Source organism: Copadichromis virginalis, linkage group LG2 (assembly GCF_057382275.1).
Source record: "Copadichromis virginalis isolate Kocher_CV1m ecotype Utaka linkage group LG2, C_Virginalis_male_GT1.1, whole genome shotgun sequence".
Lineage (NCBI taxonomy): Eukaryota > Metazoa > Chordata > Actinopteri > Cichliformes > Cichlidae > Copadichromis > Copadichromis virginalis.
Window position 1 is genome coordinate 14,710,737 of NC_140619.1, and position 71,942 is coordinate 14,782,678.

Below are 71,942 nucleotides of genomic sequence, written 5' to 3' on the forward strand. Positions count from 1 at the left end.
TTCTGTTCATAATTTTTATGGACAGGATTTCTAGGCGCAGCCAAGTGGCAGAGGGCTTTCGCTTTGGTGGCCTCAGAATCTCATCTCTGATTTTTGCAGATGATGTGGTTCTGTTGGCTTCATCGGGTGAGGGCCTCCAGCTCGCACTGGAATGGTTCGCAGCCGAGTGTGAAGCAGCGGGAATGAGGATCAGCACCTCCAAATCTGAGGCCATGGTTCTCAGCCGGAAAAGGGTGGAGTGCCCACTCCGGGTCGGGGATGAGTTCCTGCCCCAAGTGGAGGAGTTCAAGTATCTCGGGGTCTTGTTCGCAAGTGATGGGAGAAGGGAGCCGGAGATCAACAGACGGATTGGGGCTGCAGCTGCAGTAATGCGGACGCTGCACCGGTCCGTCGTGGTGAAGAGGGAGCTGAGTGTAAAAGCGAAGCTCTCAATTTACCGGTCGATCTACGTCCCTACCCTCACCTATGGCCACGAGCTGTGGGTAGTGACCGAAAGAACGAGATCGCGGATACAAGCGGCAGAAATGAGCTTCCTCCGAAGGGTGGCTGGCCTCTCCCTTAGAGATGGGGTGAGAAGTTCGGCCATCCGGGAGGGGCTCAGAGTAGAGCAGCTGCTGCTCCACATCGAAAGGAACCAGCTGAGGTGGTTCGGGCATCTGACAAGGATGCCCCCTGGGCGCCTCCTGGGTGAGATGTTCCAGGCATGTCCCACCGGGAGGAGGCCCCGGGGCAGACCCAGGACACGCTGGAGAGATTACATCTCTCGGCTGGCCTGGGAACGCCTTGGTATTCCCCCGGATGAAGCTGGAGGAGGTGGCTGGGGAGAGGGAGGTCTGGGCCTCTTTGCTTAGGCTGCTGCCCCCGCGACCCGGCCCCGGACAAAGCGGATGAAGATGGATGGATGGTGTGAATATGATACTAGAAAATATGGAAGTCTGGAATGTTTAACTGCAGAGCTCAAGGAGGATAGAGGTCACTCTCCTCCAGCTCTTCTTCAGCACTCCTGGAAATCCCACCCGTAAATGTGAAATAAATGAAGGTCTTCACCATTTAAAATAAATCATAATTCGCTTCCTGTTAATTTCCCAGGGTTCCTGTTTGTTTGTGCTCTCACTATGCAAACTGACTTTTGGTTCTTCCACAAAATGAAACTCTGAGTGTTTGGACCCAGAGGAGCAGATCAGTAGTTAGACCGAGGTTTTAAAATCAGATTTTGATGTTTCATGGACAAAGTTAGAGAAGCTTTGATGGTGAGAGCAGTTTGGAAACCTGGGCTTAAGTTTGGATCACATTAAAATCATATTAAAGTCCATCATTTGGAGCCAGAAACACTCATGAGTTTTCAGTGGAGTAAATTTGTTTATAGACCTGATTAGGAAAGTTGGTTTGGAAATACATGATCATAATAAGAATCAGAAGACTGAACGTGAAAAAGAAATTTCCTGCTCCATCATCAGCGCAGGTTCACCCCACACTGAGTGAGTGTGGGGTGAACCGTGAGAAGCAGCAAGCCGTCAAAGTGATTTCAACCATCGTCACCCCTGCAGGAAGCTGCTCCGACTCCTTAAATGAGACCTGTTTCCTGCTCTCAGCAGTAATAAAGTTAAAGGAAACGAATATACATAAACTAAAAATTGATGTACCGAAAATAATAAAAACTAGACTAGAAAAATCTCACTAACTGAAATGACTTTGTGAACTTGGAAATTTAAACTAAACTAAAACTTTAGAGGAAATATCTTTGGTCTCAGTATCTGTTAGTTTGGTCAGATGTCTGATGATACACGCTGCCACTGTGCCGCTCTCAACTCGAGCTCAAACTCTGCAGTTCTTTCATTTAGGTCGTTTTTAACCTTTCTGCCAAATTACAGCAGGAAGGATTTTAATGGATGTCCTGGGGCATCCAAAGGTCAAAGGTTCAGATAAAGTCAAAGACAAAGTCTGCAGGACATGAGAGCTGGTGGTAAAGGAGTGGAACATGCTATTCTTTAAACATTCTTTAAACATTTTTCATATTCAGCACATCATTGTGAGGTTTCCTGGTGAAGACTGCCCTTTGGTGGCCAAATGAGGTCATTGGTGCTCACCTACATCTTTATAAAGCACGATGCTTTAGGAAGTGACCGACTGTGAACAACCTTCTTTATTAAAAACTGAGACACACGATAGAATCACACTGGGTTTAGCATTTCACTTTAACATGGATGCTGAAATCCTTCCAGAAACGTATATCCATGATCTCCTCCACGCATGTGTAACAAGGCCGACCTGTCACTGGACTCTGGGACAGGTGGATACTCATCATCACTTTTTGGTTTCCATGTTCTGGGTCAGTGGCTTTTGTGTTTTTTACATGTTTTAATGCTTTGTTCTATTTAATCTCAACAAGCTCCTAAAAACAGTCAGTGATCATTGTCAGCCTCTCTCGGGTTTTATAACCGCTGATCACTTTAAAGCTCAGTTTTTAAAACCTTACGATGTAATTACAGCCCAGCCCATGCAGCAGTATATTAATAACTAACCTGGTATTGTGGATGGACTATCTCAGTTGTTCTCCCGACTGAAGTTCGGTCCGTTTACAGTTTCCTGCCATGCAATTGCCTGAACCTACGGGAGCCCTCACGTTAACTTTTATTGAGTTGAAAAAAGTTAGCATTCATAGTCCAGCTTCACTGTTTATATTATGCTAACATACTTGTGTCGCTAGCACGTAGCACATCATTAAATGCCAGCTAGCCCAACTTCAGTAACCCTCCAAACGTCACTGCTGTTTAGTTTTCTGTCTTCATTTATGTTGGAAGTGATAGCAGAGCTGTACATCATAATTTGTTTCAGAATTCCCTCAGTCAGAACATGGTATATTATATTTAGATGGAAACTAGCGAGCTAACTTCTAACTCTGTTAAATTTCATAAATGCGGTTTTCATGGATGCCTGGATATTAAACTTAATTGTTACACCTGGTAGAGCAGCAACGCTGATCATTTTATTACAGATGAAAGGATTCCGACAGTTTTTAACTCTCAGTGATGCCGCAGTAATCGTGTGACTTAGGGACCTGCAGCAGAGTTTGGGCCCAGGCACGGCTAATGACGTCAGACTTAAAGACCGGATAGCGCCCAAAAATGAAGCCAAAATGTCTCTATCGCCCCCTGGTGTCGGGCTGCAGTATAGGTCATAAACACCGCCTCTGACGTGTTAGTGGATGGGGGGGGGGGGGGGGGTAGAAATGACTGAAAGATTAATTGGCTCTGTTTTGAGTTTTGTTCAAAACAGAATGACTTCATATAGGGAAAAAATATATATCACATGTGCAGGACACCTTAAAATAGTTTTTTAATTAAGCAGCAAGGCAGAACAAGGTCAGGGCTGTATCAAGACACGAGGACTAAACCCCAATTCAACCAGACCCAGAACTGATCCAGAATTAAGGACTACAACAGTTCAAAATCAGGACTACTTGGGATTTAACCAAGACAGAACCACAATCAGAACTAGATGATAGTAGCACTAAAAATCATCATAGACCTGCACTACACTAATTTTTTAATTCTACCAAAGTACACTATTTAGATTGAGAAAAGTTTATATAATTATTTAGCCTTGTTGTGCAAACAAGCCTGCAAAACTTAATAAACATAGAATTTGAAAAATAACAAACCTAAAAAGAAACACTAGGTACGAGATACATGAGTACCTATGATACGGTGATACTTTTGGTAAACAACCATTTGACTAACATGTGTGTCTCACCTGCTCTTGTTCCATCTCTGTTCTGTCCTCATTCTCCATCTCCCTCTCTGTTCCTCTCTCTCCCTCTCTGTTCCCCTCTTCCTCTCTCTCTCTCTTTGTGCTGACAATCATCAAATATACAGGTGAAACCAGATATTTACAAACTCTTCAGATCAAAACACAAACACTTTTTTAATTGTAACATCAAATCAGACTAAATGTTTATTTTTTTAGATTGATAAATATTGTGTGTTGACAATCATCAAATATAGCAGCATCAATAACAGGGGATTTTAACCACGCGGACCTGAAATCTGTACTTCACATTTCCACCGTAATGTGAAGTGTGCTACCAGAGGAGATAGAACGTTGGACCAGGTGTACACCAACATGGCGAATGCGTACAGAGCCCAGGCTTATCCCCACCTGGGTCTGTCAGACCATCTCTCCCTTCTGCTACACCCAATATACACACAAAAGATCAAGAGCACTGGGATTACAACCAAAACCGTGAGAACATGGCCGCAGGATGCTATTCCGATGCTTCAGGACTGTTTCCACTGCACAGACTGGGAGGTATTCAAGGTGCAGGACACTGACAATCGTGTCGCATTGGACAGTTACACCTCCACTGTCTTGGACTACATCTGTTTCTGTGTGGACAATGTAACAACTTGGAAACGATTCCGTGTGTTCCCTAATAATCCACCCTGGATGACACACGGAGTTCAACAACTTATTCGAACAAGGAACAACGCTTTCAAATCCGGGGACCAGGAGGCATACAGTGCTGCCAGGGCCAACCTGAGAAGAGGCATCAAGACTGCCAAGCAGCAGCACAGGAGGCGTATCGAGGCCAGGTTTGAGAACAACACAAACCCAAGGCAGGTCTGGGAGGGCATCAGGGCTATCACGGACTACAAAAGAAGAACACCATCACCCTCAGCCGACAGTTCTACTCTGGCTGAGGATCTAAATCTCTTTTATGCCCGTTTTGATAGGGAGAACACCGACCCTGTCCTGTCCCCTCTCCCCTCAACCGATCCTGCTCCAGTCCTGAGCACTCATGAGCTGAGGCGTGTGTTCCGGAGCATTAACACCAGGAAGGCGGCCAGGCCAGATGGAGTGCTGGGCCGGGTGCTAAAAGACTGTGCTGCGGACCTGGCGGACGTCTTCACCTCTATATATAACACCTCGTTGTCCTGTTCACTGGTACCATCCTGTTTCAAAGCAGCAACCATCGTTCCCATCCCAAAACAGTCAAATGTCACATGTCTGAACGATTTCAGACCTGTGGCACTCACCCCCATTCCCGCCAAATGCCTGGAGAGACTGGTCATTAAACACATCAGAGCTGCTTTTCCACCATCCCTGGACTCGCACCAGTTTGCATACAGGGAGAACCGGTCAACCGAGGATGCGATCGCCACAGTGCTGCACACATTACTGAAGCACTTGGAACACAGGAACACCTATGTACGGCTCCTCTTTGTAGACTACAGCTCGGCTTTTAATACCATCCGGCCATACAAACTCCGTCCCAAACTCCACCAACTGGGACTTAACTCCTCTCTGTGCAACTGGATTGTGGACTTCCTCACTAACCGTAGACAGAGTGTCAGAGTGGGTAAGAACACCTCCTCCACCCTTGTGGTCAACACCGGTGCCCCTCAGGGGTGTGTTCTGAGCCCTCTGCTATACACTCTCTTCACCCATGACTGTATTTCCTCCTGCGCGTCCAATCTCATTGTTAAGTTTGCAGATGACACTACAGTGCTCAGACTTATATCCAACAATGATGAGACAAACTATAGGACAGAGGTGCAACAACTAGAGTCATGGTGCCACGACAATAACTTGGTCTTAAACACCAAAAAGACCAAGGAGATCATTGTAGATTTCCGGAAGAGGGGTCATAACAACCATGTGCCTCTCTTCATTGGCAGTGAGGCGGTGGAGAGGGTGAGCAGTTTTAAATTCTTGGGGGTAACTGTGACCGAGGACCTGTCCTGGGGCAACCATATCACCTCAGTTGCACGGAAGGCCCAACAGCGCCTCTACTACCTGAGGAGACTGTGGAGCGCACACATTCCCAGATCTCTGATGTTGAACTTCTACAACTGTGCCATCAGCAGCGTTCTGACGTATGGATTTCTAGTGTGGTTCCCCAGCTGCACCAAGGCCGATCAGCAAGCACTCCAGCGGGTGGTGAAAGAAGCTGGCAGAATTATTGGAACAAGTCTGCCAGAGATCAGTAATATCTTCCCCACTCGCTGTCTGAGGAGGGTGCACAGTATCCTGCGGGACCAACATCACCCTGCGCGCCACCTTTTCCATCTGCTGCCCTCAGGGAGAAGGTACAGGTCTATACAGGCCAGAACATCCAGACTGGCCAACAGCCTGTATCCACAGGCTGTGAGGCTCCTGAACTCTCTGCCCCCCTCTCACGGACAATAACCATATCCAACTTCTTAATAGCAATGAACTGGTCTGCATTGGTGCATCATATCTTTATTCTCTTCCCCCTCCTGCCCCCCCCCCTCTTTCTTAAATAGATAACTATCATATCTGATATCATATCTCACAGTACAATAATATTGAATGGGTGCATTGTTGTATTTTGTCATGTTTCTCAGGTCTTTGTCTGAATTTCTACGAACATTATTGCTAAGGATTGTCTTATTGCATTGGAGTCACACTGGGTTAAGGGGTATTTATTATTTTCTTCTTTTTTTGGGTTGTATGGAAGCCCCAAACGCAATTTCATTGTTCTTGACAATGACAATAAATAAAAATACTACTACTAATTGTAAATGGCACCAAATTGTATTCAAAATTGAGCCACACTTATGGAGCTCCAGTTCTTTTCCAGGTGTTTTGGTTGACATCGCTTGATGTTCCCATGTCAAAGAAACAGGCTCTGTGTTTTGCCTTATATGCATCCACAGGTGTGCCACCAATTTACTCAAGGTTCAAGGTTCTTTATTTGTCACATGCATAGTTATACAAGTATAACACACAGTGAAATGTAGCCTGACACGCTCCTTGACATGCATGCATGTATGTATGCATGCACTGGGTGAATGTGCAGTAGTAGCAGCAAGCAGGTGAATTCTGTACATTAATATGAATAGACATTTGACTAATTTACAGGATAGACAATATAAACATATTTAAAATTAAAGGAATTTGGAATGTACATTGTGCCTTGGTTTAGAGTGTCTGGAAGAGAGTCCTGTCTCAGTCAATTATAGATGATGTGAGAGGGCGGGTGTGTGTGTTTAGGGCACGGATGGCTTGGGGATAGAAGCTCCTCTTGAGTCTCTCTGTCCTTGCCCGGAAGATGCGGAACCTTCTACCAGATTGCAGAAGTTGGAACAGTTTGTTGCCAGGATGGGACGGGTCCTTCAGTATCTGCGCTGCTCTAGTCCGGCATCTCCTGGTGTAGGTGTCCTGAAGCGGGGGGAGAGCAATCCTGCAGCAGCGTTCTGCTGTACGGATCACTCTCTGGAGAGCTTTTTGGTCCTTCACACAGCTGTTCCCGAACCACGATGTCATGTTCTGTGTGAGGATGCTCTCCACAGCGCCTGTATAGAAAATCCTGAGGATCTTTGGAGAGACCCTGAACTTCCTCAGTTGTCGTAGGTGATACAGGTGCTGCCTAGCCTTTTTGGTCTGGACCTGAATGTGGGCAGCCCATGTCAGGTCTGAGGAGATGTGGACACCAAGATACTTGAAGGACTGCACCCTCTCCACTGGAGCTCCATTGATGATAATGGGCTTGTAGTCTCTGTGCTGACCCCTTCTGAAGTCCACCACCAGCTCCTTGGTCTTGCTGACGTTCAGCTGGAGGTGGTTGTCCTGGCACTACGATGCCAGATTCTTCACTTCATCCATGTAGGCCGCCTCATCGTTGTTGGAGATGGCACCCAACACCACTGTGTCGTCAGCAAACTTCACAATGGTGTTGGAGCCATGGGTGGCCACACAGTCTGAAGTGTAGAGGGAGTAGAGCAGTGGCGAGAGGACACATCCCTGAGGTGCTCCTGTGTTGATGGTGATGCTGTTGGAGAAGCACCTGCCCACCCTCAGCACCTGAGTTCTGCCAGTGAGGAAGTCCAACACCCATGCACACAGACGGCTGTTAAGTCCCAGATCCCTGAGCTTTGTGAACAGTCTGCAGGGCACTATTGTGTTAAACGCTGAACTGTAATCAACAAACAGCATTCGCACATAGTTACCCTGTTTCTTGTCCACGTGGCTGAGAGTGGTGTGTAGGACGTGGGCGATGGCATCCTCTGTGGATCTGTTGGATCTGTAGGCGAACTGCAGCGGATCTGTGGTGTCTGGGATGGAGGAGGAGATGATGTTCTTCAGCAGCCTCTCAAACACCTTCATTACTACCGAGGTCAGTGCAACTGGCCGGTAATCGTTCAGGGATGAGGGTTTGCTGTTCTTGGGCACAGGGATGATGGTGGATCTTTTGAAGCATGTGGGGACCACAGACTTCGCCAGGGACTCGTTGAAGATGTAAGTGAACACACCTGCTAGCTGGTCAGCACAGCAGCGCAGCAGACGGCCGGTGATGCCGTCTGGCCCCGCCGCTTTCCTTGTGTTCACTCTCCTCAGTGCCGCTCGGACGTCATGCTCCGCGATGCTGGTCACCGGTCTCTCGCTGATGACGTCACTGTCCTCGGTAGTCAGGCGGTAGATAGCATTAGCCGCCTAGCTAACCTCGAAACGGGCGTAGAACCGATTCAGCTCGTTGGTGAATGCAGAGTCGGCGTTGATCGGCGCAGTGTCCCTGGCTTTGTAGTCCGTAATGGTGCGTAGTCCGTGCCACATACTCCGTGTGTCGCCCTGGTGGAAGCGGGACTCTACACGTTCCCGGTACGGCGTTTGGCATCTCTCACCGCGCGCCGCATGCCGTATGAGGCCGCTTTGTAGGCGCTCATATCGCCAGTGGCGAGACCCGCGTTGTAGGAGGCGGTCCTGGCGTTTACTGCAGTGCGGATCGATCTGTCCATCCATGGTTTCTCACATGGACTCTACTAACCTATCAGAAGCTTCTTCAGCTCAGAATGGAATCGTCTGGAGTTTCTTATTAATTAACAATAAACTTAGTGTATATGTACTCCTACATTTAATGAAAGTGATAAAAATAGATAGCTCTGTCTCTCTTTATTCTGACATTTAACTAATTCAAAATATATTTCAATATTTATCTAAAACAAAAGTTTACTCTAAATAGATGTTGTACAGTAAAAATGTTTTGTTTTCTCCCTAAAGTTTATGTAAATATCTGGTTACAAATGTGAATATCCTGCTGTGTACTCAAATCCCTCTTGTTTTGCATAGAAATATACTGAACAACATACAAAGCATAATATATAAAATAACATTTACCTGAGTTTTTTCTTTGAAAGAACCCTCTAATGTCCATTCTTATATTTCAGTACATAACTGAAACCGATTTAGTCGGGGAGGGTAAGAACTGAAAATATAAAATAAACACACCTAAGCTAAGATTCTCTAAAAAAAATAGCATTTGTTCGGCTTTTCATTTCGCCATTTGTTGATTCACTTGAACAGCAAGTAACGTAATATTGGTCAAGTGATCAGTTTGATATCAATCTTTCGTGATGCACCGTCATATTTACATTATTTGTACAGTAGGAATGATTTGCTTTGGTACCTGGTCAAACTTAAGCTCTCCTTAGTATGGCTGGCTCCGTTTCTCCAACAGCGCACTCACAGGCAGCAGCTGCCCCGCCCTCTCGCTCAGTTCCTTAGTGCCTGAGCTCGGATCATACCAATATCAGGGGGGATTCACGCACAGTCGTAAATTCCCACAGTGTGCACTATGTGCTTCGAATATTGTGTGTACTTTTTGTTTTATACAGTTGTCAGCCAGGCATCTAACTATGAAAAAATTACACTCCAAAATACCCCGGGCTTCTGACAAAACAACCCGGGCTTAAGCCCAGTAAGCCACCCCCACGCTCCGCCCCTGTATGTTCACAAAGTTACATGTGCAGTTACTGCACTGCAGTACTCCGTACAGCTTACATCCTTTAAGATTTGAGAGATAAACTTTATATTTTACAGTTTGTGATGTTTGTGATTACAGGAGCTGCGCTCAGATTCAAATCTCAGCACCATCCAGTGACAGCACACAGATCATCCAACATGTTCATCCAACATACATCTTTTGGGGTGGGCTCTGAATATTTCCTGAGGGAGCTGGTGGTGAAGATAATGAGTCCTCCATGATCCTTGGGATGAGCGTCAGTCTTCCTGATGTTTCTGAAATGATGCTTCTCTCAGAACATCTGGCACAGGACAGCTGTGATGAAAGAAAGGGAGGAAGATTCTCCAAACCTCCGGACCCAGGAAACCCAGCTTGGTCCTGATGGTCTCCCTCACTAGCCCCCCACCCCCACCCCGGCACCAGTGTCCGGCAGCCTCGCCTCTGTCAGTGCAGTCACCCTGTACACAGGGCCGGCCCGTGGCATAGGCCGTATAGGCAAATGCTAAGGGCGCCGTCCATCAGGGGGCGCCACGCCAGTGCCACAAATGTTGGAAAAAAAAAAAAAAAAAGTTGGTACTATTATTTCTAAATACAAAAAATAATCCCACGTTAATTAAAATGCAAAGTAAAGCTTATTTAATAGAAATATTATTTGTTACAACATTACGCCCCCCTCCCCCTCCCCGCATGGTGCGCCCCCTCCCTTCCCGTATCATGGTTCCTTTTGGACGTCACCACATCAAAAAATCAACACAAGATGTCAAAACGGCCAAAACTGTCAGGTGCCCAGGGAAGAAAAAAGAGAAAAGAAGAGGAGGAGAAACGAGAAAAAGACAGAGGTAGGTAACGTTAGCCTACATGAAATTATTTGTCTGAATGTGATAGTAACCTAAATTTTTAGCATTAAGCTAATGTTACATGATTCGCTAATTGCTAATCAATAAATAGCTAGTTAACTGTTTTAACGTCAGTTAATATTGTGGGGGGGGGGCTAAATTGTTATGGAAAATAATAATGTAACGTTAGGTAATTACAGTACTCCCACCTTTCCCACCATTCCTCATTTGTATTCATCTTTTAAGCAGGTGTTTTTTGTTTACATTGTTAGCTAACGTTTACCCTGCAGGTAATAGTCACTTTTCCACCCCTGTATATATTATAGTTGTAAGCCTAGTTGTTAAAGTGCACATCATTAATGTTAATTAAGCAATATCACATGAGAGGGAATGCTGTTTTTTAATATGAGCACTGCTGTGATTCGGTCAAAGATAATCATAACATAACATTCTCATATGATATTATACTGTTACTTTGCATTCTGCTATTCAGCATTTCACTGTAATGATGACAATTCAATTCAATTCAATTTTATTTATATAGCGCCAAATCACAACAAAAGTCGCCTCAAGGCGCTTCATAAGGCACTACAGCTCACAATAAATTGAATCTAATCTAATTTGCATATCAGTTAACATCATACATATATCTCTTTGGTTTTTCATTTATGTTATATCATTTCATTTTATTCCTGGAATCATATGCTTTTATTATTAGACTTTAATACTCAGTGGTGTCACATACTCCTCTCTTCAGATGCACTGTTGAAGTTTCTAAATCCCACCCCTGGGCCATCTACCACATCTACCGCTGCTGCCTCCACTTCAGCAGCACAACCCACCAGTGATGCAGCATCAGCAGCACAACCCAGCCATGATGCAGCAGCATCAAGCGGTCTTCCTGTTGCCTCCACCTCAGCAGCACAACCCACCAGTTTTGCAGCAGCATAAAGCAGTGTTCCTGTTGCCTTATTTATATTGTATTTTTAATTTATTTTATCCAACTTGTTGACACGTTTTATTGTGTTTATGTATGTAAAATTTATTGTATTTCATATATTCATTTTTTATTTTTTGTATTCATTTATTTATTCATATATTTTTTTTTATCTTGTTAATTATTCTGATTGTGAATTTGCTTTCTTTAATTAAAAAAAAAAAGGTCAAAGACAAAGCTATTCGGTTTCTTGTGAGTACATACACTACACTGCCGATTTAGGGGGGCGCCACCTAAAATCTTGCCTAGGGCGCCAGATTGGTTAGGGCCGGGCCTGCCTGTACACCTCTGACTTCTGCTACAACTCTGAATTATGCCATATTCAGAAGTTTGCAGATGACACGGCCATCATGGGGTGTATCTGGGATGATCAGGAAGAGGAGTACAGAAGTCTGGTGAGGAACTTTGTCGCATGGAGTCACACAAACCACCTTCAACTCAACACCTCAAAGACAAAGGAACTGGTTGTGGACTTCGGGAGGTCCAGAGAAGGTCCACTGCCGGTTCAGATAGAGGGGGAGGAGGTGGAGGTGGTCAACAAGTACAAGTACCTCGGGCTGTGGGTGGACAATAAACTGGACTGGTCATGCAACACAGAGCACCTGTATAAAAAAAAAAAAAGCCCAAAGCCGACTGTACTTCCTCAGGAGGCTGAGGTCTTTTAACATCTGCAGGAAGCTCCTGAGGATGTTTTACCAGTCGGTGGTTGCTGGAGTACTTTTCTATGCTGTGGTGTGCTGGGGGAGCAGCGCTGCAAAGAAGGACTCATCCAGGCTGTAGAAACTGATCAGGAAGGCTAGCTCTGTGGTCGGCATGAAGCTGGACACTCTGGTGGCAGAGAAAAGGACACTAAAAAAACTGCTGGACATTATGAACAATGCTGGGCATCCTCTGCACATGGCCATTAACAACCAGAAGAGTCTGTTCAGTGACAGGTTGCTTCTCCCCAAGACAAGAACCAACAGACTTAAAAACTCCTTTGTCCCACACGCCATCAGACTGTTTAACTCCTCTCTGGAGGGGAAACAGGAGGACAAAGGAGGGGGGAACAACTAAGCTGTAGTGCCTCTTCACTTCACTGTGCAATACCTTTGTGCAATACTTTTGTTAATAGTCAATGGTGCAATAGACCTCAATACTTGAAATGTGCAATTCACTTGTATTTTTATTTTTATTCCTATTTATTCTATTCATCCCCTTCGTATATTTTATTTATGTGTGTGTGTGTGTGTGTGTGTGTGTGTATGTGTGTATATATATATATATATATAAAATATTCTGTAACTCTGTAACTTCTGTCGGTGCTGTGCTTTTTGGAAACCGAATTTCCCAGAGGAACCCACCCGAGGGATTAATAAAGTCTTATCTTAAGTTTCAACTTACAAGTATGAATTTTGACCCCATTTTTCTTCCTTTCAGCTGATTGTGATTGACATGACATTGACCAAAGTGATCTATCCAATCAGAGAACAGATGGTTTTGGCTGTCGAAGGGGCGCTTTTTTGAACTGCAGGTCCTTGAAGGATAAATGCCCTTTCACGTCTCTTCTCGCCACACCATGAAGGAAAACATCTGGGTGTCCAAGTAAACTTTTTCTCACAGGTTGACGTGCTTACACAGGGACCTCCAGAGCGTTTTCAAGGGAGGTCGACCTCGGAGGAAAAGCATGTGGAAATGACACACTCTTCTCTAATCGGGAGAGTTACAAAGCTTTCCTTGTTATGAATGAGCGATACGTTTTTATTAAACATTTGAACATAATACAACACAAACTCTCGTAGAGGACATAAAGTCAGAGAGATACGTTTTGAAACGACAAGGATCAGGTGCATCTAGTACACCTAGACCACAAAAAACAATATACGAGCAGAGCTCAACAGCCAGCGCAACAAATTCAGGATCCTTCACTCTTAGTTAGCGGTGAGCACAGATCATGCCGCGTCCGATGCTTAGTAGTATGACTCATAGCAGTGGTCCTGGGTGAACTGTGATTTTGTGTTATAGTAATACTAAAGTAATAATGGTATTTCTGAACACTGGTATACTACAACTGTATCCTTTCAACAGCTACCAAAAGTTAAAGGACCTAGCTTATATAAAGATCCTCCAGCTTCAAACTGTATTACCCTTCAAGGACCTGGAACTCAGTAAAGCATCCCTTCGACAGCCAAACCCATCTGTTCTCTGATTGGATAGTTCAGTTTGTGTCAGTTTGACATGACATTGACCAATCAGCTGAAAGGAAGAAAAATAGGGTCAAAATTCGTACTTGTAAGTTGAAACTTGAGTGCAGAGTTTCACATGTATCTTTTTGCTATGTGCACACACAAATATTTTTTACACACACACAAATTTGTATGTGTAAACCACATACAAATCCTGATTTACAAGTAAAAAATATTTATGACCACAATTTGAGCCCATAGGTGTGTTTGCGGTCACGTCCAGTGGGTGTGTGGGCGGGAGGGTCACACAGATACTTCACTTCAAGTCTCTACCAGCCAGACTCCAGCTCCAAAAGCGCAACACGGCAGCTCCCACAAGAGGGGTATTTTGGCTTCATTTTTGTGCAATGGGAGGAAGTGCTGTGGCATCGTCCATCTTTTCTACAATTATTGTTCAGTACCATGAAACTCCCCACAGACCAAACGAGTCTCTCTTTACTTTCCCTCCACTTTAAAACTGCTTTTTATACTGCAGGTCTTCTGTTTTCTCATCTGGACTCATCAAGTGCATTAACTTTGGTTTAATGAAGGAAATCGTCACACAGAAAACCACTGTTACAGAATAAGAGCTGGCTATGTAAATGCAGTAATGAAGAAAAACAAGAGAGGAATCAGACAGGATTTTATTTTCCAGTAAAACACAGCTTCATTCTGATACCAGGATACACAATAAACTTAAATAAGCTGATTGGAATAAATGGGAGCTTACGTCATGTTTTTCTGTTTAACATTTAGATACAGAAGCGAGGACTTTGTTCTCTAAAAGCACCGCGTGTGTGTTTAGCTGCTCGGGCAAGCATTCAGAGAGAACGACATGAAACTCTCGCGTCACCGAGCATATTCACCTCCATCAACAGCTGTGTGATCAACTTTTACAACTCTGCAGCAAAACTAATCCATAATTCTTTTTGATTTTCTCTGTAAAAACAGCTATAAAATATATACCACTACTGCTTTAAATTAGCAAGGACAGAGGCTGGAAACGCCACGTCCTGTCACATACACCCAGTATAAAAACAACTCTACAAAGATTTTCTCAGTTTAAAATCTTCCATCACTGCATATCAGCACGCTCCATTTCAGCAACACTTTTGCATTGAGAACAAACTTCTGTTCTTACCCTGATCAGCTAGTTAAAAGGTTCAAGCATTAAAACTTAACGTTGGTGCTGTGAACATACATTAAACAAAGCAGGGTTGAAAGGTCTAGAGCAAAAAAACTTTTCTGGTCTCAGCTGAGATAAGCCGCTCAATTATCTGATTATCATGATTAAACCCTTTGAGATGGAAGCAGGATGGAGAGTTTGGATATTTAAGTTAATAAAACAGCTTTGAAAAGCGCAAAGAGTAAAACTGCTGCCAGGATTGTGCTGCTTTACAGTAAAACTCATGTACAAAATTTTAGTGCATAAGCTTTAGGCACATACTCAGAAACACGTATACATAAAAAATTTTCTCATAATAAAAAACTGTAGAATACATCTGCTTAAGAACTAACTTCAGCCTTTCTAATAATTAAGTGCTCTATGAATAATAATGCTACCAAGTTTATTGAGGCAGGTTTCATTAAAGCTACAGAAAGTACATCAAAACCCCTCTCTGCTGTGTGTGTGTGTGTGTGTGTGTGTGTGTGTTGTCGCCTCCTTTTTGGTTGCAATAGTATCCTCCTCGTTCCAGCGTGTCCAGCACGGAGGTCTTACACTGAGCCAACTCCACCGCCACCTCCAGCTCTCCGTAATCCTTGTGGACCCCCTTTAGAGCATTCACTCCGGCAGTGTCAAGGAACAAGATGGCGCTGCAGTCGATCACTACTCTGCGTAAGTAACGGGAGGCTATGTTCATCGTGTGTGTGTGTGGGGGGGGGGGGTCAGGTTAACTAAGGCACAACCCATGATCTCTGACCCCCACGAATCAACATCACAGCAACCTCGAAATCTCACACTGCACTTTTGTTTTTCTTCAACTCGAACTTTGCCTAATTCATTACCCGATTCACAGAAAGAAGGCACAGGCCAAGGTCATGTGACTGCAGCTAACAGTTAAACAGGAAGAGTCTCTCATCCTCACCGGAGGAATATTCGTCTGTCAGAGGATCTGGAAGCACATGCATACACCTGTGATCAGTGCTAACAGACAAATGCTTCCTCGGGTCATTGCACGTACATTCATGTTCAGGCACAGGATGGCTGCTTCTTATTAAGCACATATGAAGAATCTATGTTTTTATCCAGCAGGGTTCTGATCTAAAAATCTAAAGCATTTAGATACCTCCAATGTCTCTCCTCAGAGCAGCAGAGCTGCTGCTTTTTTCTACATGTGTTTCAAACTTCCTGCCCTGAGGCGTCAGTCATGATTGGACTGATGGACCCAAACACGAAACAGCAGACGATTACGATCGTTTTTGATTGTGGCAAAAAATCCAGTTTATACCTTGTAAAAAAAACCAACAAAAAAAAATACTAAATCATTTACACCTGTTTTAAATCCTAACCCCAGTCGTCATCCTGAACATGTGCACGTGCATCGTTCCAACTCAGTATCTAAAAATTAAGTCAGAATACGGCTCTGGTTTCTATAAACAACACTAGGGCATGACCAGTGTCATACTGTACAGTACTTGTACACAGAGTGCAGTACTTGTACTCTGCAGTATAAAACACATATCACATTGTGCTGTACACACTGTGCAGTACTGTGCATTATGAAACACATATTTCACACTGTACAGTACTTGTACACAGAGTGCAGTACTTGTACTGTGCAGTTGGGAACACTTCCAACTGCACAGTTGAATTGAATTGAACTTCACACTGTGCAGTACTTGTACTCACTGTGCAGTACTGTGCATTATGAAACACATATTTCCCACGTGCAGTATAAAACACATATTTTACACTGTGCAGCACTTGTACTATGCAGATGTAAACTTGCTGAGTCTGCCTTAGACACAGACTCAAGCTGTCAGGTAGGGTCTGGGTATTCTTTCCTCGTGGGTGGCTGGTTCTTCTTATACAGTCCACAGGTGAGTTATCGGTACATGGACGTTCACACTGTGGTGATTGATCACCTGTCTGGATGCAGAAACCTGAGATGAAGGTAGGACTTCAGAAAACTGTTACAAAGGCACATCTGTGCAGCCACACGCTGCAGACATGTAAACATAGACGTGTTGTCTCTTTAGGACTTATAGTCTCCGTTAGGAGTGCTGCGGCTTTCGACGTGGCGGACGGCGTCTTCGATAGTGAAGAAGATCGTGCGGTTCTCTCCTGCGTCGCCTCCTTTTTGGTTGCAGTAGTATCCTCCTCGTTCCAACGTGTCCAGCACAGAGGTCTTACACTGAGCCAACTCCACCGCCACCCCCAGCTCTCCGTAATCCTTGCGGACCTCCTTTAGAGCATTCACTCCGGCAGTGTCCAGGAACAAGATGGCGCTGCAGTCGATCACTATCCTGCGTAAGTAACGGGAGGCTGTGTCCATCATCAGGGTGACGGCTGCAGGAGCTTCGGCCTCTTTCTCGTCCGTTTTGCTAGTTGGGACTCCGGCAGCCTCTTCCTGCAGTTTGCTGTTCTGGAACTTGACACGGCGGCTCTTCTCCTTCACAGGGTCAAGTCCTACACACCTGTACAGAGACTTTTTAAACAGGCTCTGGTTGGCATAGTAGATTGGCGCTTCGTATCTAAAGATGGCCACGTCGGGGTGCGTTTGGAGGCCTTTGTAAGACGCCAGATCTTCGTAATGCTCCCTGGTCATAGCCCGGCCGAGCTTCAGGACCTGGACCCGCTGAGTTCGGCCCAGGACACAGAAAGCCGACACCAAAACCCCCACAAGAAGCCCCATCTCCGTGTTGACCAGCGCTGAGGTTGCCATGGTGATCAGCCAGATGAAGGCGTCGATGCGGTTGGCATGCCACATGCAGGGAATATCGGTGAATTTTCGAAGAGCACCGCGGAGGTTCACCACGATGATGGCAGCAAGAACACACCTGAGCAGAAACAGGAGAGGAGAGAGGTGAGGATCACCGCAGCCTATCAGAAGCTTACACACAGCTGTGGCCTCTACCTGCATCAACGTCCTCAGCATGGAAGAGCTGAAGGAGTGATGGGGTAAAGACGGCACAAGCCATAAAAGCTGCTCCGATTAAAACTTAAGATCGAGACTCGAACGACCTCATCAGGAGGTCAGTCTGCAAGAAGACTAGTTAGCAATCATTTAGAGGTTAGACTGACGTCCTGCTTTTCTTACTTCTGGAGGGAATAGAAGAGCGGCGCGATCACCAGAAGAACCAGCAGCAGGAGGAGAGCACTGATCAGCCCTGACAGCTGCGTCTGGCACCCGGTCGACTCCTTGACGAGGGTTTTGGTCAGTGCGGCGCTGGTGGTGAAGCAGTGGAAGAACGATGGCAGGATATTGCAGAACCCGATGGCATACATCTCCTGGTTGGCATCCACCGTGTAGCCGTGCTTCTTGGCGAACATCTCCGACAGTGAGATGGTGATGGCGAATCCCACGATGGCGATGGAGAAGGCGTCGACGGCCACGTTGGGGATCAGAGACCACATGGGCATTTGAGGAGGGAGGAAGCCTGTGGGGATGGCCCCAGCCACACCTGACCCATATTCGGTGTTGAAATGGCCAAAGTGAGATGCGAGGGTGGCAATTATCACCACAAAGAGCTCGAATGGGATCGGAGCCTAGAGAAGGACAGGTGAGGGCGAGGACAGAGTAAACCACACAGGTAGAAACAGGGTGCTTTTTGTTTTCATAGAATGAATATTTGTATAATAAGGAAAATTATACAAATAATAATAAATAAATAATAAATTTACAAAGGGAAATGTGTTCGGTAAGGAAACAAACCAACAGTTGAGTTTATTTCACAAAATGACCAGGTGAGCCACCAACAGCATCCTTAGGGCCGACGGTGCCAAAAGGAGGTTTAATTTTAGTTTTACTGGAGTGTTATATCGCCACACTTTTACCTTTAGCTTGGACTTGAAGCGGTCATTGAGCTCCTTCGTAGGTATGAGTACTGCCAAACACACCAGACTGGTGATGAGGTCACACACATTGGTGTTCCCGAGGTTGCTCAGCAGGCCGTACCATGTCTTAAACAGAGTGAACCAGCCCTGAGGACGGGGGATCTTCAGGCCCAGCAGGTACTTGATCTGAGACGTCAGGATGGTCAAGGAGGCTCCTGTAGCAAACCCGCTGAGGAGGGAGTCCGACAGGTAGACAGACACAAAGCCCACCTGCAGAAGGCCCATTAGCACCTGAAAGAGATGAGCAGAAGTAAGGTAGTGTCGTTCTATGCTCAGTCATTAAAGCCCACATGTGCCCCTGCACACTTACCTGGTAAATCCCAGCAGTAAAGGTAACTGTGGCCCCCACGGCAATCGCGTAGCAGCTCCGGTCACATCCCACCACACCACTGTCATTTCCAGCCAACGGGACACTGCTGTCATTCCCACTCAGGCTGCTCTCCGGGAGGTATCCCGCCAGGGCCAACTCCCTGTCCACCACCTGGCCAATGAGCAGACAGAGCACTCCAAAAATCCCCACCGAGATGTGCCTGGAAGTGCCCAGGAGGGCGTAGATGATGGAAGCGAAGAAAGATGTGTACAGGCCGTATATGGGATCCTGGTTGGCCAATAAGGAGTAGGCTATGGACTGGGGAACCAATAGGATTCCAACAATCACTCCTGACATAACATCCCCCAGGATCCAGTCCCTGAGCTTGTAGCGCGGCAGCCACTGGAGAACCGGGAAGAAGCTGAGGATTCTGGATTTGGCCTTCTCTGGCGTGCAGGAGCAGTGCTTCCTGAGCCGCTGAGACAAAACCGTTCTCCAGGTTCTTCCCGTTTCCTTCTCAATTCTTTCCAGGATAAGAGGCCGGTGCTGGTCCTCCTCACCACCATCTTCTACTGCCGTACAGCTGTCCTCCCCGTGAAGCATGGCTGAGCCTTTATCTGTGTTCAGGTTGAGAAAAAAGCCATTATTCTTCTCAGCTTCACCTCAAACCACTGACTGTAACAGCCCCCCGAAGTGGTCAGGGAATTTGATGGACTTGTTAAAAAGCCACAGGAGCTGTGAGCCACTGACGTTAGCTAAACGCTGGACTGCACTTTCCTGGAATACCAGTTGGTGAAACCAGCATCAAGGATTTTAAAGATGCATTCTGTGTAAAGAGAGCATGCAACTAGCACCGCCTGCCAGTTATAGGTAAACATTTTCTGATTTATTGAAACCTTGGGCTAATCTAGGACAGTTTGGCGAATGAGCTACCAAAAGAAAGCGTCAGGGATGAGACGTGCAGTCATTACTGAGACAGGAAGGACTGCTTCACCGGTCCAGCCCACCGTGTAAGCACACTTCAACATCCCTGAGATACGACCGGTACCTTTACCTGAGAGTATGTCTTATTCTAATAATGTGTGTGTGCTGAATGTGGTCACAGTTCAAGCTGTGAGGTCAGAGGTTACTGAGATCAGCTCAGTGTGTGTGCGTTTATGACTTTCTGCTGATTTCCTGCCTCTGATGTTGCATCACAGCACAGATAAAACACTTCTGCATTTTCAGTCCTTGTGAGTCGCAGCCCTTCTTCAAACTGAACACCACGCCCCAATACATCTGCCTCTGGTCAACGTTCAACAGCTCCAAGTAAAAGCTGCAGAGTTTAGGGTCACCACCCAAACGCCACCCGAACCCAGAAGCAAGGCAAGGCAAGTTTATTTGTATAGCACAATTCAACAACAATGTGATTCAAAGTGCTTTACAGAGACATTAGAAACAAAAACAAATAAAAAGCATGATTTAAAATTGATTAAAACAAGCAAACAAACAAACTAATTAACAAACAAAACAGTATATAAAATCAAAACAGATAAAATCAGAACAATAGATAAAATCAGTAGTTAAATGTAAGTTTTGAAATTTAAGCTTAAAAGTGTGGATTTGGTGCTTTATTCAAATGCAGCTGAGAATAGGTGAGTCTTCAACCTGGATTTAAATAAACTGAGTGTTTCAGCTGATCTGAGGCTTTCTGGGAGTTTGTTCCAGATATAAGGAGCATAAAAGCTGAATGCAGCTTCTCCGTGTCTGGTTCTGACTCTGGGAACTGATAAAAGACCAGATCCAGATGACCTGAGGGATCTGGAAGGTTCATACTGGGTCAGGAGGTCACTGATGTATTTTGGTCCTAAGCCATTCAGAGCTTTATAGACCAGCATCAGAACTTTAAAGTCTATCATCTGACGGACAGGCAGCCAGTGTAAAGACCTCAGAGCTGGACTGATGTGGTCCACTTTTTTGGTCTTAGTGAGGACTCGAGCAGCAGAGTTCTGAATGAGCTGTAGTTGTCTGACTGATTTTTTAGGTAGACCTGTAAAGATGCTGTTATAGTAGTCAAGCCTACTAAAGATGAATGCATGGACTAGTTTTTCCAGGTCCTGTTGAGACATCAGATCTTTTATCCTTGAAATATTCTTGAGGTGATAGTAAGCTGACTTTGTTATTGTCTTAATGTGTTTTTCTAAGTTTAGGTCTGCATCCATCACTACACCCAAATTTCTGGCCTGGTTTGTGGTTTTTAGGTGTATAGATTGAAGTTCTCTGGTGACCTGTAATCATTTTTCTTTGGCGCCAAAGACTATTACCTCAGTTTTGTTTTTGTTTGGCTGGAGAAAATTGTGGCACAGCCAGTAATTAATTTCCTCAATGCATTTACCAAGAGCCTGGTCTCCTGGTGACATTGTGATATATATTTGTGTGTCATCTGCATAGCTGTGGTAGTTTATTTTGTTGTTCTTTATAATCTGTGCCAGTGGGAGCATGTAAATGTTAAACAGAAAGGGTCCCAAGATGGAACCTTGGGGAACTCCACATGTCATACTTGTCTGCTCAGATGTGAAGTTACCTATTGATACAAAGTATTTCCTGTTTTCTAAGTATGTTTTGAACCAGTTTAGTACAGTTCCTGAAAGACCTGCCCAGTTCTCCAGTCGTTTGAGTAATATGTTGTGGTCAACTGTATCAAATGCTGCACTGAGATCCAGTAAAACTAACACTGACATTTTTCCACTGTCTGTATTCAGACATATGTCATTGAACACTTTGGTCAGAGCGGTTTCAGTGCTGTGGTTCTGTCTAAAACCTGACTGGAAGGCATCATAGCAGTTATTCTGTGTTAACCCTTGTGTGGTGTTCGTATTTTTGTTACTCAGCCAGTGTTCATGGGTCTGGTGGACCCGCTAGAGTTTTGGCTTTCCAAATTAACACTATCAAACAATTTTATGTTAAATTACTCAACAGATGTTTACTTCATCCCAATTACAAGACATATGAACAGCAAACATGGTTAATTTTTTCCCTTTACCTTTGTTAGATCACATTTATGAATTAATGTGCTTCTCGTTTTTCTTTTATATAAAATGTTATAAATAAATCAGTTATAATCAAGTGGAGTGAGTGGAAAGACACAACACATTTACACGTGAAAAAATAATTAATTGTTTAATTTTTCTTTTGAAAAAAACTGAACACGGGTCTCACAGACCCGAACACCATACAAGGGTTAAGAAGTAATTGAGCTGTTGAGAAACTGCTTTTTCAATGATCTTACTTAAGAGTGGGAAATTTGAGATGGGCCTGTAGTTGTTCATTTGTGTCTTGTCAAGATTGTCCTTTTTCAGTATAGGTTTTATTACAGCAGTTTTTAGTGGTTCTGGAAACATGCCTGATATTAAAGAAAAGTTGACGATCTGTAACAGGTCTGACTCCAAAGTCTTTGAGACCTTTTTGAAAAAACTTGTTGGCAGGACATATAAACAGCAGGAGGAGGAGTTCAGTTTACCTAAGATGTCCTCCAGGTCTTTGCTGTTAATAGGGTGAAACTGTTTCATGGTGTTTAAACAGTTTTTCGGTGGGCACAGTACATATTCTGGATCTGCTGTTGATGTACCAATTGCTTGTCTAATTTTTTGGATTTTTTCTGTGAAGAATTTGGCAAAGTCATTGCAGGCCATGGTCGAATGAAGTTCAGCTGCAACTGACACAGGAGGGTTTGTTAGCCTGTCAACTGTAGAAAATAAGACCCGAGCATTATGGCTGTTTTTAGTGATGATATCAGAGAAGTAGGACCTCCTTGCACTCCTGAGTTGTAAATTATAATTGTGAAGTTTCTCTTTATAGATGTCATAATGAACCTGGAGGTTTTGTTTTTCTCCATCTGCGCTCAGCTTTCCTACACTCTCTTTTTTCATTTTTCACTAGTGTGGAGTTTCTCCATGGAGACTTTTTCCTTCCAGAGATAACCTTCACCTTAATGGGAGCAATAGTGTCCATTACATTTAACATTTTAGCATTGAAGCTATTGACGAGCTCATTGACTGACCCTCTGGACAGGTCAGGTGTTAATGGGAAGACCTGGTTAAAAATTGCACTACTGTGTTCAGTTATACACCGTTTTGTGATCACTGCTGTTGATATATTTATGTGGGCTGAGATTTTACTTTCAAAGAAAACACAGTAATGATCAGACAGGCCCACATCAGACACAGTAACCTCTGAAATGCTCAGGCCCTTGGAGATCAGTAGGTCAAGAGTGTGTCCTCTATTATGTGTGGCCTCTGTTACATGCTGAGTCAGCCCAAAGTTGCCCAGAGTGTTACTCAGGTCTTTAGTCCCTTTGTCCTGAGGGTTGTCCACATGAATGTTAAAATCCCCAGCAATAATTACACAGTCAAAATCAACACAGATCACAGACAGCAGTTCACTGAGGTCATTAAAAAAGTCTGTGCAGTATTTGGGAGGCCTGTAAACATTAAGAAACACAACTTTGGATGGGGCCTTCAGCTGTAAAGCCACATATTCAAAAGACTGAAAACTTCCAGGAGATAGCTGCTTACATTGAAATGATTCATTAAATAAGACAGCAACCCCTCCTCCTCTCCTGCTCACCCTGGCCTCACTGATAAAACTGTAGTTAGGAGGGGTTGTCTCGATGAGAACAGCTCCACTGTTACTTTGGTCCAACCAAGTTTCAGTTAAAAACATAAAATCAAGGCTGTGCTCAGTGATTAAATCATTAATTAAAAATGTTTTCCCAGCTAAAGATCTAACGTTTAATAAAGCCAACTTAAGTGTTTTAGAGGTATTACTTGTCCCCTTGTGTTTGGGAGTAGTCTGTGGCACACAAGGTATGTTTACTATATTTAAAGATCTTTTAGAGTGCAGCTCTCTGTGTTTTGACCAGGCCACATGTCTCCTGTCACCTAAAAGTACAGAAATTTTAAAACCTTCTAGTAAACAGGGTCCCAGCTTCTCCTGGGAAAAGTCACCACAGCCCGGACCCTCCACACATCACACATCAGACTGTGGAGACAGGGCATGAAGGTGGTAAGGAGGAACTAAGGGGGGCGAGGGTGGGCAATGTGACTTCGATTGCTCTGTTGAGGGTGGGGCTCGATGGCGAACCTTTGGCCGCTCTGGTGGGGGGTTTATGGGGGACAAAAAGGGATTGGGCCGGGGGGTAGATCTGAGCCCAGCATTGACCCGCTCCATCATCTCCTCAGTGAATTTTATGTGTGGGGAGGAGGGAGAAAGGGAGGGGGAGGAGGGTGATGGGGGTGATGGTCTGTCAGGGGTTTGGGGGACTGGGGAAGATCGTGGTCCCTGGTCCTGGTCCTGGTCGTTGGTGTTGTTGAGAGAGTTGGAGGCAAATAGGGACCCCTCTTCTTCCCTCAGATGTCTCTCCTTTCTGAGGCTCTTCCCGGGTGGGGGCAAATGGAGCTCCTCCTCAAGGTTTCTGCTGGACTTTGTCTGTTCTTGGAGTACTGTTTGTTCCTCTTTATGAGATAACTCCTCGTTTATCTCAGCCTTGGCACCAAGCACAGATGGATGACGTATGGAATAAAACAAGTTGGAGGTGAACAGTTTCACCCCTGACTTGTTAAAATTAAATCCATTTGCTTTAACCCTTTAGAGCCGGTCGGAGCGGGCACGCTCTGTTTTGCATAACTATTTTTAAATCCCGGTAGCTCTGCAACCACGTAAGCTAGCGCAATAATTTTTTTTGCATATGAAACCGGAGGAGTTGTACTTACATCTTATGCCATCAGCTTGTCCTCGGTCACAGTTTCCTTCCACATAAAGCTTTGCAAAAACTGCATAAAAAGCGCTTACAGCAACAAAAACATAATATTCCAGAAACAGGCTTTGCCGATCCGATCAGCTGTTCATAACACTTCCTACGTTGGAATAGACGTCAGCACGAACTTTTGCATGTCCGCCATTACCTGCCCGAAACCGGAAGTGATGTCATTTTCGCGGAAATGTAGTTTTTTTTTACCATCAGGGCGTCAGGGCCTATACTGGATTTTTTAAAAGTTATCTTTGACTTCATGACTTTCTGTGTCGTTTCTGGGATGCTTAGGACTCATATTGCACTGCTGGAAATAGTTTATTTTGATGCATATGCTGCTTTTTTGCAAATTTGCAGTATAATATTTATTTTCATTTTTCCTGCAGTGTATAAAAATTGGTGTATTTCAAAAATAAAACTATGAAGACACTCAAAATAAATTTCCTGTGGTAGGAAACTATTTTGTGCAACTTTTTTGTATTTACAGTTTTGAGGGATAAGCCTCTTAAATTTCTCTAACTAGAAATATATGTTAAAAAAACAAAAACGATTTTAAATTTTTTTGTAGTTTATTGCACTTTTTTGCAATTTATGTGATTACTATGCACTTAATGAATACATATTACTAAAATCTGGGCTATAATTGTTGTATTGATGTATAGCAACTTGAAATGCTCCCAAAAATGGCTCCACAGCATGTAAAAATATAATATAAGCTCTGGCGGACTTGGTTCTATGGTAGGTCTTAAAGGGTTAAACAGATGCCTGCATTCCCAAAAAATATTAAAGTTGTTGATAAAATGCACTGAGTGGTCAGCACATGCTGATATAAGCCATTTATTCAGTGTAAACAACCTGCTGAATCTCTCGTCTCCTCCTCTGACGGGCGGTACAGGTCCACTGATGAATACAGCTGCATTCAGAGAGTTTACAGTATTTAGTAATCTAGTAAAGTCCCGTTTCAGAACCTCCGACTGTTGTTTGGACACATCATTTGACCCTGTATGCAGAACAATGTTTGTCACAGTTGGATATTCATCTGCAATTTGAAGAATTCTCTCCTTCAGGCTGTTGACCATTCCTCCTGCATGTTACAGACACTGCTGCTCTAAATTTTGCGTTATCTCTCATTTATTTTTATAATCATTATCTCCCTTTTACTTGTAATCATTATCTCTCTTTTATTTCTCACCGTTAGCTCTTTTTTATCATTATTTTTTTAGTCGTTATCTGTCTTTTATTTTGAATTGTTATCTCTCCATTTAATTTTTTTAGTCGTTATCTCTCTTTTTTTAAGTCGTTATCTCCCTTTTATTTTTAATGGTTAACTATCTTTTTTTATTGTTATCTGTATCTTGTGACATTATTGAACCACGATGATTAACCATCGCCCTCTGACTGGTGATGATGGAGGTAACTTACTCCGCTTCCCACCACACACATGCTCACTCTCGCTCTCACACACACACATTCGTGTTTTCGTATCTTTGCGGGGACATCTAGTTGACATAATGCTTTCCCCAGCCGCTTACTCTAACCCTGAGTCTGAACCTAACTATAACCGTAACAACAACTGTAGCAATGACACTAAAACCACATGTTGAGTGTCAAAAATACCTTCAAACTCGTGAGGACGGACACTTTGTCCCCAGGATGTTGGTCCCCACAAAGATTTGTAAACGTAGTACACTCCTTCTCACACTCTCTCTCACTCACTCACACAAAACACCAACATCATCATGATGAAGGCCTTTTGAGCACCTCCACCCTCCGTGAGCAGCAGCGGAATCTGACGGTGTGATGTGCTAAACGGGTTACAGGTGGTGCACGCTGCCGGTGTGCACGCGCAGGCACGTAGGGTCCCGGTGTTCCCTGCGCTGACTGATCCAGGTGCGCGCGTGCCTCTGCCTCACCTGGACAGCCGGTGTGAGAGCGTGGCACGAGCGGACTACTGCGGTGACGTCACGAAGTACGGCGGCGCGCTGTGTTGTGTGATGAGCAGAACGTTACTGAGCGTCACGGTGAAACGAGGACGCCGTTTTCAAAGGCTTGTCACTTCCCGTGGGGGCTCAGGGGAGCCGGTGTGAACACCGGCGTGAATGGCTCCTTTGTAAACAGTGTAAACGTGGACAGGAACAAACCTGAGCGCGAGCTGCCGCACGCACGCGAACCCGCAGCACACCGGGAGCAAGGCGGCGTTCACTCGCGCGGGGACTCACCTGAGCTGGATCCCGGTGCCGGTACCGAGTCCATATGAGCCGTCCCTGCCGCTCACCGTCCGCTCCAATCCCGCAGCGGATCTGTTTTCCGCCCCGCCGCAACTCCGTGCGTGATGGCGTGGAACGGAGCGTGTTACGTCACACGAGCTGCGTACATGCGCAAAGTTACTGATGAGCCTGACTGTCCCGAGACCCGATCAGGAGGGGGCAGCAGATCTAATAGCTTCACCTTTTCTTAAAGAAAAGGTCAAAACTCACACCTGTGTTTGCCAGGATACTGGCGAAGCACGGCCAGGTGAACTGTCAGCGACCAAAGGCTGAGATGGAGCTCCAGCAGGACAATGAACCCTGGAAACACTTGTGTGTGGACGTTCTTCACTCCCTCAGAAACATGTAGAAATGATGTTTGTGCCTCTTCACCTGCACTCATCTACAGGTTCCTACTGTTCTGACCATTGACTGTTCTGACACATCACTAGACTCCGCCCCTTTTCCCTGTTTTCTAGTGGAAGTTTTTTTTAGTTTTTGTTTTTTTGTTACCTAATAATGACAAATGAATTTCCTTTGATATTAAAGTATTCTGATCCACCTCGTTTGTCTCGTTGGTCTGTGAACTGAAGCTCCTAAAAATTTGTTCCTCTTTCTTACAGTCGTGTCCTCCTGGATTCAAACACGGCAGAATCTCAGGTTCAACCCACTAGAAGTGGGGATGGGCAGTACAGCTCCTGTTACAGGTTCTTACAGCTATTTGATCTGGCATGAGTTCAAGAAGTTTGCATTGTTATTTACAGTCTGTGGGTGTGAGGCATGCGCTAATCGCCTGGAGTCCAAGGATAAGTGAAAAATATCACCCTACAGTCGTCAGGCCAGAAGAGCTGGATGCTTTTATTACAAACACACGGATATCTGTCAGTCATCATGACTGTACTCACAGCAAACCTGGTTCAGCTCTTTCTTTTCATTTTGTCCTCAGTTGTGTAAGGCTGACGGGGGTTGTGTCGTGACCACACTGGGTGGGCATCGCAAAGTTAAAGCAGACTCAGAGTTCAAACTCGCTGTCTGTGAAAGCTGCAGAATTTGGGGAGACAAATGATGTCCCCCAAAATTTTCACCCCAGAGTCAGAGGTCGGAGAGGAAACATGATACCCAACACAAAGCATTCAGAGAGCTCACACGTCCGCCGTCAGCTCGCTGACGTGTTCTCAGACAGAACGAGTGGCACACGTGCATACACGCCCTGCAGTACACGCAGGTGATTCAGGGACCTGTTTCTCCTTTCCAGCACACCGCGTGTGAATTTGAACATTTGATAAGAAATCAGAGAAATGGAAAGATAGACACGTCCCTGACTGTCCAGCTTTTCCACTCACTGCATGTCACACGGGTCATGTGATCTGTGTATCTGAGCACGCTCAGACTTACTCACATAGTTTGTGTCCGGCCTGTCTTCGTTGGTCTCGCGTCCCCATTAACCTTAAACTGTCCTGCAGCACACCGAGGACTCCGTGTGCCGGCACAGCACGTGTGCTGCTGGTGTGTCAGGTCATACGTACACTGCTTCTTTATGCTGAGACACACTGACGTCTGAGTGCGTTTCAGAGGAATGTGGTTACACTGAAAGAGACGATTGAGAGTTTTTTTTCCACTAAAATACTTGAGAACATTCAGTCCTTCAAGGCTCAAACTGAAAACTGAACCTCGCAAAGTTATTCTGAAATGATGTGCGTTGGTCAGTCGATGCTGAGTGGTAGTTTAAATGTGCGTGTGGCTGACTCATGAAGTGTGTTATGAGGCCTTTGGTTGGATGCATGAACCAAAAACCGTCCAGTAAACGGAAAACTGGAGAAATATTAATTTTCTTGGTCCTGAAGAAGATCAGCGAGTGTTAGCAGAGTTTTGTTGAGACACAGAAAGAAGTTGAACACTGGAAGGCATATAATCCCCAAGATGTAATTGGACACAGGCTTATGTCCACACATGACCATTTAAAACCATCCCTGTAATCCTTTCTCTCCTCTCAGACATCTGCAGCACAGACGGATTAGCCGGAGACAGCAGGAGGACTTTCACAGGTACAGCCGCCTTATTCTTGCTAACTGTTTTTACATTGTTATGTTATTTTATGGTTTGATTGATAAAAGTATGTGCAGAGCAAGGATGGTGATGCCAGCTTTTCACACCACATTCTGTATTCTTGTCATATCTGAGAGTAAAATGCTGAGAAAAGCCAAAGGCCCTTCAGCATCTTTTAGCTCATTGTTTTGGCTTCAGCCCAGAAACAAATCCAGTTTCTCTTCTTCTTCTGTTGCACGAAATTATATTTCTCTCAGTATTAAACTCATCTGCTACTTGTTGTCTTTCGTAGAAGCACTCCTCCAATCAGCTTTGCCCCCTGTCAGCAGTAATCATGGTGGATGCAGCAGCAGCAGAGCAGTTCCTCGATGCCAACCCGCAGTTTGCCAAGCAGTACTTTGACATGAACTTCCGGCCTAAGATCATCTCGGACTTGCTGGATCCCAACCGCAAGACGGCAGTAAACATTAGCACGTTTCATGAGCTGACGATGGTGGATGAGAGCGAGATCCTCATCGATCTGGTGCGTGACATCCAGGATAACCTGAACATGGAGAAGTCCGTTTTCAGGCTGATGAAGCACCTCAGCTTCATGCTGCGGGTGGATCGCATGAGTCTCTTTATGTACCGGCAGAGGAACGGCGTCGCTGAGCTCGCCACCAGGTGATTGCAGACCCACTTCAGTGTCTGAAAGCAGTGCAGGTAGCAGCGATGCTGATAGCTTTATTTGTCCCCCTGGGGCAATTGAAAGATTTTAAATGTAAGCATGAAGCTTGGACATGTTTATTATCTCGGAGGTCAAGCTTCCTCCTCAGGAACCAGTGACGGAGCACACTGGGATTTCCTTCTTTCCAGCACTTAGTGAGGTCAGAGAGGGCCTGGTCACCCTGGGTCACGTTTCTGTCTCCATATTTACCTTCAGGTTGTTCAACGTTCATAAAGACGCCATTTTTGACGAGTGCCTCGTGCAACCCGACAGTGAAATCGTGTACCCGCTGGATATGGGCATCGTGGGCCACGTGGCCACCAGCAAGAAGATGGTCAACATTTCTGATGTGTCACAGGTAATAACCCCCCCCCCCCCAAAGTACTCTTTATGGGGGATTGATTGGTCGATTGGAAACCTTCATCTTTGTGCCATCACATATGAAGTAAAGTCCCCAAAAACATCTAGAGCCTAAAAGCAGCATGTGGCTGTTTAGCTAAGAGGAAATCCTCTCAGATACACGTTCACTTTATGAAAGCATGTAAAAGAACTCACGACTGGTTTAAACAGAGGGAATTAATGCAGTTATGACTCCAGTTATTTGTAGTAATAGCAGTTAATTTAGCAGCAAACTACAGCGTGGACAGTCAGTAGCACAGACAGTAGTGATGCGATTTCCGGCTCTTTTTAGAGTACCGGCTCTTTCGGTTCGGCTCACTAAAAAGAGCCGGCTCTTTCAGCTCCGAACCGGCTCTTCAGGTTGTTTTGTTGCTGTAATTAATTTATTATTAACAATAATATAAAATTATGCACAAAAGGAATTACTAATGTAAAAAAAAGTGGTTTTATTTATATATATATTTTTTTTTTAAGTGTGCTTTATAAATAAAGTTTATTATATGTTTATATATAAATATTTACGGTGGCCCCTAGAGACAAAACACGTACAAACTCCAAAACACATTTCTAGCATGAACTGAACTTCCAAAACAGAGCTACCTAGATCACTTAAATTACATAATTGAAAGCATATGTGTATTGTTTGTGTATTTATACACAAGCACTCATATATATTCAAATAATTTAAAAAAATGTTCATTTGCCTGTTACTACCACACACCAAATCCGGTTGTTGGTACTTGCTGGCTTGTGTAGCCACTAGGTAACAAAAGCTCAACACTGCGCCTAACATCCTGGAACACTTCTGTTGTGTTTTGTACGTGTTTTGAGGTTTTACGTGCTTCTGAGTTTTTACATGTTTTGGAGTTTTTGTCTTTTGTCTGTAGGGGCCACCGTAAATATACTTTTATATTTTCACTCCATATAAAATGTAATAAATAAATCATATAATACAAAAACCAACTATTCACATTTCAATTTTTAAATATTTAAATTTTCAGCTTTTTCCTTTAACAAATTTAAAGTGAAACAACACAAAACACTGCAAACCACAACACAATTAAATATAAATTAAAATATGAAAACAAAAAGAAGATGCATATTCTCTGTCATATGGACCTGCATGAATAAACTTTCTGAATCCTTTATCATCCGCAAATAGTTGTGGCTGATTACTATCCGGTTGTTCAGTGATGACGCGACGAATCCTACTTCCGGGTCTAAAGTAGTCTGCGTTTAATATGGCTTTTGTGTTAACATGTTTAATGTTTTGTATTTTCTTATATTTGATCTCAAAAAGCTCCTAAAACAGTCAGCGATCACTGTTGACCTCCCTCGGCTTTTATTACCGCTAATCATTTATTTAAGCTCAGTTTTTAAAACCTTAGGGTGTAACTACAGCCCAGCCCATGCAGCAGTATATGAATGACTAACCTCGTATTGTGGATGGATTATCTCAGTTGTTCTCCTGGCTGAAGTTTTGTCCTTTTACAGCATCCTGCCATGCGATTACATTTGTTCCTGACCACCGAGAACACTCACGTTAACTTTTATCGAGTGGAAAAAAAGTTAGCTTGTTCATATTATGCTAACATAGCTGTGTCGCTAGCGGTAACGTAGGACATCATTATATACCAGCTAGCCCAACTTCAGTAACCCTACAAACGTCACTGCTGTTTAGTTTTCTGTCTTCATTTATGCTGGAAGTGATAACAGAGCTGTATGTTTGAATTTGTTTCCAAAATCCCGCAGTCAGGACATGCTATATTGTATTTAGATAGAAGCTAGCGAGCTAACTTCCTGCTAACTTCTAACTCCGTTAAATGTCATAAATTCCGTTTTCATGGATGCCTGGATGCTAAACTCAATTGTTACACCTGGTAGAGCAGAACGCTGATCATTTTATTAAAGATGAAAGACTTTAGACAGTTTTTCAACTCTCAGTAATGCCATAGTGATCGTTTGATATATGGACCTGCAGCGGAGTTTAGACCCAGACACGGCTACTGATGTCAGACTGAACAACCGGATACCTTTCTAATGTGACATTAGAAAGGTCTCTTTCTCTCTTCCCCCCCCGCTCCTGTGCTACTGAGAGTGTAACTTCCGCCCCTCCCCCCTCATCCGCATGTGAACCTTGTGCGGAAAAAAGTGTGAGAGAGAGGGTGAGAGAAAGAAAAAAAAAACCCACAGCTCGCAATAAGGAGCCGGCTCCCGTCATTCACGTCAAAGATCCGGCTCTAAGAGCCATTTTGTTCGCAACCGACACATCACTAACAGACAGGAGCCTCGAGGTTCCCTGAATGTTTGCAATCATCTGTGTTTCTGATGCTTTTATGACCTGTTTCATTTTCTATCAGAGCCGTTCGGCTTCGGTGTGTCCACCAGAGGGTGACATGACTCCATGCGGTTTATGCTGCTAATTCCTCTCAATCTCATTACAGCCAATACCTCTGACATTTAAAAATAGCTGGCCAGCATTTTCTCGTGTCTGCATCATGCTCCTGCAGGTCCGCCTGCAGGAGCCGCCTCTGGCAGCTCTTTTTGAGACATTCACGCCACGTAGGGCAGCGGCCCACATTACACAGGCGCTCCTCTGTATCACTTCCACCGCATCCTTTCACTGACCTCAGAAGGCCGTGCTGCTGACGGAGGAACAAAGTGGGCTCAAGCTCATTGTGCCCGGTTTATTTGCAGCAGTTGTGCTCCCAGCAGCCTGTTGGCTCTTCATTGTGAAACGGTGTTCAGCTTCACACAAACACGTGACAGTTTGACAGGAACAATCAGAGCCTCAGTTTCTCCCCCCAGCCAACGACCGACGAGTGTTTCCAGATAACAGGTTGGCTTTGTGATGTTAATGCGCACGGGGTGGCTCTGTATGAAATGCAGGGACTGGCATTGCTGCCTTTGTGCTCACTGGTTCCATCCTGACCCAGTTAACTGCAGATCAGCCAATCAGGCAAGACTCTCGATTCATCTTCTTCTTCCTTCAAAGTGAGACCGAGAATAATGCAATTATATTCAGAGTGGTACCCTGTTATTTATCAGTGTGTGTGAGGGAGGTGGACAGGCTCCACATAAACAGGTTAATCTGTCCTGAATAATAGCAATCCCAGATTAGTCGCAGAGGTCACACAGGCCGCTGCTTCCACAGACTCAGCACTATTGCACACCTTTTATCACACCTGCAGAGCTGTACTTACAGGTGTGTGTGCTCTGGGATGAAGAGCCAAACTGGAAGAGCAACCGCGTAAGAGCTGCATAAACAATACTGTGTCTCCATCTAAAAATGGGTAAATGATCCATGTGCAGGGTGATGAGCTCTGCGAGCTTAAGAGGGTCAAAGGTCACCTAATAACAAGCTGGCAAAGTGCCCTATCTGTGCAGTGGGTTTGTTTGTCAGGCAGCAGATGAAGCAGCTGATCCAGGATCAGCCACAGCAGGGTTTCTGTGCCCTTCTTTTAGAATCTAAACAGCGAATGCACCTGAAGACGTTTCAGTTTGCGGTGGAAGTGTTTGGATAAGAAAACTCCACGCTGTGTTTTTAGGGGAGAAGAAGGGTTTCACATGGTTTTCAGCTTCAGCATCTATTCAGTTTTAACTGTCACACCTGATTTTATATCCTACTGCACTTGGTTGGTCGAGAGCAGGGGTGGGCAACTCCAGGCCTCTAGGGTCCTGCAGATTTTAGACATGTCAGCTGATTTAAATGGCTAAATGACCTCCTCAGCATGTCTTGAAGTTCTCCAGATGAACTAATTGTTTGATTCAGGTGTGCTGACCCAGGGTGAGATCTAAAACCTGCAGGACACCGGCCCTCGAGGACGGGAGTTGACCACCCCTGTTCTAGAAGATAGATGGGTGGATTTCAAGTGTATTTTCAGCAGAAAGCAGACAAGTATCAAACTTTCTCTATATTTCCTCTTAAACAATTGCATGCGCTCTGATCCCTTTCCTGCCTCACTCAGGTAACATCCAGAAAAAGACAGAGACCTCGTCATAGCCAAATGGGTCCCTGTGCAGGTCTTTGTTCCTTCTTCAATTCAATTCAATTCAAGTTTATTTATATAGCGCCAAATCACAACAAAAGTCACCTCAAGGCGCTTCATAGATACAGAGAAAAACCCAACAATCATATGATTAGCTTGGCAGCTAATGAGCTGCTTTTCCTGTGTTACACCCCCAGAGGAACAATTGATGACCCCTGCTGCTCAGGAGGAAGCATAGATGAAGCATAGATGGAGCGCAGCTGAGAGCGCGTGGCATCTGAGGATAACGGAGAGGCTTCACTTACAGCATTTATGGATATCATCAGAGCGTTCATCAAAGCAGCTCTGGGAGTTTTGAAAAGTGCAGCGAGAAAGCAATGATAATTAGATACAGTGAAATATCCACTCTGCCTCTTCTCTCTCCTCCTAGAGCACACACTTCAGCAGCTTTGTGGATGAGCTGACCGAGTACGTGACGAAGAATGTCCTCGCCGTCCCGATCATGAACGGTAAAGACATGGTGGCTGTCATGATGGCTGTTAACAAGCTGGATGGCCCGTGCTTCACTGCCAAGGATGAAGAGGTAACCTGTAACAGCGCCTGTCCCTCAGCAGACTTTCTTCTTCCGCTTTGTCTCATTCTGTCAGTGATATTTAGGTAGCTGCATCCCCTTTTGTCTTAACAAGTAACATGTAGGGTCAGTTTCTCAGACCTGGAGCCAGATAGACCCGGACTAAAAGAAAACCTGGCAGCAGGACTAGACTGAGTGTTAATGTGGAGGAAACCAGACAGAACTGATAAAGAACACTATCGAGCGTACCTCCAGAATAATCCCCAATAAAATGATCTTCATTTAAGACCAATCACAAACACAAGGAGTCGAAGTTACAGATGTTACAGATGTGACCAGAAAAACATGAAACTTTGACTCACATGAACTCCAGAGGTCCTGACTCCATCAGGTATGGTTATTGTTGGATGGACATACTCCACCTGCTTTTGATGATGTGTCCTCCTCACTGTCCATTGGCTCAATCAGAGAAGCATGGTCAGCTGCAGCATTCGAGACCAAACTTATTATAGTTCACTAAAACTAAAAAGAATGAAAATAAGCATATAGAGTTAATATGCTCAGTTTTGGTACGAGACAGAGAGTTGCTGTTTTCAAAAAGTGTTTTTATTGTAACAGCAGCACTGATTTTCATAAACCCTGCCTCTGACAGATAAAGACTAAACTGACACAAGAACATTGACTCTTGACTCTAAACTGAAGTAAAACAGTTTAGAGTCAAGAGTCAAAATGAAATAAAAATAAAAACTAATTAGAAAATTCAAAACTCTGGATCACACAGACATTCAAACACACCAGGAACAATTCACGGTGGCTGTTGAGCCAGCTGCGTCCCCCTAACCCCAAACCACGCTCCACTCGGATCTAATCGCGTTCTTGTGGTGCCACCGATGTGAACAATACGTCATGTAGTTTAACTGTGACACAGCAGATTTATCAGAAAACCATCAACAGACTGAAAAACTGTGTGTAACTGAATAATAAAGTGACAGAAAGCTCATGAGGTGGCTGTTTTTGTGGTGGTGTATGACTAAGTAAGAAGCAGCAGTGTGTAAAGTGCAAAACAAGCCAGTTTATATACAACTGCAACAATGTATGAAATGATCACATTGACCACTAAATATGAAGCAGTAAAATATATCAAATTCATTACAACATTTAAAACAGTTCCAAATTCAAGCCATTTAAATTTTACAGGTACAGTTGGTGACTAGGACCTCTGTCAGTTTTTTGTTTAAAACTAGATAAAGGGACAAGAAATTCCAACCTCATCCTGAGCTGCAGATAATTCCAAGACCACATGCCGAAATAAGACAGACTTGACATTCCTGGCTCTGTGCTCACAAGTTCTACTTTAAACCGCAGCCAGCTCCTGGCTCTGAGATTGTAGGTGTTCTGGAGGGCAATGAACTTGGTGTAGATATATGATGGCAATTTTCTTAGAATGACTGTGTATATAAAAATATACCAATGCTTCATTATTCAACTATTGAGTGAAGTAAATCCAGCAAGGCTATACAAAGTGCAGTGATGAGTCATGAAGTGTGAGCCTGTTCTATATCTTAGGGCAGCACGGTAATGGGGTCTAATTGAGCTAAGGTAATGGGACAGGCAAATCGATGGACAGCATCGCTTAATCCAACAGCGATAAAAACAAGCTTAACGCAAGTTGCAATAGAGAAACACGATTTTAATCTATAAAAAAACTGTAAAGTAAATTTGAGGTTTTTTATCAAGTATGTAATTTGAGATCCTTATCAAATACAAAGACATTTGTTTGAGTCAACAAGCTCTATGGTATCACTTTCCTGAGTTGATGTTCGGAGCTTCACTTATGGGAAAACAACATTACTTTGGTTTTGTTAGCATTCAGGACTAATTTTGCATCATGAAGAGCTGTAAGATCTGTAAGGTGACCAAGTTGGACCGAAGGTTTGCATGCACTTCATTAAGATAAAAAGTCAAAGAAGTAGAAATTAGAAACAGAAACAACAACAAGTAAAAATGTTTTTTGAATTTTGCAGCTAGTGTGTATGAGGCTAAGCATCAGGCTTTCAAATTAATTAAAAGTCTGTCTGGGTCTTTGGTTGATTGATAAGCTGGAGTGAAAGATTGCTGCCACTCCTCCTCCTCGACCTTCGAGGATTCTGATAGTTACTATTACTCAGGGGTGTTGATTCATTTAAACTAACAATCATCCTGCTGTAACCAGGTTTCTGTAAGGCACAGTAAATCCGTTTGTTGATCAATTACAAAACCATTTACTAACAGAGAGACTTAATAATGCACATTTCACTGTTTTACTCTTTGGTGCAGTCTTTGTGATTTTTTTTATTCTTAAGTCGATTTTTGCTTAATTTTGGGGGTTTTTTGCTGCTCCAAACATGATGAATGTCAGGAGAGACATAATGAGGCATCTTTTTGTCATAACTAACAGGGACCGTTTAAACATTGCATTTGAAGATAAAAATGAGGCGTTTCTGCAAGTTTCTTGACAGCAACTCATCAGAACTGTGTGTTCTGGGTTAGGATTATTATAGCTCTTCATTAAAACATGGACACAAGCTCCAAGTCTGCAAATTAATTCCTTGAGATGATCAGCTGGAGGAGAGGGTTTTTTTAGGATTGCTGGTGTAATAAGAAATGTAAGAGCGTGCAGTTCAAAATCCTCACCACTCATGTTCTACTCTCTCCCAGACCCTGAACAAATATCTGAACTTTGCTAACCTGGCACTGAGAGTTTTCCACCTGAGCTACCTACACAACTGTGAGACCAGGAGAGGACAGGTAAGGATAGATCTATGCAAAGCCACTTTCTTTAGTGGTGATGAACAAAAAAAAGCACCAGACATTAGAAGGAAGAGAAGCAGCAGAGATGAGTGCGTGGTTGTCCTTGGTTCAGGTTTCTGTTTGATTTTGCTGTCCAGGTGTTGCTGTGGTCAGCCAGCAAGGTGTTTGAGGAGATGACAGACATCGAGAGGCAGTTCCACAAAGCCTTGTACACAGTCCGAGCTTTCCTCAACTGTGACCGCTACTCTGTGGGTTTGCTGGACATGACCAAGACCAAGGTAGGCAACAACACACTCACAGCCAGAGTCACAGAGGAGCCAGAAATCTTTAGCAAGCTGTCCAGCATCCTGCTATTTGTAATGTGAATGGTCTGGGTTCAGGACCAGGACCTGCTGAACCAACATGTTTAAGAGTATCATCCCTGTTTCTATGCTGCGTCCATCCAGTCTTTGTTTTTATGGAATCCATTGTGTTTTTTATCTTCATCTTTTGGGAATGCATATTTTCAGACTCCTTGGGCTTTCTTTATCTGATCTGCTTGATTTTTTTCTTCTGCTGACAAAAGTATATTTAAAGTATCTTCTTAGCTTCTCCATGTATTTGTAATAACTAACATGGTGCCATAAATACTGGCTGTGGCTGTCACCTAATTACAAGCAGCTGCCAGTTGATTCCCAGCACCTGCTCTCAGAGAACAAACACATGTTGTGTGTCTGTACAGATGGCCGTCTGCTTACAATACTGGATTTCATGAATAACACACTTAATAACAAACAGCAGTAGAAGCTGCGCTGTGATCTGTGAAATTGGGCATGTTCTGAAGACTGAACAAAAGCACCACATCTTCCCAGAATAACATTAAATAACGTTAATGTTTCTCTCCTCTAAATATGCCTTTTTCTCTCTGTGTCTCTGTTATGTGTGCAGGAGTTCTTTGACTTGTGGCCTGTTTTGATGGGAGAGGTTCCTCCTTATGATGGACCCAAAACTCCTGATGGCAGGGTGAGGAGGTCCTGACCAAACTCTGAGATCCAAGTCCATGTGGCATTCATCTGTTACTCAGTGCTTCCAATCACAGTGACTGTAGCACCTCCAGCAGGTTAAAACGTGCCAGCTTCTTGTATCTCCATCAGCAGGCCAATCAGAAGCTCATTTCTGTGACACACGCTGAGTGAAATAATGCTTCCAGCCCTATCAAAGTCTTTCTCCTCTAATCTTTTTCCCCTATCTGTCTCTAGTTTATCAGAATTCACACACAGTGGGCTTTAAAGTGTTGTTGGTTTTTTTCTATCTGTGTGTGGAGTTTACACCTGATTTCACACTGAGTCTGTGCAGAGAGTTTCAGCAAACTAACTGTGATCTTATTTGACCTCTCAAGGAAATCATCTTCTACAAAGTGATTGACTACATCCTCCATGGCAAAGAGGACATCAAAGTCATACCGTAAGTCTCAGCAGATGTGACATTAGCAGATATTAGTGCCGCTGCAGAGATTTGACCACTAGCATTACGTCGGGTCACACTTATGTGTCTGCAAGGAAGGAAATCTGAGCACGGCTGCAGCGATCTCTTAACATAGATGATATGGTTGTGTATGAGAGCAGTGCAGGGGTCACGTGATTGTGACCCTTGCACTGCTCTCATGGAAGGAAGGAAGGAAGAGTGGCTTAATTCAAACGTGAATACTTGGAGTCCTAAAAAACACATCCACAGGAATCACAATCTGAACACAACACGTGGAAGAGTGACGACAGTATAATGATAAACATGAACAGCCTGGCGAGTCTGTCCTTACTAGCATGAGCAGCAGTCCTCTGAGAGAGCACAGGTGACTCAATACAAGTAAGTTAATATATAAAACAAGTGAAGTTAAACGCACTAAATTAAATGAAGCAAGAATACATTTGAGAAGGCTGATTTTAATAGTAATAACATTCTATGTGGGAGAAAAATAAAGATTTTACCTGAGGGTAAAAAACGGATTCGGGAGCTCTGCGAAGCCTCACAGCCAAGCCTCACAGCGCCACTGATATATTTTCCCTTCAGCCATATAAGGCTGTGATTTCCGTGATCCCACCCTGCTCTGTAAACATTAATAACCGCTGTGCAAACAATGCAGCTCACAGTAACTTCACCACAGTGCAAACCGAAGGCTGAACAGACGTTATTTGACCTGAGCTCATTTTACATGACATTTGCTTAACAATGATACAGTAAACTGAGTATTACCACTGAAATGTACACTTTGTTCGCTTTTATTAAAGGTGATTGTGGCATTTTAACCTTCTGTGTGGCATGTCTTCATTTCCAGGGGTCCTCCAGCAGATCACTGGGCCCTGGTCAGCGGTTTACCCACCTATGTAGCAGAAACTGGGCTGGTCAGTATCTGTTGTTCCTACGAGCTCACATTAACTGTCACAAGATAATCAATTTCCAACGTTTCTGCTGTTCTTACCCCACGAGAACTCATTCAGAAGCTCCAAGTTAGCATTTTAATACTTTTAAAACCAGAAGTGATGATCTGACCGAGAAACTGAGGTTGCTGTCATCTCAACCCTAAAGCTTTTCTACTTTACGTCTATTTTACTCCCGTTTACAAAGTAAGCATCAGATCTTCTTAACTAAGACACGAATGGAGCCCATACACTGATCAGCAAAGCTGTAAATCAAGTGTGCAGCAAGTTTAGCTTCTCATAGACTGTTTTTTACAGCCTGAATTGCTGCCCCCTGCTGGTCATTAGAAAAAACGCAGGTTAATGATCTGGAGCCTGAAGTGAACCATCTAAATATTTTTGGCAATACTTGTGTTTAAAGTTTGTGTCATATTACTGCATAAAATATTCCTGATCAGCTTTTCTGTCTAAAGAAACAAACATGCCCTTCTTCCTTTGTCTCTTGTGAGAAATGTCAGCTCCCAGAGGGCCTCGAGGGGACCATGTATAGGCAAGGACTGTACTGAGATTTAAATTTGAGGCTTTTGCATTTGTGCCTCACGATGAGTTGGGACAGTTTGTCAGGTCATGTGGACACGTGATGACGGCTGGAGCTTGGACACCCTGGAGGTCACAAATGTGAGAATGAATGAGTGTTTAGAGAGCCGGATGAGTACAAACGGTGCCAGCTCGGTTCATTAAAGGTTTAATTAAAGGCAGTAAAAACTTGTTTGAGCTGAAGAAAAGATTCAGTGTTTGAAAAGTTGCACTTCCCCACAAACTCAGACTGTCTTTAGCCATTCCTGAGTGAGGACATTTATTTGTTATTTATTAGTTATTATTCCTGTCCCCCTCGGAGCCTGGTTCTGCCAGAGGTTTCCTCCTTTTAAAGGGGAGTTTTTCCTTCCCACTGTCGCCAAATGCTTATACAGAGTCATGATGGGTTATTGGGTTTTCTCTGTATTATTGTAGGTTCTTTATCATATAAAGCACCCCAAGGGGACTGAATGGAACTGAATAAATTTTTTTTTAAAGTCTCTAATGTTGGTCGTTAACATTACGTCCATCTTGTAATTTTACTGTACTTTGTGTTCTTTGTCAGAACCACGTTAATAACTCCTTAAACAATAAAGTCTTAAATCATTGCCACTGATGTGGAGACAGTGAAAACTTTAGATCATTGTCCTTTAAAAATCTGATTTCCACTCATGTTCGCTGCAGTGTGCGGGTGGGTCGATGAGCAGAGTGCCTTCAGAGTTATTACACAGTTGTCAGCGTGCATGCCGCTGTGGAAATGAAAAGTGCTCAGCCACACACTGCGGTGATGTATAATTGTAATTTCTGCAACCGTTGTAATTAATCACGGCAAGTGTTTCCCAAACCGCCGAGCCCGCTGCCGCCGCTCGTCTGTCTAATCCTCCTCCTCGTCTGTCCTCCTCCTGTCCCGTCCTCCCGTCGTCTTTGCTCCTCATCATCTGTCACGCCTACATCATCTCTCCCGCTTCATATTTCCCCTTCTGCTTTATGTACAAGGTGAAAACTTTATTCCTATGCAGAGTTACGTTTCCATGATTGAGAGAAAAAGCTGAGAGCTTGACGGTGATGATTTTGAACATGTGGTTCTTTCTTCCACAGAGCTAGAGCACGTTCATCCCACCTTCTGCTCATTTCTCCTCATTCTCATCGATATTTCTGCTTCTGAAGCTTCCAGATGATTCAGAAGTCTTTTGCTAACATGTGAAGCTTCTTCCCCTCACGTGCTCATCTTTTTACTTCCTTTTCCCACAGATTTGTAACATAATGAACGCAGCTGAGGACGAGTTTTTCAGCTTTCAGGTAAGCTGTACGCCATCTTTCATTCCAAGGATGCTTCATAAAACACAAAGATGTTACTGAACGACTTCAGGACTGACCTGCTGTCAGTTATCACAGACTCCAGACTAAAGTGATCATCCTCAGTATTATCTTAGATTACAACATGACCATAATGATGTTTGAAGTCTTTCAGTAAGGACAAAGTAGTTTTAGCTTCCTGTTTGAGGGCTCAGTGAGACCGCTTTGGCTTGTCATCTGTAATCAGATGTTCAGTAGAAGAAGATGCTGGAATTTGATTGCACTGTGCGAGCCAGCTCGAAGGACGTGTAGGTATAAAGTATGCAAAAAAATTGCCTTGGCACTACAGTGGTCTGTCCTGTACTATAACAGTACACCAGAGACTAATCATGAACATATAAATCGGTGACATTTCCAACATTCTCTGCTCTCCTTACTTTAAATGATGTTCCTGGGGGCTGTTAAGCTCCGAGTGCATTTATTCTAATCGTTCTACTGCGGTGGGTACTGTTGTCCGAGCTCACACACGGATCGTGCTTCAGGTCTGCTGACAGTGTGGGGCCTGTTACACTGGCTTAAAGCTGCAGTCAGTCATTTGAACATCTCAGATGTCTGCTGACTGATGGAGGCAGACCGCCTGACTCTGAGACGGTCTGTAGGACAAAAAGATTATTACAGAAAATAAATAACTCTTTCCTTTATAAGACCAGCTCAGAGTGGGCACGCAGGCCGTCCTGTCATCGCTAATTAAACTCAGGGTGTTTTCATGTTCAGACGGAGCCGCTGGATGACTCTGGTTGGACCATTAAGAACGTTCTGTCCATGCCCATCGTCAACAAGAAGGAAGAGATTGTGGGTGTGGCCACGTTCTATAACAGGAAGGATGGGAAACCTTTTGATGAGATGGATGAAACCCTGATGGAGGTACACTGTGTGTGTGTGTGTGTGTGTGTGTGTGTGTGTGTGTGTGTGTGTGTGTGTGTCACTGGTTTACTATAAATACACTGCAGGCCATTCAGAGCGTCTGCATTATTTATAATCAGGCCTGGAGGCTTTTACTGATGTCTCTGTGGCCACCTCACAAAACACCCTCAGCTCATCAACAAACCTCTGCTCTTAATATTGTTGCCCTGATTTTATCACTAAATGAACTGTACCCTACAGTAGGGAGCGCCCTGTGGTGCCGGCTGCTGTACATTTAAAGCTGACTGAGGCTGCAGATATATACAGGACTACACACGACACACAACAAACCTTTACCCACTAGACTATATCGCAATAACACATACTGTTTAATTGTACGCGGATTGTGAGGTGAATGAAGCTCCAGTGTTTTCTCTCCCAGTCTCTGACTCAGTTCCTGGGCTGGTCGGTGCTCAACACCGACACCTACGATAAGATGAACAAACTGGAGAACAGGAAGGACATCTACCAGGACATGGTGCTCTACCACGTCAAGTGTCGCAAAGATGAAATCCAAAACGTCCTGGTGAGTGAGTCTGTGTCTCCCCACTCAAGTTTTGTTCCTCCTGTTTCAGGCAGGAGCACCTCAGAGATGAGGATGGCCTCTAAAACTAATCTCTTTGGCTCTGATTAATGAAACTTTCAGTAAGTGAACATCTTTAGTGGAAGACTTGAAGAGTCGTTGAATTACAGCATTGTTTTGGATAAATGTGATTCTAATCAGATGGAGATGAAGCGCTCTCTTTTATGTCTGTCTTTTATTGTTTGAGTATTCGTGCTAAAAGCTGTCTCTCTGAAGCTTTGTTGGTGGATGTGGATGACAGGAGCAGGAGCTGAGCATCATCTGTAAACTGGAATAAGCTGTCAGGTTTTCTATGAGGTGATTTGTCAGAGAGACAACTTGCTCTGACCTCAGATCAGGTGTCAGTTGATGGATGCCAAACCATTTTATCCAAGGTGACTGTTGACGATGTGTGTTTGTCCGCAGAACACCAGAGAGAGGTGGGGGAAGGAACCGGACGAGTGCGAGGAGGAGGAGCTTCAGGAGATCCTGGTAAAAATGCCAAACGCTCCCATCAGCACACAAAAAGAAAAACAGGGCAGGATGAGAAGGGAGCTGTTTGTTCTGATGATTTTTATTATTCCTAATCCACGCGGAGCTCCGGGTCATGACCAAATAAAATATTCCCACATTGATCTGATGCATTGTTCTTGTTTTCCTCGACAGTCCGAGGTGCTGCCGAACTCCAAGAAAGCCGAGATCTTCGAGTTTCACTTCTGTGACTTTGAACACAGCGAACTGGACCTGGTGAAGTGTGGCGTCAAGATGTACTACGAACTCAAAGTGGTGGACAAGTTTCACATTCCCAGAGAGGTCCGTGTGCCCCCATCCATGGCTTTAAGTGCGATGCACACGGGAGCAGCAGCAGCTATGATGGTTTCAATGTTACTTGTAACACAATAATCATGTTAGTGGTTACATATAACTAAGAATACGGTAAAGTGTCATTTAGGGAAGAGAAAAGTTTGCAGCTGACCTCCATCAATCGGTGGAGGGGTCTACGTACACCTGCACAAAGGAAACAGAGCGCTGGTTGTGATGAAACAGCAGTCACCTGCTCTCAACACAGTGCAGTTACAGCTGTTAGCTCTGAGGTCATGCTGGCAAGCCCCATCCTGGTCTGCAGGCTTCTATACCGTCTGCCAGAGGGCAGCAGGTCAAAAAGTCTGTGTCCAGGGTGTGAGGGGTCTGTGATGATTTTCCCTGCCCGTTTCCTGGTTCTTGAGAGGTGCAGGTCCTGGATGGAGGGCAGGGGGGCGCCAGTGATCTTTTCTACTGCCCGTACAGTCCGCTGCAGTCTGCTCCTGTCCTGTTTAGTGGCTGCACAATACCAGACTGTGATGGAGGAGCACAGGACAGACTTAGTGACTGCAGTGTAGAACTAGATCAGCAGCTCCTGTGGAAGACTGTACTTCCCCAGTTGTGTCAACAAGTACATCCTCTGCTGGGTCTTTTTGAGGATGGAGGAGATGTTGGTCTCCCACTTCAAGTCCTGGGAGGTGGTGGTACCCAGGAACTTGAAGATCTTCACAGTCAACACCGGGCTGTCTGACATGGTGAGGGGGAGCAGTGTTGAGGGATGTCTCCTGAAGTCCACTGTCATCTCTACAGTCTTAAGCTTGTTCAGCTCCAGATTGTGCTGACTGCACCAGAGTACCAGCTGCTAACTTCCTGCCGGTATGCAGACTCATCACCATCCTGAATGAGGCCAATGATGGTGGTGTCATCTGCAAACTTTAGGAGTTTACCGGCCGAGTTCTTGGAGGTGCAGTCATTAGTATAGAGAGAGAACAATAGTGGTGAGAGGACAGATCTTTGAGGGGCACCAATACTGAGGGACCGAGTTTCAGAGGTGATCTCCCCCAACCTCACTTGCTGCTTCCTGTCTGTCAGGAAGCTGGTGATCCACTGACAGGTAGCTGGTGACACGCTGAGCTGGGAGGGTTTGGAGGAGAGAAGTTCAGGCACAATGGTATTAAAAGCCGAACTAAAGTCCACAAACAGGACCCTGGCATAAGTTCCCGGGCGGTCGAGATGTTGCAGGATGTAATAAAGTCCCATGTTCACTGCATCATCCACCGACCTGTTAGGCAAACTGCAGGGGATCCAACTGGTGGTCTGTAATGTCCTTCAAAGGATTTCATGACCACAGACGTGATGTGAACTCTGTCTCAGCAACAGCTGGACGTGCACATGGTTTAAAGTCATCACCACAATACTCGCCACAGGAGCGTTTTGGGATATCAAATTATAAGAGATGACGAAAAATTGGATGGCTAATGTTCACACAGCACGTCAATTCAGGGGCTTTAAGTTTAGCATGATCTGTTTAAGAACAGACATTTCCATGCACACACTTACACTTTTTATTGGTTAAAAGTGACTGACTACTAGATAAACTAGCATCATTTCAAATGTAAGGATTGTCATTAATACCTCTGGACCTCATGCTGTGCTTCCTCTGCAGGTCCTGGTGAGATTCATGTACTCCCTGAGTAAAGGCTACAGGAAGATCACCTACCACAACTGGAGGCACGGATTCAACGTTGGACAGACAATGTTCACCCTGCTGATGGTCTCTCTCACACACACACACACACACACACACACACACACACACACACACACACACACACACGCACACACACACACACACACACACACTCAGTATCCCTCAGCCCCACCCCTCTGCTCACCCTGTTCTTCTTCTTCTTCATTCTCTCAGTCAAGGTTGTGTGTTTGTGGCAGATATAATGGAGTGTGCCTGAAGGGGTCGTTATTAAGAAAACCACTCAGAGTCATAGTTTATATTCATATAGCGCAGACACATGCAATGATTCTGGGTGTGGATCAGTGTTAATCCCTGTGTGTACATATCTGTGTGTGTGTGTCTGTGTGCAAGTGCACACCTGCACGCCGACTCCATGAATAAACATCTGCTCTGTGTGGCTGACACTCTCAGACAGGTGATCTGAAGCGTTACTACACAGACCTGGAGTGCATGGCCATGGTAACCGCTGGCTTCTGTCACGATATCGACCACAGAGGAACCAACAACCTCTACCAGATGAAGTAAGAAGGCAGGGGTGGGGGTGTTTGGCATGCTGCATATATGAGATGGGTGTAGTCACCAGTGGAGCATTTAGCTTGTTTTCCGTCATTTGCAGAAAAAAATCACGTTATATTAAAGAAGACTTAAAAACATCTGAGACTGTTTCCTGAGCTCAGAGAGCAGCCAATCAGGAGCCTTATTTTCTCACAGAGGAGTCTCCCTCTGCTGGTCATTACAAAGAAACAATGTTTTGGGCTTAAAATTACATCCATATTTTCTGTACAGTCTGTTGGCTCGATTTGATCAAATCAAACACTGATTTCTACTCGAGGCCCTGCACGAAGGCAGCTTTTACTGTTTGGTTTAAGAAGCAGATCTCCTGACAGGAGCATGTGCAGAAAATATGGCATTTATTAACAAATCTTAATGAAACATAAGCCACTAAAAGAAAACTACAACCACAATTACAAAAAGTCAGGATGCTGTGACGTAGAAAACAATCAAATGTTCAAATCAAACACTATAAGAAAAACATGACGACATCATTATGAATTTGATTCAGTTCAGTTTTATTTATACAGCGCCAGATCAAGGCGCTTTATATTGTAAGGTAGACCCTACAATAATACATACAGAGAAAAACCCAACAATCATATGACCTCCAATGAGCAAGCACTTTGGCGACAGTGGGAAGGAAAAACTCCCTTTTAACAGAAAGATTTGGAGGTAGTGACGTGTCTGTAAAAGTTGGACAGTTCATGAGTCTGTGATGGTCTGCGAGCCTGAAAACTGCAGATAACGAGCCGGAAGCTCCCGTTCCTCTTCATGCGGATCCGTGTTTGGGTCTGACCTGAGATCAGTTTTAAAGGAGCACATTTCTCCATCGTAGTCACACGTGCCGTCTTCCCTCCATGACTGAGCTGTAGCCAAGCCACTCATAGATGCTGGAAGTGTTCCTGATCTATCCTTATCAGCCTGCGCACAGAGATTCCTCCAGCTGTTGAGTATGTGGATGGTATGATGTTCTGTAGATGATTCACAGTGAGGAACATTCTTCTGAAGCTGTTCCACAGGTTTTTGAAGGCTGGTGTCACACGCAGACCCTAACATTGAAAAACACTGCACATATAAACTTACAGCTAAATCAAAGTTTGCCTGTTTAAGAACAAACACCACGCTGATACATGTGGCTACAACTTATCTGTGTCTTGGTGAGCAGGTGAGACTGCTGCGACCCTCTGTACTTGCACATTGCTCATGTAAGGATGCCAAAGTGCAGGGGCAGCAGTGGGAACCCTGAATAGTGAGCAGGTGTCACCTTTGTGAGCGGCATGTCCTGATTTGCTGAAGAGCATCAGTCACGTTCTTTGAAACTTTCTGGAAATCAGACCTTTGTTTACTCTGAGGAGCGTTTATCGACTCCGAGCGACAGTCGCTTGTCCCGTGAGCTGCCGAGCTGACCTCAGCTCTTTAAGTGAAGTCAACGTCACACACAGAGAATATCAATGAGTCGATATTGACGAGCTACGCCTCCAGCTGCTCTGCTCCTCCCGCTGATGGATGAGCTAATGAAAGCCACCATTAGCAGTGGACACAGGCAGCCAGGCCCACCCTGGGCTCAACATGCATGATTTATCACAGTCTAGCCTCCCATTGTGCGTGTGTGTGTGTTTTTGTGTGCAGGTCTGGTAATCCTCTGGCGAAGCTTCACGGCTCCTCCATCTTGGAAAGACACCATCTGGAGTTTGGGAAGACTTTGCTGAGAGATGAGGTATATACACACACGTTAAATATGAAGATGTGAAGCTTTGTTTGTGTGCAGTGATGATTTGATTGCCATCACATCTTCAGCAGTGGGGCTGAGATGTTTGAGCGTTACCTCTGCTTCATCAGAGGAGGCGTCTTTGAGCTCTTTGAGTCTCAGGTGCAGGAACCTCAACCTTTGGATCCTTTCTTGTTGTTTGAAGTGTCTTTTTTTTTTCTTCTGCTTCAGGCGCTGAACATTTATCAGAATCTGAACCGCCGTCAGCACGACCTCGTCATCCACCTTATGGACATCGCCATCATCGCCACTGATCTGGCTCTGTACTTCAAGTCAGTACGCTAGCAGCATCATTCCACAACGTTACCTTTGGAATGTGAAGGCTTCAGTAACCTGACCTACAGCAGGGGGATAGTTACCTGATCCCTGCTGAATTCAAACAGTCTCTAATGTTTATGAAGTCTCTTCCTCCAACCACAGTGGGTTGAGTTGATGCCAAGGAGCTAAATTTTGGCTTCATCTGATCAGCACCAAGCCTTCTATGATGTTCCCTGCAGATCTCAGACATACCTGTGGAACCGCCTGCCTTCAGATCATTAACTAGCTCCACCCACCTCCTTTCTCATGATCCTCACCCCATGAAGCGAGATCCTGCATGGAGCTTGGCTTCAGCTTTCAGCTGTGCTTTGTTCACACAATGAGCTGAGATCAGGAGTACTCAACTGATTGATTATAATCATGTAGTGCATGTGACACGGGTACAGAGCCTGTCTGTGGGAGCCAGAATTGCTTGGACCAAATTCTTATGAAAATCAGTTTATATAATGACTTTTCTGGGTTTTTGGTTGATGCCCTGTCGCTCTCATTTAAAATGAAACTACCATAAAAATTAGAGACTGATTATTTCTTTGTTAGTGAGCAAACTTCCACATTCAGCAGGGGACCACAGAATGACTTAATTCACTTTCTCCAGGCTTTGGAATAACTACAGTAACAGCGGAATGGTTCCTGTGAGCTGATTGGAATGTCTGTCTCTGTGCAGGAAGAGGACCATGTTCCAGAAGATTGTAGACCAGTCCAAGACCTACGAGAACTGGAATGACTGGACCAAATACATGATGCTGGAGACTACGCGCAAAGAGATCGTCATGTATGCAGAAGCGCACACACACACGCACACACACACACACTCACTCTCAGGCAAGCAAGGAGACCCAGACGCGCAGCTCTGACCCATCCACGTGCTATGCTTGCAGGGCGATGATGATGACAGCCTGTGACCTGTCCGCCATCGCCAAACCATGGGAGATCCAGAGTAAGGTAGGCCCCCCTAGTGTCTCAGTTCTGGTTGTAAAACGGGCCCTCTGCTGTAACTCGACACACACTCACACACACTCTGCGAGAGGCGAGCCATGATGAAGTAGATGCAGAGAGACGTTTTGTCACTGCTGCCATTTTTCCAGGCAGCGTTCGGCGTCGGTTCCTGACGGCCTCGTGCATCAAAAGCAACCTGCTGCTTCTCGCTCGCTTGGCACGCCTGGCAGGCTCAGCATTTCTGTAAAGTATGTAATATCAGCACGAACTGACAGAAAGCAGGACTAATAATGCATTTAGTTTCTGGGACGGTGGCTCCCAGCCGGGACCCCCCAGGATTCGCCGAACACCTCTGAGGTGGCAGGTGGAGTAGTGTTTACGCTGTCAGGCTCTCCTCCAGGTGATTTACTGCATGGATGAGGTGTATTAATTATTTAGATCAGCTAATCCAAACAAACACACTTTAATTGAAACGTTCCTGCTCAGGTGGACGTGCAGGGGGCGGGGCCAAACTTTCTAAGTACTGCACAGTCTAAAGACTAAACTTGGTTTCTGTGAGCATCAGTGATGGGGTCTGAATGAACTGCAGCAGTTTGATGTCTGTGACTTGGAGGAGCAGTAGAAGTGCATTCTGGGTAAAGGCCCATGTGGCGTCTGCTCAGAACAGGTTCGATTCTTCTGTCACATTCTTAATGCAGCTCGTGTTGCGAAACGTGCTCGTGGGCGGTGTTCATGTTCTGTGCAGCAGACCGAACCGATCGTATCAGAATCAGGGTCCAGATCTCAGAGGTCTCGGGATCAGCAGACACTCTCTGGTGTGTCCCTTTTTACCAAGCGTCTGACCTTTAGAGGGGAACATCCCGCTGATCCTGAGAGCCTTCTGCTATTTAAAAATCCTGTAACGGACACAGTGAGAGCTGGCACTGAGGATGTTCCCAGTGTATTCTGATGCTCCTTCATCACCTGAATCTACCCTCAGAGCTGAGCAGCTGTCATACGGAAACATCCGTGACGATCGTGAGCAGAGGCATGCAGACGCTCGATACCCCGCTGTAATTTAACCCTGGTTACTCTCTTAGCCTGCTTTGTGATTTAAACAGATAATCCGGTGCAGATAGATAGTGATGGACGCCTTCTCGCTCAGATGTTTCACAGACAATAGCTTCTTGATTCTCTGTGAAATTCTGCTGACATTTTTATGGCTGATAATTCCCACGTTTCACTCCGCTCTGCTTCCCACGCACACAGATTGTGTCTACAGGCTTTGCTCGCTTTGCCACAATTGTTCCCCAAAACTGGCTCGATGACTAACTCGCTGCTGAATACAAAATTTCCATATTATTCATCAGCGCTCCTCCATCTCTCTGAGACACAGCCTGACACTGTAGCAGTCTGATTCAGATTTAGCGGCCGATGTGAAACACAAAGGATCATTTCCTGCTCCATCAAATGTTTCCTCCTATCAGCTCCGTGGTAAACTGCAGCAGCTGTCCTTCCTCCAGTCCCAGCATGTGTGTGTGTGTGTGTGTGTGTGTGTGTGTGTGTGTGTGTGTGTTCTCCTTCAAAGCAGCAGCTCTGACCCGACCTGTGTGGTTCCTCCTCCAGGTGGCACTGTCTGTCGCTGCAGAGTTCTGGGAGCAGGGAGACTTGGAGAGGACGGTCCTCGAGCAGCAGCCTATCGTAAGAGCTCAGATGTTTGCAGCTTCTGCTGTCCTCACTCTAAACTAACCACAGCCCACAGACATGGACACAGTCACAGACAGAAACAGCTGTTGGGTTTTTGTTGTTCCCTGTCAGAAATGTGAGAAAAAATAATATTTAGAATAAAAGGAAAGAAGGTACGCGGTTCCTCAAATGTACGGCAAACATGGTGCCTGAAGGCTCCAGTGGAGGGATTGGATCTCCTCTCACATCAGGGCATGGGACCACCCCACCTTCACTCGATTCTTCTGGAGTTTAAAATAAGACTCATTTGGAGGAACAGTGAAACGTTCCAAACACATTTCCACTCAGTTATTTCCATGTGTTTATTCTGAAGTTGGAGTTGGGGAGGACTTGGTGGACCGAATCCACGGGGTTTCATTAGTGATGGGGAGCAAATATGAAAGGACAGACTGGCATCCCTGTGGCGCTGCTGAGCAGGCGGTGCTGAGCCATCGTGTGGAGCGCTGATACAGAGAGAGCCGTGACTGTGTCTGACCAAATCCTTTCCGACCTTCCTGTTCTTCCCTGCCTTGCTCTCTCGTGCCCTTCAGACACCTGAAGCACCGCCCTCCACGCTTACCTGGCGGTGCTCTGAGTTAATCTTAAGCAGTGTCAGCTGGGAGAGCTTCCTGTGCCACAGAGGTCATGTGACTCACTGTGGTCTGACAGGACTCTGCAGAGGCTTTTCCAGCAGCCATCGTGACCTTTTCAGGGCTCGCCTCAGCATTTCCCCGAAAGATGACGTTTGAATGTAGCAGCTTCTGTTTTAAAGGTGATGCCTGTTTGAAAGAAGCTTACATCATTTCATGTTTGTATAATTAGCCCTTTATTAACCCTTTACAGCCGATCGGAGCGGGCACGCTCCATTTTGCGTAACTATTTTTAAATCCCGGTAGCTCTGCAACCACGTAAGCTAGCGCAATAATTTTTTTTGCATATGAAACCGGACGAGTTGTACTTACATCTTATGCCATCAGCTTGTCCTAGGTCACAGTTTCCTTCCACATATAGCTTTGCAAAAACTGTATAAAAATCACTTGCAGCAACAAAAACATGATATTCCAGAAACACGCTTCGCCGATCCGATCAGCTGTTTGTAACACTTCCTACGTCCATCAGCGCGAACTATCACATGACCGCATGACCTGCCCGAAACCGGAAGTGACGTCATTTTGCGGAAATGTAGTTTCTTTACGATCGGGGCCTTATGAGCCTATACTTGTGTTTTAAAAAGTTATGTTTGAGTTTATGACTTTCTGTGTCGTTTCTGGGATGCTTAGGACTCATATTTCACTGCTGGAAATAGTTTATTTTGATGCATATGCTGTTATTTTGCAAATTTGCACTATAATATTTATTTTCGTTTTTCCTGCAGTGTATAAAAATTGGTGTATTTCAAAAATAAAACTATGAAGACACTCAAAATAAATTTCCTGTGGTGGGAAACTAGTTTGTGCAACTTTTTTGTATTTACAGTTTTGAGGGATGAGCCTCTTAAATTTCTCTAACTAGAAATATATGTTAAAAAAACAAAAACGATTTTCAATTTTTTTGTAGTTTATTGCACTTTTTTGCAATTTATGTAATTACTATGCACCTAATGCAGACATATTATTAAAGTTTGGGCTATAATGGTTGTATTGATGTATAGCAACTTGAAATGCTCCCAAAAATATAATATAAGCTCTGGCGGACTTGGTTCTATGGTAGGTCTTAAAGGGTTAAATGTATTTTTAAATACTAAGCATCCAAGACCTTGGTCTCCATTTCAGCCCACAGTCAGGGCTTTGTACATGGTTTGAGGACTGTGCAGTAACTCGGCAGTCATTAAGGAGGAAAACGTGAGGAGCTGACCGCTGAGAGTTCAGCAGGTGGATAAACGTCATTTGCAGAAGCAGAGCTGGACACTGTAGGAGTCTCACAGGTGTGTGAGGCCACAGTGATGATGAGGCCATCAGCTGTCTCTCTCTCTCTCTCTCTCCTTCAGCCCATGATGGACAGGAACAAAGCGGAGGAACTTCCAAAGCTGCAGTGTGGCTTCATCGACTTTGTCTGCGCCTTTGTGTACAAGGTGAGAGCTCACCCACTCAGACACCCACAGCTGCTGCTTCCACCCAGATAAACATCTGCAAGCGTGGAGCAGCGGCATATGGCCCATGAGCTGCTCTGGCTCTCTGTGTCATTTAAGCAGCGTTAGCGGTTTGGATTGAGCAACGCTGATGTGTCTGATTTGTGTCGTCCCAGGAGTTCAGTCGCTTCCACGTGGAGATCACCCCAATGCTGGACCGGCTGATGAACAACAGGAAGGAGTGGAACGCCCTGAAGGAGGAGCACGATGCCAAGGTCGCTGCCATCGAGGCGGCTAAGAAAGCCAAGGAGGAGGAGGCTGAGAAAGCTGCGGCAGCCAGACAAGGTAGGAGGCGGTCAGGCGTCACAGCTTTCCAAACTCTGACTGAACACTGAACTTCTCTCCTTTCCTTCCTGCTGCAGCGAGTGCGGCCCAGTCTCAGTCAAAGACGTGCATTCTCAGCTAGAGCTGCTCGCGGTACCCTGCCGGGCTGGCTCGACATGCCGCACCTGAGGAACCCACTTCGCTGGGAGGTCGTTTCCTGCTTTGGACACTTGTTTCCTGCAGCTGTCGCTTCATAAATGTCCTTGGTCTGCTGTAAATGTGTCTCATTCGCTCTTCTGTGCTTCCTGTTGCATTCATTTGTTTGTGGGAATCACAGTTTTTTACATTTACCGCCAGTTTAGTGCAGGATCACAGTGCAAGGCCCTTAAGCTGAGCCCAACATCGCAGGATACTCTTGAAGACTGTGACAACAATATTTCCAGCCTGTGAATCAAATGTCAGAAACCATTTCTGTATTATTTTGCTTTGACAATGTGTCCCGGGTCATGTGCACACTGTCAGAGAGTCACAATAAGAACTCTGTGATTCGTTAGAAGGCTGTAAAATAGAAGCTGCTGCCTTTTCTTTGCATCATTTCCTGTAGCTGACCCAGTGATGGGAGCCTTTCAGTCGTCCCTCACTCACCTGTGTCGCATTCATGTTCAGGATGTAACATGCATCACTTCTGTGTCTGCACACTGACTGCTCACACACACACACACACACACACACACAACACACACACACACACACACACACACACACACACACACCAACGACGCTCACTTTGTAATGAAGAAAAGAGAAACAGCTTGTTTGCAGACATTAGTAAAGATTTCTGACTATTTCCCTACTGAATGACAGCTGTGTCAGCGTGTGTGTGCATGTGTGTGTGTTTCAGGGTGTGTGTGTAGATGACTTTGTACTAGAAAGTATCTGTCGGATGTCTGCCTGCTCACTAGTTTCTTTCTTGGGCCTCGAGCACACTTTCTTTTCATTTCCAGGAGAATCAGTGGAAATGTTTTACATCGTTTCAAGCTTAAAGGATTGTGATCTAACAAGCATCTGACTAACATACGTCCGCCACAAAATCCAACATCCTGCTGCTTTTATACATCAGTTTGAAGCCAGCCTCAACAACAGAGGAACTGTTCTAGTGGGCTGGAAAGAATTTAGCAAGGAGATTTACAAATGCTTCAAACCCGGTTTATTCTCCACCACAAGAAGTTTTCAGATGTTTGTTGGTGAAATACTCCACTAAATCCCATCTCTTATTGCGTAACGGCATTTTTCCTCACTATTGTAGAGAATCTTTTGGTAAAATGTATTTTACCTGCAAACTCAATTCAGTGTTATTTAAATAGAATCAGAATCAGAAAGGGTTTTATTGCCAAATGTTGAGCAGGTTTACAACATTAGGAAATTGCTGCGGTGCTTCAGTGCGAACATACTGTCATAAATTGCGCTTAAATAGACATGAAAAAATAAAAGTAAGAATAAGAATTAAAAGTGCTACGTAGAAAGATATATGCATGAGATATACATGAGATATATACATGAGAATAAGAATTAAGAGTGCTACGTTGAAAGATATATACATGAGTGCAGGTGGTGATCAGTGCCAAACATGGAATGATGCAGTGAAAACAGCGTAGGGTCATGTGTTAGTGGTGGGAACAGTCATACGGTTATTGTTCATGTGTCCGACCGCAGAGGGGAAGAAACTGTTCTTATGGCGAGAGGTTCTGGTGCGAATGGACCGGAGCCTCCTGCCTGAGGGGAGCAGGTCAAACAGACTGTGTCCAGGGTGAGAAGGGTCAGCTGAGATCCGAGCTGCACGCCGCAGTGTCCTGGAGGTGTATAGGTCCTGCAGAGATGGGAGTCTACAGCCAATCACCTTCTCAGCAGAGCGCACAACACGCTGCAGTCTCTGTTTGTCCCTGATAGTGGCTCCAGCGTACCACACGGTGATGGAGGAGGTGAGGATGGACTCGATGATTGCAGTGTAGAATTGCATCATCGTCCGTGTTGGCAGGTTGAATTTCTTCAGCTGCCTCAGGAAGTACATCCTCTGCTGGGCTTTCTTGATGACGGAGGTGATGGTGGGCTCCCACTTCAGGTCCTGAGTGATGGTGGTACCCAGGAAGCGGAATGAGTCCACAGAGGTGATGGGGGTGTCAGTCAGGATGATGGGGGGGAGTGGGGCTGTGTGCTTCCTGAAGTCCACAATAATCTCCACTGTCTTCTGGGCATTCAGCACCAGGTTGTTGTGGCTGCACCAAGACACCAGACGTTCAACCTCCCTCCTGTAGGCAGACTCATCCCCGTCCGAGATGAGCCCAATAACGGTGGTGTCATCTGCAAACTTGATTAGCTTGACAGACTGGTGGGTGGAGGTGCAGCAGTTGGTGTACAGGGAGAAGAGCAGAGGAGAAAGAACACAGCCCTGAGGGGCTGATGGTCCGAGAGTCCGAGACATTCTTTCCCAGCCTCACATGCTGCTTCCTGTCCGTCAGGAAGTCAGTGATCCACCGGCAGATGGGATCAGGCACATTCATCTGGGAAAGCTTGCCTCGGAGATGGTCTGGAAGGATGGTGTTGATAGCACCACATCACAAAAACAGTCGCCTCAGGATGTTTATATTGTAAAAGTAAAGACCCCCACAGAGGTACAGAGAAACCCAATCATTCAGACAACTCTGTATCTGTGAGCAGCTGGTGATCTTGGAGAGGAAAAACTCCCTTTTAACAGGAAGAAATCTCCAGCAGGACCAGGTTCAGGGAGGGACAGCCATCTGCTGTGACTTGGTGGAGGTATGGCAGACAGGACAGGGACGCGCTGTGTTCTACATCATACCTATCCGTGGATACTACAGCAGCGATGCACTTTCACAGTAATGGCCTCAGCTGCTCTAAAGCTGAGAAATTATTTAACTGTCTGAGGTGTAGGAACATGCTCTCTCTGAGTAAGGATTGGATTTCAGATTCACTACAACTAATCAGTGACGTTACAGCTGTGCATGTGAGAACTGTGCAGAGCTCTCAGGCCTCGCATGAGGACGCTCACAGAGAGACTCCTACAAACAGCTGGAAAACCCGAGCTTCACTCACAGCACTCACCATTACAGAGGCAGGAAGTAGCTTCAAAACCAAGAGAAAACGGTTTTAAAATTGAACGTATGTTTGAGTGAACCATGCAATAGGTGAGATGGTAGCAGGTAAAACCGCTATAACCAGTGTTGGGGAGTAACGGAATACATGTACTGGTGTTATGTACTAAAAATACAAAATATAAGTAACTGTATTCCATTACAGTTATCGTTTAAAAAGGTGATAATTAGAATACAGTTACTTTGTTGAAATAAATGGATTACACTGAGCCAGCACAACAGAGCTAGCAGTGCACGGGCAGCAATGCATTTCTTACTTGGAAATTCCCACACCACTTCACATTTAAAGAAGAAAGGGATGGGCCAAATCTGGGTGTGCAATGCAAACTCTTTGACTACGATGACCTGGATGACTGAGAACCTTCACAGACATATTGCCGTACATTTTGGGAGGAACACCCTTCAACTGGTGCGGGAGTATGAAAGGGAATCAAGGAAACTAGCGGATTATAGGAACCATCTCCGTTTCAACCTAAGATGTAGACAAAGCAGAGTTGTTCCTAAGAGGCTGCGCCTTGGATCCACTGTCAGGGGATACAGAGCAGACTTGATTCTACAGAGAGCACAAAATCACCTTTTAAGTGAAAAGATAAGACAGGTCCATTTCACCATAGATGCCCTCCAGATCAAGATCAGCCAGACCCTGCAGGAACTGGAAATCCTTCTACCCTCTCCAATCTTAGAAGAGGTTTACAAGTTTGTGGACAAGGCTCAGCGGGCCCAACACTCTAAAGGAAAAGAAAGACAACGCAGGAAATTTTACACCTTGCTTTCAAAAACACACACTCCTCATCCTGAACCTACACAACCCAGAGAAGAAAACACACCTGAAGTCAGTCAGGAGAAATAGGTTAAGAACTTTTCAGACAGGATTCTCACTGAACCTGAAAAGAGAGTATTAGCCAAAGGACTCAATTTTGCCATTTCTCCACAACAGTTGCCCATAGTGGACCTCATCACAGCCACAGAATCTGCCATACGGATTAATAAATTATCACAGACAGAAGCAGAGCAAATCAGGATGAAAGTCTCAGCCACGCTCTCCAGTGCCAAAGTCCCTCCATCCAACCTCACAATACAGGAAAAGAAGGCCGTCGCTTCCCTGAGCAATGACCACAACATCACTGTTTTACCAGCTGATAAGGGAAGATGCACCGTGGTCCTAAACACTACAGATTACCATACAAAGATCACTACTCTCCTCAGTGACAACAATACCTAAGAAGCCCTAAAGCGAGACCCCACAAGCAGCTACAAAAAGAAAGTTATAGCTTGCCTTCAAGACTTTGAAAAGGACAAAATTATTGACCGCCTTACATATCACCGCCTTTACCCAGGGGATGCCATACCCTGCATCTATGGACTTCCTAAGATCCACAAGGAAGCTGTCCCACTCAGACCCATAGTCAGTAGCATAAATTCAGCCACTTATAACATTGCTAAACACCTTGCTACCATCCTTGCTCCTCTTGTGGGGAACACCCCACACCGCATCAAGAACTCCACCGACTTCACCGACAAGGTCCAGAAACTTACCCTGGATCCAGATGAAACCATGGTGTCCTTTGATGTAGTCTCTCTCTTCACTTGCATACCCACCACGGAGGCCGTGGAGACTGTCAGAAAACGACTACAAGAAGACAGCTCCTTGGAGGACAGGACCAACTTCACACCCGATCAGATTTGCACACTGTTAGACCTCTGCCTCACCACTACATATTTCAAGTACAACGAAGGCTTTTACAGACAAAAACATGGCTGTGCCATGGGCTCCCCCGTGTCACCTATTGTAGCCAACCTTTACATGGAGGAAGTGGAAAGGAAGGCTCTTGGCGCTTTCAAAGGAAGAGTACCCAGCCACTGGTACAGATATGTGGACGACACCTGGGTCAAAATCAAGACACAAGAAGTGGAATCCTTCACTGCGCACATTAACGCTGTGGATAAAAACATCAAGTTCAGCAGGGAAGACACAAAGGACGACTGTTTGCCTTTCCTGGACTGCGCCGTGCACATTGAAGAGAACGGCAAACTCAACATCGAAGTTTACCGGAAGCCCACACACACGGACCAGTACCTCCTCTTTGACTCCCATCACCCTTTGGAACACAAACTTGGAGTAATTAGGACCCTACACCACCGGACAGAACATGTTCCCTCTAAGCCTGAAGGAAAAAAGAAGGAACACACACATGTAAAGGAAGCACTCAAAACGTGCGGCTATCCTAAATGGGCGTTCTTAAAGTCAGCAAAGAGGCACAGAAAAGAAGACCAGACACCAGCGAGGGAGGATAAGAAGGACAGACACAACAACATTGTCATCCCCTATGTAGCCGGTGTATCAGAAAAACTCAGGAGAGTTTTCTCCAAGCACGACATCCCGGTGTATTTCAGACCCAGCAACATACTCAGACAGAAACTGGTTCACCCAAAAGACAAAACGCCAAAACACAAACTTAACAATGCGGTGTATGCTGTACAGTGCAGCGAGGAATGCTCAGACCTCTACATTGGAGAGACCAAACAGCCACTTCACAAGCGCATGGCACAACACAGAAGAGCCACCTCCACAGGACAAGACTCAGCAGTCCATCTGCATCTTAAGGATAAAGGACACTCTTTCGAGGATGCCAATGTTCACATTTTGGACAGAGAGGACAGATGGTTTGAAAGAGGAGTGAAAGAAGCCATCTATGTCCACTGTGAGCGACCATCTTTGAACAGAGGCGGGGGTTTACGACACCACCTCTCTGCCATCTATAATCCAGTTTTGAGATCCCTTCCCAGACGCCTTAACGCCCACTCACATCCTGGGCCATCTGACCTCAGGAATTCGCATGATAAGGTGGGGCCAGGTTTCACAATGAACACACCCGAAACTCTGGCTGATTGGGACCCACACCCAGTTTCACACCTTGGCTCAGGCGATTAGAGGATCATCAGGGGGTCCTTTTGTCCCTCTGTGGGGGGATACTCCCACTAGGTTTATATCTGGGACTCTCCACCATTTGACCTTAGAACTGAAGAAGCTTCTCGGATGAGAGGTGAAACGTCTTCAAGCAACTTAAAGAACTCCAGACGCTTTTCTTTGCAAGCTCCTTTGACAATGCAAACTCTGTTTGCCAGCAACCAAGTTGTAAGTATGTAAGTAAGTAGAGTTTATTTATATAGCACCTTTCACAGACATGTGTCACAAAGTGCTTTACAAGGTGCTCTCAGCGTCAAGTCTCCAACCTAAAGAAACATCTGGAAGTAAGTTCTTTTTAAAAAAAACTAATGTTAGCTTACAGCAGCTACCTTGTTTTAGTTGTGGTAGCTACCTGGGTTGCCACTTCAGTATCTTCGATGTACTAATGCTGTGTGATTTATTACTATTACTGAAGGCTACTCACCACCAAGCTAACATCTCGTGTTAACATAAGTCTTTGCTCCTCTACAGAGGGGCCGATGGCGCGATATGGCAGCCTCGCTTCTGTCAGTCTGCCCCACTGACTGGTCTGCCCCAGGGCAGCTGTGGCTACAACTTGCCTCCACCAGTGTGTGAATGTGACAGTGAGTGAATAGTGGCATTGTAAAGCGCTTTGGGTGCCTTGAAAAGCGCTATATAAATCCAATCCATTATTATTATTATTATTATTATTATTATTATTATTATTATTATTATTATTATTATTATTACAGTAAATATACTGCCTATTCAGGGAGATCTGGGCTTAACAGCCAATTGTTAGAAAAGAATAAACACGAATTTGCAGGATGTGATTGCTACATTCATGTAGTTGTAAAAAGCATGACAATACATTAAGTAATCCAATGTATTCAGAATACATTACTCATTGAGTAACTTAACTTATGTTAGACAGAATTGGTCCTAGCACTGAACCCTGTGGAACACCATAATTAACCTCAGCGTGTGAAGAGGACTCTCCATTTACATGAACAAATTGGAGTCAGGACAACTGTCAGAGGCCATAAGAAGATCATTTGTAACCTTCACTAAAGCTGTTTCTGTGCTGTGATGAGCTCTGAAACCTGACTGAAACTCTTCAAATAAGCCATTCCTCTGCAGATGATCTGTTAGCTGTTTGACAACTACTCTTTCAAGGATTTTTGATATGAAAGGAAGGTTGGAGATTGGCCTATAATTAGCTAAGACTGCTGGGTCTAGAGATGGCTTTTTAAGTAAAGGTTTAACTACAGCCAGCTTGAAGGCCTGTGGTACACAGCTGATTATTAGAGATAGGTTGATCATATTTAAGAAGCATTAATTAATGGCAGGACTTCTTTGAGCAGTTTTGTAGGAATGGGGTCTAAAAGACATGTTGATGGTTTGGAGGAAGTAATTATTGAAGTTAACTCAGAAAGATCAATTGGAGTAAAACAGTCAAGTAGTAAGTCAAGTCAAGTATTTATTTATTGTCATTGTCAAAGAACAATGAAATTGCGTTTGGGGCTTCCGTACAACCCGTAAAAAAAACAAACAAATACCCCTTAAAACCCAAGTGTAAATATTTAACCCAGTGTGACTTCAGTGCAATGAGACAATCCTTAGCAACAACATGAGAACAAGACAGGTAATGTTCATAGGACATTCAGACAAAGACCTGAGAAACATGACAAAATGCAACAATGCAACCCGTTCAATATTATTGTACTGTGAGATATGATGGTTGTCTATTTAAGAAAGGGGGGGGGGGGAAGAGAGAATAAAGATATAATGCACCAATGCAAACCAGTTCAGTGCTATTAAGAAGTTGGATATGGTTATTGTCCGTGAGAGGGGGGCAGAGAGGGGAGGGGGGCAGAATTCAGGAGCCTCACAGCCTGTGGATACAGGCTGTTGGCCAGTCTGGATGTTCTGGCCTGTATAGACCTGTACCTTCTCCCTGAGGGCAGCAGGTGGAAAAGGTGGCGCGCAGGGTGATGTTGGTCCCGCAGGATACTGTGCACCCTCCTCAGACAGCGAGTGGGGAAGATATTACTGATCTCTGGCAGAATTGTTCCAATAATTCTGCCAGCTTCTTTCACCACCCGCTGGAGTGCTTGCTGGTCGGCCTTGGTGCAGCTGGGGAACCACACTAGAAATCCATGCGTCAGGACGCTGCTGATGGCACAGTTATAGAAGTTCAACATCAGAGGTCTGGGAATGTGTGCGCTCCGTAGTCTCCTCAGGTAGTAGAGGCGCTGTTGGGCCTTCCGTGCAACTAAGGTGATATGGTTGCCCCAGGACAGGTCCTCGGTCACAGTTACCCCCAAGAATTTAAAACTGCTCACCCTCTCCACCGCCTCACTGCCAATGAAGAGAGGCAGATGGTTGTTATGACCCTTCCTCCGGAAATCTACAATGATCTCCTTGGTCTTTTTGGTGTTTAAGACCAAGTTATTGTCGTGGCACCATGACTCTAGTTGTTGCACCTCTGTCCTGTAGTTTGTCTCATCGTTGTTGGATATAAGTCCGAGCACTGTGGTGTCATCGGCAAACTTAACAATGAGATTGGACGCGCAGGAGGAAATACAGTCATGGGTGAAGAGAGTGTATAGCAGAGGGCTCAGAACACACCCCTGAGGGGCACCGGCGTTGACCACAAGGGTGGAAGAGGTGTTCTTACCCACTCTGACACTCTGTCTGCGGTTAGTGAGGAAGTCCACAATCCAGTTGCACAGAGAGGAGTTGAGTCCCAGTTGGTGGAGTTTGGGACGGAGTTTATATGGCCGGAAGCCGAGCTGTAGTCTACAAAGAGGAGCCGTGCATAGGTGTTCCTGTGTTCCAAGTGCTTCAATAATGTGTGCAGCACCATGGCGATCGCATCCTCAGTTGACCGGTTCTCCCTGTATGCAAACTGGTGCGGGTCCAGAGATGGTGGAAAAGCAGCTCTGATGTGTTTAATGACCAGTCTCTCCAGGCATTTAGCGGGAATGGGGGTGAGTGCCACAGGTCTGAAATCGTTCAGACATGTGACATTTGACTGTTTTGGGATGGGAACGATGGTTGCTGCTTTGAAACAGGATGGTACCAGTGAACAGGACAGGGAGGTGTTATATATAGAGGTGAAGACGTCCACCAGGTCCGCAGCACAGTCTTTTAGCACCCGGCCCAGCACTCCATCCGGCCCGGCCGCCTTCCTGGTGTTAATGCTCCGGAACACACGCCTCAGCTCATGAGTGCTCAGGACCGGAGCAGGGTCGGTTGAGGGGAGAGGGGACAGGACAGGGTCGGTGTTCTCCCTATCAAAGCGGGCATAAAAGAGGTTTAGGTCCTCAGCCAGAGTAGGACTATCGGCTGAGGGTGATGGTGTTCTCCTTTTGTAGTCCGTGATAGCCCTGATGCCTTCCCAGACCTGCTTTGGGTTTGTGATGTTCTCAAACCTGGCCTCGATACGCCTCCTGTGCTGCTGCTTGGCAGTCTTGATGCCTCTTCTCAGGTTAGCCCTGGCAGCACTGTATGCCTCCTGGTCCCCGGAGTTGAAAGCGTTGTTCCTCGTTCGAATAAGTTGTTGAACTCTGTGTGTCATCCAGGGTGGATTATTAGGGAACACACGGAGTCGTTTCCAAGTTGTTACATTGTCCACACAGAAACAGATGTAGTCCAAGACAGTGGAGGTGTAACTGTCCAATGCGACACGATTGTCAGTGTCCTGCACCTTGAATACCTCCCAGTCTGTGCAGTGGAAACAGTCCTGAAGCATCGGAATAGCATCCTGCGGCCATGTTCTCACGGTTTTGGTTGTAATCCCAGTGCTCTTGATCTTTTGTGTGTATATTGGGTGTAGCAGAAGGGAGAGATGGTCTGACAGACCCAGGTGGGGATAGGCCTGGGCTCTGTATGCGTTCGCCATGTTGGTGTACACCTGGTCCAAAGTTCTATCTCCTCTGGTAGCACACTTCACATTTCGGTGGAAATTGTGAAGTACAGATTTCAGATCCGCGTGATTAAAATCCCCAGCCGCAATAAAGACACTGTCCGGGTGTGCTACCAAGCTGTTATTGATGCTGCTGCTCAGTTGTGCTAACGCTAGCTTAGCATTAGCATCTGGTGGAATGTAAACAGCGCAGATGTAAACGGCAGAAAATTCCCGAGGGAGATAGAATGGACGGCACTTTAACACCAACAGTTCTACCTCTGTACTGCACAGTCTTTCCGTTACCGTGACGTTCGTGCACCAGAAGTTGTTAATATAGATGCACAGCCCCCCGCCGGTCTTCTATCGAGCCGACAGGTCTGCGGACTCGGGACCTGTCGGCTCGATAGGCGGTGCGGCCTGCTAGATCAATAGCCGCATCGGGAATGGCGCTGTCCAGCCAGGTTTCAGTAAAAATCATGCACGAACAGTTGTTGAAAGTCCGTCGAGTGGCGATCTGCAGTCGTATTTCATCCAGTTTGTAACGGATTGAACGGGCATTGGAGAGGAATATGGTCGGGAGTGGTGGTTTAAACGGACTAGCCTTTAGCCGTGCCCACAGGCCTCCCCGCCTGCCTCTCTTCTGCCTCCGCTCGCAGCGTCTCCTCCTGCGGCTTGCTGTTGCGGGTAGCCCCGGGGGTTGCTTGACGATCTCCGGGGGGATGAGATACTCGGATGTTAATTGAAGATCTCCACGGCTTAGTTGTAGTAGATCATCTCTATTATATTGAAGTAACCCCAGACTGTGTGAAATGATACACAGTACCACCAAAAGTGCAAAAGTGTAGGAGCTCCGGGCCGCTGCGTCTGTGCGCGCCGCCATCTTGATCAGATTACCTAAGTCTAAATGAATATCAATGGTACTGAAAGTAGCTGTAGATAATATTACATCTGTGAGATGATTATAAGTCATTTTTTTCTCTAAAGGTTAAAATGTTATTTGTAAAGAAGTTCATGAAATCATTACTAGTTAACGTTAAAGGGATGGTTGGCTCAACAGAGCTCTGACTTTTTGTCAGCTTGGCTACAGTGCTGAAGAGAAACCTGGGGTTGTTCTTATTTACTTCAATCAGTGATGAATAGTAAGATGTTCTGGCTTTGCGGAGGGCTTTCTTATAAAGCAACAAACTATTTCTCCAGGCTAAATGATGATCCTCTAAATTTGTGACACGCCATTTCCTCTCCAGCTTACGAGTTATCTGCTTTAAGATACGTGTTTGAGAATTATACCACGGAGTCAGGTACTTCTGATTTGAGACCTTAGTTTTCACAGGAGCTACAGTATCCAGAGTCGTACGTAGTGAGGAGGTGAAATTATTAACAAGATGATCGACCTCTGTTGGGGTAGCGTTCAGATAGCTGCTCTGCTCTATGTTGGTACAGGGCATTGAAGATGATAACAGTGGGTGGATTATATTCTTAAACTTAGTTACAGCGCTTTCAGAAAGACATCTACTTTGATTACACAGCAGTGGGGAGTAGACTTTATCAATTATTGTAAATTTGAATGTTATCAGGAAATGATCAGACAGGAGAGGGTTTTTGTCAAATGTTCAGTTTCTATGCCATATGTTAAAACAAGACTTAGCATTATGTCAATTAGATGTCCTCACTAAGATATGAATGTGTGTGTGTGTGTGTGTGTGTGTGTGTGTGTGTGTGTGTGTGTGTGTGTGTGTTGGTGTGTGAGCAGCAGAATGGAAGCTGAGAGCTGCTGGAGCCTCCGTCGGGCGGGGGGGGTGAAGCAGGAGCTGTATTCATCATGCGCCCCTCCCTGCCTTCCTCGCATGCTTGCTGTAGTTTTCTAATAATAGCATCGATGCACAATCTGAAGGATGGCGTCACTTGTGTATGACGTAAGCTGCTGTGACGTAAAGGCATGCTGGGAGCTGGCAGGATTGCCGTATACGGTGATGGTGATCAGCAGAGCGTGCAGCGCTGGGCTGTGACGCAGGCGGAGGGAGGGGCTTAGGGGGCCGTGGTGACTGCAGAGCTGCAGGGAGCCGGCTCTATTTATAGCAGCAGTGTTGCCTGCAGCCTGTGCTGTGATCACAGTGGTTCTCCCTTTGCTGTCACTGTTTTCATTTCCACAGTGGATGCTGGTGATCTCACGCTTCTGTTTATTAATAAGTGCATTTAAATCTGCATCGGTCGCTTCTGTGAGCATATTTCATAGAGAACATCATAGTACACAATAGTGTAATTATAATAATCTTCCAGCAAACTGATGTATTCTCACAAACTTGGAATGAATCTATTAAAATGCGTGTGGGCGCCGGTTTGTGGATGCCACCATGTTCCCCCGCCATCTTGAATTCAATAGCAGAGATTGACGCTACCCGATCCGTACCGGAAACCCGATCGGTACTCCGCATGCGCAAATCATACGTCACTTCCTCTCTTTGCCAACATTGCGACATTCAATATATTTGAATGATACGGTTAGCGCCCAGTTAGCTCCTAGCATTTCTCAACAGCTCTGCCTCCTTTTCGACTACCGGGACATGTAAACAATGGATAATCCGTATACAAACAAATTCACGCTTTTCTCCTCAACAGAGAGCGTTCCCCGATTGAACAACAGCGCCGTAAAATAAGAAGAATGGCGCCTAATTACAGAGTTAATAACACAGACTTTGTAATATGTCACGTGTAGATTAAGCAGCCAGATGAAGTGTTTACTGACAATTGACAGTGATAGCGCACATCATCATCACTATTCTAATCAATCCTCTCCACACAGACAAGCATAAACACACTCGACTATCACTAAATCAAATTTAACACACGTTTGTAATGACGCTAATTCAGTTTACAATAGGGTTCATTCACTCTGTCAGCAGGTGGCAGTATCCTCGTACACTGGGGAGTAAACTGCCATTAAACGAACAGAAGAAGAAAACCCCTGCACATGCACAGTACAGATCGGGTAGACCCGATTTGTATGGTCCAACTTTGCACATGCGCAGTAAGGATCGGTGAGTCCTGATCCGTAACTATCTTTTTATTTTTCGTTTTTGTCTACATTATTTTGAAATGTTTCATTATTGGAAACATTTTAAGAGATACTTATTATTCTTAACATCTTAACAGATACTCTGACCTGTAACTATCGTAAAAAAAAGTAGACACCTTTCGCGCATGTGGGGTACCGATCGGGTTTCCGGTACGGATCGGGTAGTGACAGAGACTGCACTCCACCTAATCGTGGAGGAGTGCAGGAGTAAGTTTAGGGTAGTTACTTGGATAAATCAGAGGGTGTTACTGTTGAGCTGTGCATGCCCTGTTAACAGGCCCCTGTTTATAGTTTGTGCTGCCGCTCAGTGTTTTTTTTAAGTTTAGTCTAATGATAATGAGTTTAATGAGATGTTTATGTGGCAGCTGATGGAATGCGAAGAGTTTGTGTTCTCGTGTGTTCATGCAAAGTAATGCATGACAAAGCATTAGCTGTTAAGCTACACTTTGCTAATACCGGTAGCTTTGACCCAGGAACTGGCCTCGTTTACGTGACTATGTTTTATACATTTGGTTTTCTTTGTTGTACTTTTAATAATTAAGCAAAGTGGTTACTGTGATTGCTTTGCAAGGGCCAGTAGCAGAGATGTGGTAGTTTACGTCAGGGTGTCTGAATAAACGGCCGTCGCAGCCAAATTGAACACCTCTGTCCGACTCATCTTTCTACTGTGAGCCCAATCCAATACCACCCAGAGTCCGTGGTGTAGGAGGCTCGCGCGCAGGTTGGGTTTTTACATAAGAACCAGTCCGTTTACCAGTCCATCCCAGCAACAATGAGATAATCACAAATCCCCTCTGTCTCACGGTTCATGTGGTAAGCGGCTGCAGATTTAAAGCACTTTGACATCAGATGATTCTTTTTGATTCAAAAACATGTTTTACACAAACAGCAGCAGAAACATGCTGGCGGCTGTGGCCAATTAACAAATGCTTGTCCTGCACAAGAATTTGGAATGACATCAGGAATTAGCAGAGCTCAATCCTTACATTGGGTGAGTGCTGAGTGTTTGTATATGTGTGCATGAGGGTGGGAATGCATGTTTGTGTCTGTGTGTGCCTGTTTGTCTGTGTTTGTGTGTCAGGTCGGGTCTTAGACTCCACCTCTCTGGGAACTCCCAGGCCCTCCAAAGTGTGGAGGCCTATCTCCCCTCACCACACTCCCTGCCGGTGACTGATGCCCTCAGGGGTCGGTGCATTGGTGGTTCTTGGTGTCCGGGGCTGGGCGCACAGGTATGTACCAGCTCACTCTCAGTGGCTACTTGGCGGGGCCTGGCGCCTGTTGCTCGGTCAGGCCTCTTCCGGGGCGCGGGGGGCCCTCGGGCCTCTGGGCCTGCGGCTCGGTTCACTCTGGCACAGCTGGCTGCCGGCGGAGCTGGTGGGCACGCCGGTGCAGCCCCCTTTAGCTTCTGCTCGGTGGCTACTGGGTGACCCCTCGTCTGGGGATCCTCAGCCCTTCCCATGAGGGTGGCACGGATGCCCCTCCGGTGGTCCTCCTTGGGCTCTCGCACTCTGGGGCCTCTGGATGTCTGGGGCCTGGATCTCCTCCATGCCTGCTTCATGCCCTGGGGGACGGGGCTATGGCTCTCTACATCCTCTTGCAGACCATTACGTGGGGAAACCATTTGAATACAAGCGCGCTGATCCACACAGGTATGCACACGGGTGTTCACTGCTCATAGACTTAAATCACACCTTTCTTGGCTGCTACTTCAAAGCACATTGTGCGCTGTCTGTCCTGCGTGCTGCACAACAACATTCAATATTTAGTATTTACTGCTGTTTACACTTAGCTAGATTAATGCGATGGTGTTGTGTTTAGTATGTTGCTTTGTTTTGTTTTTTTTGCTTGTTTTCTATTCTTTTTCTCCCAACAGGTGATCCAGGAGATTTTTTTTCCCTTTCTCACTTTCCCTCTCCCCTTCTGTTTTTCTTTTCCTTCCTCTTTCTTTCTCCCTTTCCTAACCCTCACTCATGTCTGTCCCGTCTGTAACAACTGAAAATAATATAAAATAAATAATGAAAACAAAGGTCGATCAAATGGACCAATACGGCAATGCCATGATGATCCATTTGGCAAAATAAATCCATTGGGTATCCTTGTTGGTCTTCAGACAACAATTCTGACGGCTAAAGAACCAAATGGGACAGGCAAAAAAAAAGAAGAAAAAAAGGAATTAGCAGAGCTTAGATCAAACTTTTAAAATGAAAAAAAATTTGGTTGATTAATAGGCTGGTGTGCCACGCCACCCCCTCAATCTGTGCTTCGAGGATTCTGATCGACTCGGGGGTGTTGATTCATTTAAGCTAACATAATCATCCTGTAACCAGGTTTCTGTAAGGCAGAGTAAATCGATTTGTTGATCAGTTATTAACTCATGTACTAACAGAAGCTTAGAAGAGAGAGACCTAATGTTTAATATTCCACATTTCACCGTTTTACTCTTTGGTGCAGATGTGGATTGTTGGGTTTTTCTCTGTATGTATTATAGTAGGGTCTACCTTACAGTATAAAACACCTTGAGATGACTGTTATTGTGATTTGGTGCTGTATAAATAAAACTGAATTGAATTGAATTCAAACAGGAAGGAGACTCGTCCCACCTCTCTACATAACATCCAACTCAGCGAATTTTCCTGCATCTCTTCATTCATGTTGCACCATGTTACAGTAGTTCTCTGGATATTCTGAGACATCATCCATCCAGCTTCTTCCACTTACCTCATTCAGGGTCGCAGGGGGTGGAGCCTATCACAGCTGACTTCGGGGTAGGATCCAGTCTGCACAGGATTCCAGTCTTTTGTAGGGCCAAGGTTAGAGGACACTGTCCAACATTACTTAAGAACAGAGGATGGATAATTAACTGTAATGAAACCTTCATTTAACCAGGGTAGGGGCCAAGACATCAAAAGAAAGTGTGAAGTGTCGAAAGACAAGCATAAAGGCTGTCGGGTCTTTCATAGATGTATTCAGACTTCTATGGTTTATATTTATATCACCTATTTGACATGAGGTCCAGTCAGTGGTTTCTATGATCCGCCTACAAGCCACATGAGGCTGGTGTGTCATCACAGTTTGGAAACATGCATGAGCAGCCTGATGGAGTTCCCGTTCCTGCCCACACAAAGGAGTTCTTTCTCCTCCTTTACGTACCAACACATAGCTCTGCTGGGCCCAAATGGATAAACATACCCAGGTGTATCAGCGTGGGAGGCTGTTGGATGGTCCTGAGGTTTGGTTCAGCAGCAGCGTCTCCGTCCTGGTGTCCCCGTTAGAGCGTAGCTGAAGCTCGGGGATGACAGCGTGTGTCTGATAACTGCAGTGCAGAGCTCTGTTTGCTGCAGTCACGACTGCCCCACAGAAACAGCCACAGAGAGGACAGCGTGACAGGAAATTGCTGACAGGATGATTTCCAGTCGCATGCTTTCTCCTCTGGCTTTGGGCTGTGCAATTAATCGCCAACGTTTTAAACAGGCAGATGCTTAACAAACATCTGTATTAACTGTTTAATCACGCATTAATGTATATATCAGCTGTATTTGGACTCTTATACACTGAGGACAAGCTGCTGCTGGATTTAATTGTTGTATTGACAGGTTGATATTTGGCCTCATTAATTATAGAAATACTATTTGTGCTCTAACACTCTGCTGTTAGAGTTTCCCAAGTCACTACATCGGTCTGTGAGCCTGAGCGCAGGGTGACGAAGCTCAGACCTGAGCTCAAGAGAGAGAGGAGCTGGTAACGGTGAGAGAACGGCACAAGGTTCCTCTTCTCGTGGCCAGATCACCGACATTGGGATGATTGCTTGTGTTTGCACCTCGTGTCCGAGGCTCCAGGCTCTAACTTTTAAAAACTGTATTGCTTTTTAGTTGGAAAAGTTGGATTTCTTTATTTCTCACACAGTACGGCCTCAGTGCTAGTGAAGTAATGATGTCATCACCAGTTATAGACCTTCGGATGAATTTGCGTCACACGAGAGAGAGTGCATGCAAACAAATTAATCAATAAAAGCATGCAAAGCTGTGTAACTTAGTTGCTTGGTCAGCCCAAGTGTCTCTGGTAGGTTGTAGAGTATGCAGAGTACGTAGCTTGGAGCCAGAGTTGGGGAGTAATGGAATACATGTACTGCCGTTACGTATTTAAAATACAAAATATGAGTAACTGTATTCCGTTACAGTTACCGTTTAAAAAGGTGGTATTTAGAATACAATTACTTTGTTGAAATAAATGGATTACATGGCGGTCCTCTGTAATTCTGGTCATTCCATGCCGCACATTGCGGCTGGAAACCCAAACAAAACACGCGAGAAGAGGCTGTTTAAAAAAAAAAATAAAATAAAAATCGTCCTGTTGGTATAGCGTCAGTCAAACAATGGAGCCGGAGCCAGCACAACAGAGTCAGGAATGCGTTTCAGAGTTGGAAGTTCCAACACCATTTTATATTCAAAGAAGAAAGGGGTGGGCGGAATTTCACAGTGCAATGCAAACTCTGCTTGCTAGCAAAGAAGATGCTCTCTGTGTCAAAAGACTCCACCTCCAATCTAACAAAACATCTGAAAGTAAGTTATTTTTAAAAAACTAAAGTTAACATACTGCAAATATCTTATTTTAGTTGTGGTAGCTACCTAGGCTATATGCCACTTCAGTAGCTTCGATATAATATTGCTGTGATTTTAGCTAACATTGTTAGCTGGCGTTAACGTTAGTTCATAGACTGGTAAACTTGATAGATAGCATTAACGAGCTGTAAATTATCGTGTGCAGTTGTGAAAGCAATCCCAAAATGATTAACAGTAGGGTGGACATTAAGGTTGGGCGAGATTAAAAATTTTTCCAACCGACAATCGTCAGTCAAACGATAACCAACATAATGGTAAATGGTAAATGGCCTGTATTTGTATAGCGCTTTTCTAGTCCCTAAGGATCCAAAAGCGCTTTACACAATCAGTCATCCACCCATTTACACACACACGCAGTCAACCCATTCACACATAATCGCGGAGGTGACTTGTTAATGGGCGGAGCAATGTAATAATGCATGGACTGATTTGCGCATTTAGAACATAAATAGAAAGTTTAGTTTGGGGGGGATATTTTATCTTCTTTTCTTGTTGAAGTTTCTGTATTAACATATCTACT

At 44.9% G+C, this 71,942-nt stretch overlaps 2 protein-coding genes across 2 annotated transcripts; one reads left to right on the forward strand and one right to left on the reverse strand.

Moving 5' to 3' along the window:
• Positions 1-14,427: 14,427 nt before the first annotated feature.
• slc26a2 (solute carrier family 26 member 2) lies at positions 14,428-27,471 on the reverse strand. The gene is made up of 5 exons (XM_085471905.1): positions 27,177-27,471; positions 19,170-19,786; positions 18,800-19,090; positions 18,063-18,511; positions 14,428-17,802 (listed from the first exon to the last, which is right to left on the reverse strand). The coding sequence occupies exons 1-5, from the start codon at positions 27,208-27,210 to the stop codon at positions 16,998-17,000; spliced, it is 2,196 nt and encodes a 731-aa protein (XP_085328031.1). The 5' UTR covers positions 27,211-27,471; the 3' UTR covers positions 14,428-16,997.
• A 2,112-nt stretch (positions 27,472-29,583) lies between these two features.
• Positions 29,584-54,536, forward strand: pde6a (phosphodiesterase 6A, cGMP-specific, rod, alpha). The gene is made up of 23 exons (XM_085471917.1): positions 29,584-29,912; positions 30,172-30,313; positions 34,774-34,926; positions 37,612-37,701; positions 37,842-37,982; positions 38,632-38,706; positions 39,083-39,147; positions 40,016-40,082; positions 41,925-41,972; positions 42,744-42,893; positions 43,315-43,458; positions 43,921-43,986; positions 44,161-44,307; positions 45,962-46,069; positions 46,457-46,566; positions 48,230-48,317; positions 48,540-48,640; positions 49,351-49,458; positions 49,565-49,628; positions 51,228-51,302; positions 53,314-53,397; positions 53,571-53,739; positions 53,817-54,536. Exons 1-23 carry the CDS (start codon positions 29,584-29,586, stop codon positions 53,858-53,860), a joined length of 2,568 nt encoding a protein of 855 aa, XP_085328043.1. The 3' UTR covers positions 53,861-54,536.
• The last annotated feature ends 17,406 nt before the right edge of the window (positions 54,537-71,942 follow it).

What these genes read in the sequence shown, in the direction of transcription:
- slc26a2 (XM_085471905.1), bottom strand. Translation starts at nt 27,210, where the DNA reads ATGGACTCGGTACCGGCACCGGGATCCAGCTCAG. An exon ending in GCTTCAAGTCCAAGCTAAAG is followed by an intron (nt 18,512 to 18,799) that starts GTAAAAGTGTGG and finishes GTCCTTCTCTAG; the next exon opens with GCTCCGATCCCATTCGAGCT. An exon ending in CTCTTCTATTCCCTCCAGAA is followed by an intron (nt 17,803 to 18,062) that starts GTAAGAAAAGCA and finishes GTTTCTGCTCAG; the next exon opens with GTGTGTTCTTGCTGCCATCA.
- pde6a (XM_085471917.1), top strand. Translation starts at nt 29,584, where the DNA reads ATGGTGGATGCAGCAGCAGCAGAGCAGTTCCTCGATGCCAACCCGCAG. An exon ending in AACAACCTCTACCAGATGAA is followed by an intron (nt 46,567 to 48,229) that starts GTAAGAAGGCAG and finishes TTTTGTGTGCAG; the next exon opens with GTCTGGTAATCCTCTGGCGA. An exon ending in AGCTGCGGCAGCCAGACAAG is followed by an intron (nt 53,740 to 53,816) that starts GTAGGAGGCGGT and finishes TTCCTGCTGCAG; the next exon opens with CGAGTGCGGCCCAGTCTCAG.